The sequence below is a fragment of the Momordica charantia genome (genome assembly GCF_013281855.1).
Source record: "Momordica charantia cultivar OHB3-1 chromosome 8 unlocalized genomic scaffold, Mcharantia_2.0 BLBB01000008.1, whole genome shotgun sequence".
NCBI lineage: Eukaryota > Viridiplantae > Streptophyta > Magnoliopsida > Cucurbitales > Cucurbitaceae > Momordica > Momordica charantia.
This window is the reverse complement of record NW_028275166.1, coordinates 21957342-22014863: the sequence shown is the minus strand read 5'-3', so window position 1 is coordinate 22014863 and position 57522 is coordinate 21957342. Positions and strand designations below refer to the sequence as shown.

The window sequence follows — 57522 nt, the reverse complement described above, 5'->3', positions numbered from 1 at the left end:
ATCACCTTAGTACTTCTGCACTAACTTTACGAAGGAACCATAGGTGTGTAGTGAGAGCATGTACTAAGACGGTGTCCTTAGGTCGCACGAAGCGCGAAAAATTCTACTCCAGGAATTTCCCCGTGACAGAGTGGTACATTCAATTCATTTTCACTCTCTCTCTTCTCTGAACTTTTCTTGAAACAGAGATTTTAAGGTTGAAGCTAAATTTCAACTTTCATCTCCTTCAAATTTCTGTCTTAGTCTTCACGTTTCTCTTTTTTTCTCTCTTTCATGGCCCCCTCTTCTTTAATTGACAATAGGAGGGAAGGGGCGTTGTTTAATTTTGATCTTCTATTCTATCATATCGTGTGATTTTATATCTGATTCTTTGGCAAAATTTCTCAGAAATGAAATTAGTTTGTTTTTTCTGTGTAGATTATACCAGTTTTTGTGAACTAGTTGTTGTATATAAAGGATTTTTGTGAAATTTCTGCCTCTTCGGACATCTCTCGAGAAGTGGCTTTCTAAAACTTATTCTTATTTCTAGGTTGAAGCTCTTGATGGAAAATGGGATGACTGCGGTGTTGATTTTTTTGGATTTAGGATATTGCTCCCCAGGTGTTTGTTAAAACGCTTGGACAATTTTTACCATGCTTGGTCTGTATTTGCTCATGGGGGTGCTCACTAATATCATTAGTGTTTAAGAAATGAAGACATTCATGATTTGATTGGTCTTTGTACTTATCCGTTTGAGCTATATTTTCCGAACTTGTTTTTTCTTCTTTTTTGAAGGTTCCATATATCCTTTTCTTGCTTCTGTGACACTTTAATCTGTCCTTAATATTTGGGTGTTTGATATTTCTGGGAGAGTGAGGAAGAGAAGCGTCGTAATCAAATATCAATGGGAGCGATGGAGAAGAGAGATAGATTTGTTTTCTTGGGAGCGATGGAGAAGAAAAATTTGGACCGATGATGGCGGAAGGAGCAATGGAAAAGGAGGGAAGAGATAGAGAAATAGGAAAAGAAAAAAAATGACATGCCACTTAGAAATAATATAAAATTAATAAATATTTACACATCATTTTAAAAATTGTCAACAAGTAATGCCACGTCACTTTTCCATTAGTCAACTAACGGTCAATTTTGCTCAAGGACCATTTAGAACTATTTTCTAAAGGTTGGGGACTAAACTGTCGATTTTTGAAACTTACATTTGTATTTGGAATTTCTTGAGTCAGTCATCATGTTCGTTTCCCTTATATATGCTGTGATGTACATAAATGCAAAAATATTTGATACATTAAAATATGCTATCTTTTTAATTATCCTATCTTGTATTTTTTGGTAAATTAATTGATCTATATGACATACTCGAATGTGAGTGCTAACCTTCTTGACCTATCTAAAATCCTTAAGATGAATTTATATGTGATTTCTCAAAATTTTATTTGTAAAATCATCAATTTCAATGGTTTACGGTAAATATATAGAAGTATAATAATAATTATAATTAAATAAACATTAAGGGGATGTTTGAGGAAACTACTTGTGAGAAGTGGAGTTGGGGGATTTTCTTAGTCCTTGTTTGGGAGGACAATTTGAAAAACATGGAAACCATCATGGGATCACCCAAGTGGTCAATGAGGGCCAATGTAAATAGCAAAGGACTTAAAGGGAACGCAATCTGGCTCGGACACACGGATATAAAAAAAATGGTACTATTGAACTCCCCAAACACTATTCAACTACCGGGCAACCAGAGGAATAGCTAAATTAAATAGTTTGATTTGAAAAATGGCCAAAATAATCAGATATCAGAAAAATAGCTAAAGAACAGTTAGAGCTGAACTACGTGATTTTATGTGGACAAATTTACCCTCCCATCAAGATAGGTAAATTTATCCTGTCATTACCCATATAAATTCGTGACAAAACTACCCTTAAACAAATCTGTAATGCACCTAAATTTTAGGAAAGAAGATAGTGAATGGAAATTATAGAGTTCAAAAATTTTAAATAACATATAGATTTCCAAATTTCCAAATTTTTAAGATAAATTTGTTGAAATAATAAAAATTTTCAAAATTTGTAAGATACTTTGAAATTAAAAAAAATATATTAACATTGAATCAAAATGTAAAATGGATTAAAAAATAAGTAAAACCAATTTAGAAAAATGGAACATGAACAAAAAAATAATATTGAAATACGAAATTTAACAAAAAAAATATGGAGGGAGTAGTTGAGAATTAGTACTGTGTCAGAATCTATTATGTGAGAAGGCAACTGAAATCAAAATCCACATAAAATCAAAATCCCTTGAAATATCCCACCTCACTGTCAATATCACTACTCACCACACTTCATCGAAAAATTTCCTTCCAAAAACCCTATCAGTAACTCAAAAACCCACTCATTCGAAATTAATACCCCCTCATAAAAATCCCTTCCAAAAACCCACCCCTTCAAAATTAATACCCACCCCAAACAGCACCCAAAAATCCACTCCTAAACCTCACTCCAAACGTTGAATCCTTCCAAACATATCCCAAATCTCTAACTCCTTCCTCTTCGCCAAACCCCCAAACAACGTACAACAATCCCAAAACCGCGTACAAAGGTCGTGCTTCTAAGGTGACTGATTTCCGAAGACCTCGATCGTGAAGAGGTTTCTAAGGTCACTGATTTCCGAAGACCTCGATGGCGAAGAGTTCTGTCACTGATTTTCAAAGATAGAGAACAAGAATACCTCGACGACGAACAAGTATCACTGATTTCTGAAGACGTTGAAGGTCAGTCAGGTCTAAGGTCGCCAATTTTGAACACGCGCCGATTTTGAGACACGAGCCGATTTTGAGACTTCCAGACAGATTTCAAGAGTATGTACTCGACTTCCTCCAAGCGTATCTCCGATTTTTAATACTGTTTAAATAAATGAGGTTTAAAAAATATAACGTTTAAGTGTATGTTTCTGTTACCAACCCCGATATTTAAGGGATTTTGTTGACACAATAGATATAGTTAGTTATATGCAAAATCGATTCTGTGGGGGAAGATTAGATTGCAAAATATAGTTATGAATACTAAGAATATTGTTAAAAGTGTCATTCTTGTTTTATATCAGATTGTCGTATAGTTTAGATTGCAAACAAAAAATTTATATAACATCTACAAGGGAGTATTTTAGGCAACAGGATTGAAAGCCTCAACAGTTTGGGAGATTAGATTGCTAAACAGTTTGGAGTTCCAGAATATGTCCACCTTGGGTTTCCATGGTCACAAGTCATAAGAGAAAGAATAGAGGATTACAAAAAAAACACAAGAATGACAGATATAAAACGGTGAGAGGGCTCTTTGTATTTATCTATCGTCTATATTGTGTAAAGAAGTTATATTTACTGAGGAATATGTTCAATGATGAGGATTAATATGTTCAATGTCACTAGGAATATATTCAGCTTTGTATTTATTTGAAATCGATTATGTTCAACTTTGAAATTGAACCTTTTTTATTTTATTGCAAGTGACACGGAAATCGGTTATGCTACCAATTACCAAATTAATTGCTGCGATTAGGCAGAAGTGAAATTCTTGCTTATAACGCGGGAGCCTTTAGGCATTTCTGAACTTTTGAAGTAGGTAACATGTAGTGATACAAACTGACAAAAATGGTCATCTACTCTGTAGAATATTATATTTACCTCGTTGTATTGACATCTCTTGCTTCTTTCCATTGTATATAGGGTTAAAAAGAAGGCAACAGGAGGTAGACGTTCGAGCCAAAGATTGCTAGCTGCAAGAATCATTCGTTCAAGATCAAAGTCAGAAAAACCGTGCACAATCTCATTGCACAGCTAGGGCGAGAATTCTATGACTGAAGGTGCACCTACCTGCACCCAGATGGACACTTCAGAGGCACGTACACCTAAAAAGACGCCGGACAAAAAGCCAAAACGTGGCTAAATAGAAAATGAAGAACCTGTGAAAAAAAGGAAAGACCAGAAGAGTAAAATGAAAGGGGATGATGAAAAGGTTGCCGAAAAGAAGAAATCCAAGAAGAAACATGGTCGGCCAAGTGACAAAAGCGAGGTAAATATGATTTTGAACTGGGTTTGTGATATAGTTGCATGTCATTAATTTTTCTTTCTCTTCAAACATGATGTTCAACCGTCAAATGACGGGGAATCACAGGATGATAATGAATCTTCTGAAGAATACAAGATAAACAAAACTGATAATGAGGAAGAATCAATGACGGAATCATAAGAGATACTTCCTCGACTGAAAAGACAAAAGACTACTAAACAGGTATGTTTCTGTAAAATTTATTTCCCAATAACGCTACAGAAACAATTTGATAATTTTCTTTATTTTAGATCATTGTCAAAAAAGACCCTTCAAAGACGGTTCCAACCAAGGATAAAAATAAAGGACAGAAGGACAACACTACAAGCGTGCTGAAGCAACGAGACGATAATGAAGACGAGGTATCTTCTTATTCATACAACGTATATAATAAACCTTATATTCTGAGCAAAGTTTACTTAGTCTATAATCTGTAATCTGCTTCCAACATTTTGTTACTTACACAACTTTTACAATTGTTAAGGATGATATATACCTGATGAAGGCTTCGAGGAGAAATCGAGCATTGAAAATAAATCATTGCTGCAGCAGGGGGATAATGGAGAGTATTAGATCAAACCTAGGCCAAAAACATAGTGATAGATTTAGGCAAACCTGTTTTGGCCATCTATTGGACTTCTCAATTAGCAAAACCTCATCTTGACTTCTCCTTCACCTAATCCAATGCCTTTGTAAACCAAGAAAGGCATCAGAATTAAACTTTTATATTGGGGGAAGATATTAAAATTTGGAATCAACGAATTTGTGTTAGTGACAGGGTTGAAATGTGGTCCATTACCCCAAATAGACATGGATAGGGTGAAGGGGGGAGCACATATAACAAACGTTTATTTTTAGGGGGAGAAGTTTGTGCCAAGGAAACACCTAAACCTTGCTTTCAAGGTTAACAAAAATGCACCTGAAGATGATATGGTGAAGATAGCTTTGCTCTATTGTTTGGAGAGTGTCCTTTTGCCAAGACTCCGGACATGTAGATATGGATCATATCACAATGGTGGATGATTTGGAAATATTCAATAACTACCCATAGGGGAGGGTAGCATTTGACCTTCTAATTGACTACATGAAAAAGGCGCCAGACAGCAGAGGATTAACAGGCGTAGGGATGGGTGGATTCATATCTGTGCCGATAGTGTGGGCATAAGAGGTCATACCTTCACTTAGTACCCCACCAAATTATTACGCACGGAGGATTGCTTATGGCACTCCGCGGATGCTCATTTGGGAAGTCGAACTACAGCCAGAGTGGAAGGAATTGGCTGCAAAGTTTTTTGCTCGCCAACTGTGATGTTCTAGTTACTCTTTCTTAGAATAATTTGTACTGTCAACCTGATTAAATTACTAAATACCTCACTTTTTTGTGTAGCTGGAAGTGGTACCAATGGAGCCAACCGAAGAGGAACTAACCATGCCATATATGGCGCCATTCCTCCAAGATCAAGATGGAACAACAATGGGGGCGTCCAAGCCCTATCATTTGGGAGTGCAATAGGTATAAACGAGCGTTTGACTGCAATTCAAAAGAAGCAGGATGAAATTGTAAAGATCCAGAAGAAATTCGCAGGGAAGTTTGATGGCATTATGACTAGCTTAAATATGATTATTGAACAATTGAACATAAGTGCTGGACCGGAGGATGACAGACTGGATAGGTTTATGATGAGAGGGGATTTGAATGTGGGAACTGCATTCGAAACTATCTACAAGGTAAATGTAATTAGCTACCTCATATGTTTATTACAGCATCATCCTGATATATGAAGGTTGTAATGTTGCAGGGAACATCATCATTTACAAATGAGCTTGAGACTATAGAAGGTCGAACAGATAAGAAAAAAAATGATCATTCAATTGATGATCACCACCAAGAAAAAGCCTTAGCTGTGCAGAAGAAAGATGATGAGGAAGACCCTACAGGTGGACAAAGACAACAACGCCTTGCAGTTGTGCAAGGTATCCGGACGGGTGCCACCCCGACAACTACTGCAAGAAAGGTTTCTGAAAAACAACCCACCCAAGACAAAACTCAAGTAGCGAAAAAGAACTTAATATGTGATGCACTTATGATATTTGAAATATGAACTCAAGATGTTTAGTATATGATGCAGGCATGTGATGGACTTGATGATATTGATGAACAAATCAATGAGGTTATAAGATATATTGACGAGGACCAAATTATTGAGAAGATGAAGAGGACCCAAGTAGGAGGGGCAACAATGAGAAAGGTGAACCTTTTGTTTTATTTAGATGTATAAACTATAACTCATGTAATGAAACATTAACTCATGTAATCCTACCTTATGTAGGACACATCTAAACTTGGACACCCTAAGCTTCCAAAAACACTGGCTAGTAGAGGAGTAAATAATTTGCAACGGGTGAGTAATCCTATAACTATATGTATATAATGGTGATGGGAGGTTTGACATTTTAGACATTATATGCTTATGGGAATAAAAATACAGGATCAAGTACTTCCCCATGAGGTTTGACTTTCAGAAGGGAAGTCAGTACTTCAAGAGGTAATGTATACATAATTGTCCTAATTCTAAAACAACGTTAGATACATGCGTTGTCATGGTAACATGGTCTATTTGAATTCTTAGGTGAACACCAATATAAAAATGCAAAAAAAAAAGATTTATTGCCCCGTGATGTAAAAATGAAGAAGGTGGAGGGTTCGACCGAAAATATTGCTACAGGAATCTATATAGACGCACTGAAGGGAAAAAGTATTGCGCAAGAGAAGACACCAAGGGGATACCATCAACCGTCGTTTGAACTCCTAAGCCAATCCCAGGAACTGCGAGGGTGACACACTTATACCTGAAACTTTCTAGAACATTCAGTCCTGCCAGACTTTTATTATGTTTTATTTAAACTACATATGGACAAATTTTGTTTCTGGCTTTTTTTTACTATTATATTACACTATGTATGAACAAACAAGTTATCACTGATTGTAACTTCCTTTATGTTTTCTTATGAAAATGTGGTAACTACATAGTTATACTATGTATGGTCACATTAATCCTATATGTGGTTGTATTTCATAACCATAAGCATAATTTCTCTTATGGCAATGTTTTATGTTTTCTTCTAAACTTGTGTTTAATATTTGTTTTTTTATCTCGGCGTCTATTTTTTACTTGCAGTATCATGAAGTTACCACTTGTTGTAACTTCTCTATGATTTCTTTTAAAAGTGGGATAACTACGTGCTTATACATTGTATGGACAGCTTAATCCTAAATCTGAATGCATTTCATTACCAGATGTTAGATTCTATTATGCTGATTTTATATGTTTCATTCTGACCATGGAGTAGTTACATATATATACAGTGTATATGAATTATAAAATACTACGTTATCAAAATGCAACTTATATTAGGTGGTAAGTTGAAGATTACAACTTATATGAACTATGAACTCTTCTGAACTTTTGTTTAAAATTTGCTTTTTATCTTGGCGTCTATTTTTTACTTGCAAGATCATGAAGTTACCAGTTGTTGTAACTTCTCTATGATTTCTTTTAAAAATGGGATAACTACGTGCTTATACAGTGTATGAATAGCTTAATCCTATATCTGAATGCATTTCATTACCAGATGTTGGATTCTATTATGCTGATTTTATATGCTTCCTTCTGACCATGGAGTAGTTACATATATATACTGTGTATAAGAACTATGGAATACTACGTTATCAAAATGCAACTTATATAAGGTGGTAAGTTGAAGATTACAGCTTATATGAATTGTTTTGGTCCCCAAATTGATGGTGTAATTGACTGGAAAACAAATAATAAAATAACTCTCACTGATTATTATAAAAAAAACATTGAAGATTACAATTAAACAAAAAACAAAGAACAAAACAAATGTCGGAGTGCGTTTTTACAACGTCTCCGATAAGAACAAAACAAATGTCAGAGTGCGTTTTTACAGCGTCTCCGATTGTGTCCTAACCGACCACATCTACCACATTTACTGTCGATCTCTTTTCAACCAGAGCAATAAGTCTCTTTTTCCGTGACCTACCAGCAGAGCGCTTTACATTTGGAGGATGTTTCTCTCATCTTGACCAACTGGTGACGCAATGTTGTAAGTCTGACCAATTGGATGTACGTCACCCTGGTATAATAATTGCAATGTTGACATTTGATAGAAATCATGAACAAACGTATTTAAGTTCAACCCTCTCCGACCAATAGCAAGACATGCATGTGGGCATGGGATCAACTCTAAGTCTCATTGTCTACATGTGCATGTACAGTTAAGAATATCAACCTCGAAGTAGTTGCTCTGTACTTGGACTTCAAATTGATGGTCATTTACCGGGTATATCTACAAAATGACATATGCAATATATCAATAAAAAATGTGAAAAAAAACAAAATAATTCGTGGATAAAATGCTGGCCAAATAAATCTTACATCCATTGTGCGACTCTCCTTCAAGGATGAACATAGTACCTTCGCAGCCCATAGGGTGATATCTACTCGTTGAAAATTAGAAAACGATCTTCGTTGATAAAACCACTTTTGCATAAGATCTCTTATACTTTCTAAAAGAGATATAACCGGCAACTCGCGAGCTTCTTAAAGGATGGCGTTCAAACTCTCAGAAATATTTCTTGTCATCAAGATATACCGGTTCTTTACTGAGAATGCACGAGACCACTTATGATAACCTATTTCTTGAAGCTCCCATAGACGGTACAATCTATTCCAATTGTCTCATATAAAATTCAAAAACAACAGATGTATATGAGTTCGCACACTTATGAAATAATCGATCAATAGGCTTAGATCTATGTCGTTGTTTAAGGTTTTTTAACAAATGAAATACACAAATATCATAGTGTGCAGAACCATAAACACTGTTTACTCCCTTCTCTATGATGTTGTTACGATCAGATACTATAACTAAATCTTCTGGTACTCCAAAGGCTGCTTTCATATTTTGAAAAAACCATTCCCAAGATGCATCATTCTCCGAGTCAACAATAGCGAAACCCAATGGATAAATTTGGGAGTTCCCATCAAAAGTACAAGTGGTCATTAAAGTGCCCTGGAATTTATTTTTTAAGGATGTGTCGTCGAATGAAAATACTGGAAGACAGTGTTTCCATCCATCTATTGATACTGCCAGGCTCATAAAGAAAAATTTAAACCTCCCATCACCATCAACCTCGTGAGCAGTGTATGTCCCTGCAGAAATACATAGAGTAAATACGCGTCTAGACTGACTAAAGACAGAGTAAGTATAGGCAAATACGGTACCTAGATTTTTATCGATCAGCCTGCCTGCAAAAGACGGGATGAGAGCATACGACTGTTCCGGTGACCCCCTTAATGAGTTTACGGCCTTCTCTCTTCCTCTCCAAGCCTTGTCATAACTAATATTGACTTCGTGCTTCTTCCAGACATAATCAATTATGTCGCGTGGACTATAGTTCCTCCCGCTGTTCATACTTAACATTGTCTTGACAAATTCGCTTATCATTGTTGTTGTTGCTTGCTTATGGTGACTACGAACAACTTCAATCGAACACGTATGATCCAGTACGAGTTTTCTAATCATCCATAATTTACCGTCGCCATATCGAGAGGAGCGGCAATACCACTTGCATGTTTCTTCGATGTACCTCACAACTAGCTGTGTTTGGTTGGATTTGATGGTTTTAAACTGAAAACTCCCTTTTAATGCAATAGCATAAAGCGCTTTCTTCAACTCTTCTTTATTTTGAAAGACAGAGAATTCTTCCAACGTGAAATAGGGAGTACAATCAAGAACAATAGGGTCCATGAAAGTAAATTTCTTCCCCCGAAGGTAAACTGTATTCTGAGCGGTGTCTAAACTTTCACTAACCCCGTAATTGGTGATATATATAGGGTCAGTATCCACAACTATGCAATACTCGCTACACCTGACATCTGACAACAGGGATATGGCCCACACCACGTACCTATCTACTAACAGCCTCATAATTATCGACTTGCTAGCACCATTTCTGAAAAGTGAAAGTTGTGTAATTTTTTTCCCTTCTGGAAAATGAAGATCTCTAGAGATACATTCATAGAGTTGTTGTAGAGTGGAATCGAATGGAATTAAAATGTGCCCAGTATTGAACCCTTCATAATTGTTGTGCTCATCCCAAATTCCATCATGTAAAACTATGGCTAAGAATGATTGCATAATATTCCTGCGTTGATTTATTTAATTGGTTTAAATTTTATGGAAAGATCTTAGGAATTATATAGATAGATTGTTGATAATTGTTGTGCTCCTCCCTCTAATTTCACGTGGATTGATTTAATTGGTTTAAATTCTGTGGTTTCAATATTAAGTATGATATAGGTAGATTTGGTGGTTTAAATTTGGAGGTAGATTTGGTGGTTTAAATTTTGTAAAAATATTTTAGAAATTATGTAGATAGATTGTTGATGATTGTTGTGCTCCTCCCTCTAATTTCACGTGGATTGATTTAATTGGTTTAAATTTTGTGGTTTCAATATTAAGTATGATATAGGTAGATTTGGTGGTTAAAATTTGGAGGTAGATTTGGTGGTTTAAATTTTGTGGAAATATTTTAGAAATTATGTAGATTTTGTAGTTAAGGTGGTTCCAATATTAACTCGATAACATTGCTAGTTTATGAGATATTTAAGGGAATGTAGGAGGCATAAAACGTGGATGAGTAAAATGGAGAAAGACTGCAAGGGCAATATGGGCATGAAATGTGTAGAGGGATAAATAAGGAATTATACACCTCCCCTAAAATCTAGGAAACCAACTTTGGCCATGCATGCAATTTAGAAAAACTTTGGTCATTTTGCTTATTCCTAAAGATTTCCCTACTTTATTTCCCTTTATATCTTATCTCTTTATTCAAGTGGGCCCTACACCTTTCACATCTATTTTCTATTCTCATTCTCCACTCATTTCTCTCTTTATCTATCTATTTTTTTTTTACTACTTTTCATTACTTTTCTATCCCTTATTTTTATTATTGATCATTTATCATATTTATTTAATTGTTTCAATTTTTCTTTACGAATGGATTGTTTCGATTTCAACTTTTTCTACCCTCCCAATTATAAATCTATAAATATATACAATTGTTTTTTTTTAAATATAAATATTTATAATTTTCTTTATTTAAAAAAAATATATTTATATGAATTGTAATTCAGTTTTACCTCCCTATGTTTATGTCATGACATAAAATAAATTTTGAAAATGGTAAACTTAGATAATTAAATTTATTTATAAAAAAATCAATTCAATTAATCAAATAGTTAAATTTAATCTTAATTTGATGAAAAAGTTATGTTATTTTAATTATTATCATCTTTTATCCATATTTAAATAATTGGTAGTTACAAAATTATATAATTTTTAAAATGTGATTTTAAAATAGGAATAGTAGTTTATTTTGGATTCATATTATATATTATATTAAGCTAACAAATATTAAAGTAAAATAATATACTTAATTTTAAAATTATATATATGTTAATAGTTATTTAAATAAGAATAGTAAAATAAATGATATTTAATTTAAATTAATTATATTAAATAAAGTGTTTAATTTTTATATTAGCCACAATCAAATAATATTTTTTTTTGTGCTTTTCTTTTAAAATATTGAATAAAAGTGTTGTGCTTTTCCTTTGAAATATTAAAAAAAAAAACTATCTTATCAAAAATCTCAATTTTATAATTCATGAATTTGAAAAAAACATAGACTTTTTAACAACTCTGCACCCTAAACACATACTAAACAACTCGAGTTATTAAATCCTCAAATTTACTCCCCACATTAAACAAATCCAGATTAAAGAAGTTCAGACTTAACAACTCCTTGCCCCAAACACCCCCTAAGATATGTGAATTGATTTTGCATGTTTCATATTCTTTTATGAATTGATGGTCATCTACGGTATGGATCAAACCCATACCGAACATTTGAAAGTACAAATAAATAGGAATTTTATGAAAATTTAAATGACAAAATAGGAAAGCAAAAATTTTCTCTCACAGACACATCTACCCTGTTAGATCGTGATGTTTCGTATCTACGATCTTGATCACACTGGTTTTTCATGTAACCACCTTTATTTGGATTAATTTCTCTCCACGAACACCTTAACCGGAATAGTTGCATCCCATTAACTCGCTAAAAATTAAAGGACAAAAAAAAACTTGTGAAACCAACCATTCTTAATGATACTTGAGGTGACTGATAATAAACGTGAATAGTATCCATAACCCTCATAAAAAACTGAAGCTATAGAATACGAGCTTTTAGATATTAGAGATAAAATTGAAACCAACCAAATCATACCAAACACAAAACGAAGTAGTGTTGGGTGGATAGGGTTTCCACAACAACCTTTTTAATTTGAGACGAGTACCATACCAATCGAGTATCTTCCAGAGTTCCCCCAAACACTTCAGCTAGAAACAACACGAGTTATGTCGTTCATGTTGTTTTCGAACACGATATCATCTGAAGTGCTTGGAAGGGAACTCGAGAAAACACAAGATTATTTGGTTGATATGAAATGCCAAGCATGAAGAAGAATGGAAGCCTTAAGGTCTTGTATTTATACATATTATGCAGGAGAATGGAAATAGGGCAAGTGAAGAAAAGAGTTGAGTATGTGAAGGAAGACTCAATTTTGGGATGGATACATTGCGTAGTGGCCAAGACAATTTTTTGTGGATCACCACTTGCCACAGGATAATTAACCTTCTTTTTTCTGATTCCTTTTCTTATACCTATAATTTCGAGCTTTTGTTTTCATGGTTAACTGATACGCGACAAACTAACTAAGCGTATATACGATATTTCTAGTCATCTGAATTCAATTGTATATAGATGGTTCATCGAAAGGAAAAAGTTAGACAAATTACCTTTACAGTCAAATACCACGAGTAGACAGATTAGAGATCTTAGATAAAGAGAGATAGACCTACATGAAGAAGAATGAGAGAGAGGGGCGTGTTGTGCGACAAGAAGAAGAATGAGAGAGAGTGAAGTCTGCATGAGATGAGGTGAGATGCGAGACTGAGATAGAGAGAGCATATCAAGCGAGGCGAGGTGGCAGTGAGGTTGAGAGATCTGAGAGAGGGGCAAGCGGTACACAAAACAAAACAAAAAAATCCTAAGAGGCCGTTTGTTTTGTGGAAATCTAAGATTTTCATGGGATGGACATCCACATTCCCGTGTTTGTTTGGTAGGTATGTTAGATACCCGAACATTTTTAAATGCCTGAGCATCCTAGGATGCCCATACCGAAGGCATCTGAGCAATTTTAGATGCTCTCTTGTAACATAGATTTTTAAGATTCTGGTGTTGAAGGCATCTTCTTTTGACAATTTTACCTTTCATCATTTTTCTTCTATGATATTCTTTTCATCAGTAATCTTTATTTCTCAATTATTTTATTTTATTTTAAAAATAAATGCATGTACTAGTAACTAGTTTATTGATAAATTTCTAAATACAGTTTATTTATATACTACATTTAGATATAAAATAAACTTTAGTTGGTGGTACAATATCTTAATTTATTTTTAATTGAAATCCAACGTGCAATCTTTCATTTATTTTACTCTTCCAATTATTATCAAATATAAATTAAGTTGACATAAAAATATAATATTAAATTAATAAATACAGTTTATTTATATACTACATTTAGATATAAAATAAACTTTAGTTGGTGGTACAATATCTTAATTTATTTTTAATTGAAATCCAACGTGCAATCTTTCATTTATTTTACTCTTCCAATTATTATCAAATATAAATTAAGTTGACATAAAAATATAATATTAAATTAATAAAGTAAAATTTTTAATGAATTCAAATAATATTAAATTTAACATATAAAATTATAGGATGAACGGTAAGGGCATTGTTGGAACAATATGTAATTTAAATACATTCTCAGGTATAGATTTTGTAAAACAAATCTGACTATCTAAATATTCCAAAACATCCTTATAAATTTTCCAACAAAACAAATAGGGTTATCTGAAGATGTCATACATCTAAAATTATGGGCATCTTAAATTCCAAGAATATAAAGATGTCGGACATCTCATTCCCGAAAAACAAAACAAGTCTCTCTCTCTCTCTGTGATCGACTTCGTTTCAGTCTGTCAACTCGGTTTTTCATCTATTCTCGATTACCCTAGACGTCATAATTCATGTTATGTATGTTTATGCAACTCCAACCTGATTAGTAGAGCTACTTTATGAAATCACTCCTAATATTTTTCTTATGTAATAACAACATAGCACAAGACGAGTGGCAAAGATGTTTAGTTATTTGAGATTTTTTTTTAATCTTTTGGTTGTTTATTATTCAATTTTACTTTATTCAAAGATTTTACTTTATTCAAGTTTTGTTATTTTATGAGATATTGTTGCTACTATTTCATTGTGATTTTAAATTTTGTGTTCGTGCATCTAGTAACGTCCATAGACAATTTCAATTTAAAAAAGTTAAAGAGTCTTTACACGTTAATTCCTCTAATAATGGTATATGATGGACAATGGAACGAGAGGGATAATTACCATGGTCAAACTTGAACCCACTGCTATAAATTGAACCTCGAATATATTGATGTATGTTCGAAAATAAATGATATGAATATTCAAGTTAAGGTATTCATGTTTGGTGAAGAGTTGCATCCATTCAAGTTTTATAAGTCACATTTTCACTTCAGAAGATTAATGAATCCAAAAGTTAGATTCATTATCATGTATAATACATTATGTACCATTCAAATTTATGTATCTATATTTAAGACGGTTCATGTATAGATTTGAATGAGTGTTGGCTGAATCTAGACTAGTTTGGCTAAGGGTGTGTCTTTTCGATTACTATAAATATAGGGTTGTATACCAAAATTGAAGGAACAACATTTGATGAATGAAATTTCCTATTGAGTTTATTCTCTCTCGAGTTTTAAACTTTCATTGTATTAGAACTTTCAATCTAGTTTGATCCATTAGATTGCAGAGATTTTGAAATCTTGAAGATCTCCTTTCTTCTTGATCATTGATATCATTGGTCATCCATCCATGTAAGTACAACCTTCTCGGAGTTGTTGGATTTATCTGGAGTTATTTTTATTCTAGCAGTGGGGTTCAACTTAAATAAGTTCCATGCGTGATTGAGGAATAAGAGAGTTCTCCTACGTAATTGACGTAGTCGTTTTGGAGAATGCAAACAGTTTCTTTATTTTGAAACACATGATTTCCTCTTTATCCTTTATTGTTTTATCTAATTTTATTATTATAAAAATTATACAAAAGGACAAAATTGTAATGTGGATACATTGTAAGCTGCCTATAGCCATTTTTGAAGGTTTTAGAAAAGTTAAGACATCCATGTAAAATGAGTATCTAGAGATGCTCAGTTGTGTAGTTACCCCAACTTTTATCCGCCACATCGGTAAGCACAACCTTGGAATAACATTTTTTCATTTTATTAAAAGCTCGTCCAACATAACATACAGAAGGAATATCGTTATTTCATCTTCACAAGACAAAAGTGAGGAATACAAAATGAAAGAAAATGGGAATAACATTTCTACAAACATAATCAACACCTACCACTTCTAAGAGACACTAAAGGATGATTAAGCAGCAGCATAATCACAGCCGATAATGTGATTTACAGCTTGAGAAATTATCCATGCTGTTTTGTTGATGCTAAGGACGATGGTACACGTATTTCGTTCGGGGATCCACAATCAGGCCTTTCCCTCCATTCACTTCTAAATCATGCCTGCATTTATCATAGAATGAGGGGTCTGATTTTTCTCAATTGTAATCTTCACAAACTAAGGACCTTGAAACTTGAATTGTAAAATAAATGGATATCAATCAAATAGAAAAGAAAACACATCCAGAACCGTTACTTTGAGTATCCACTGTGACATGGTATCCACTGTGCCAATAAAAAAGAGAGATTCATAGGCCACTTAGATACTCCAAAAGCTATTTTGCTCTAACTTTGAGTATGTGCACAAGTTTCTCAAGGTATCAAACTTTAATTAATAGAAATAAGTACTTTTCAAAAAGATTTCAAAGTAAACATAAACTCACTGAAATACGAAATCGGGGATGGTCAACTGCTCACGAGGAACATATTTGAACAGCTGCAGAAGTCGATCGATGTACACAACTTTGTTCCATACCTGAAGATCCGTTACTTTCAGTTACAAAAACTTCTGATCCCATTCAATGCAAAAAATTACAAAAGATTATAACAAAAAAACTTCAAACCTACCCCATTATCCACAAATAATTGCATGGCAAATACTGCAGCTTTCAATCCAAAGGTTGGGTGAAGAACATATATTGCCTATAAAAACCATACACATTGATGAGAAAAATAAAAGCGGGTTTTTGCTCTGCATAAAGCACTGGAATAAATTGGAGTCCATACATGGAGGTTACGCTGGTGTTTTCGGCCAAGAATCTGCTCCAATCTCTTCATCCATCCCATGTCCGGCCGACTAACAGCATATTGACCATAGACATGATCAGAAAAGTTAGATTCTGGATAACTACTCCATACATGCACAATCAAGAACAGAAAGCGCAGAACTAGGTTTCATTATGACACTTTCTATAACAGTCAAGCTTCAAAATGCACATTTCTCCAGAAGTTTAGCATTTCATTTGATGATCGATTCTTAAATTTTACATTGTTTGAAAGTTTGATTCCAGAGCTACAGAATCTTGCATTTGTGATGCATTCAATGTTTCCATGGTCAGGGACATATAAACGATAAACGGAATAATTTCATAGCACATGACAATGGATAAATATAGAGGATCACTTCAAGTAGATATTATGCCACTTACGGTTGTAAAGATGCTGCTGAGTGGAAGTACACAATTGTATAGGGCTTCTGTATTAATGGTTCAAATTCCTGGAATTTTTAAAAAACAAGTCTTAAGTACATAAACTGAAGAATTTCATAGCACAACAAAGAAATAATGTTCCAGAAAGTAGTGCCAAGATTAGTGGTTAACCAGGAACCACAAACACTATTTTGAGCACAGTTTGGTTTGATGTTGGATCATCTCAATGAAATCAACTGAAATGGGAATAAATTCTATAGAAAGATCATTTTTAATCAATACGTTGTAAATGAAAAATATTAAAAAGCAATCTAAGTAAGACTCCTAAAATTCTATATTATTAAATATTATAACTAACTAAAAAAATAAAAACAAAAACAAAAAAACAAAAAAACAAAACCAAAAACAACATCCATTGGTGAAAGGTTTGTAAATGGATTAAACATAATTTGAGGAAAAAGATCTTCCACATCTCTTTCCTTTTCTTACAATTTCGAATTCCCTAAGTTCCTAACATCATAATTTATTTTGTTACTCTTAGTCCATAGATATTATATACTTTCCCGTATATTCATTTTTCCTAGGTAGATTATCATGAGCCATTTACACCTCCCAAAGCAAACTGAGTTTGTGCTAAGCATGCATTTTAATAGTGTGTGCACATGTACACATGCATTTGTTATATATGGAATTTTAGACATGGAAAACATTAATGAAAGACATGGGGCCATACACAAGACACGTGGTGGTGCACAAGAGACATGTGGGGACAAGTAAGAGCAGCATGCAACACGGGCACCAGGGAGACGTGTGCAGCATGTAGAGAAACTACTAGAGAAAATGAAGAAAATACTATTACAAAAAAATAGATTACTTTATAGTCTAGCGTGCAGATTCCCATTAAAGAAAATAACTTGAGGAGGGTGACAACTTCACTGATAAAAAAAAATAATTAATTAATTAATTACACAAAAATGTAAATAAAAAAGAAAGAAAAGAAACAGAATGGTGACTACATTTTCTTGGTAAGAAAATGTAAATAAACGTAAAATTAGGATAAAAAAAAAAGAAGAAAGAAAAGAAAGCAGCTTGATTATAGAGGATGCAGGAAATGACATTTGGAACAGAAGTTTGTATCTGATCAACTTATTTATTTACTTAGTGAGACATTTGACTTGGTTGTATCATCTTATTGGAGAATGTTGCATCCTTAGAGAAGTACAATACAGCATAATTATTTAACAAAGCATGATTGTGAACAGATATTCATATATATACACACATATATCCTTATAAGTCATAAAGTATGAATGCTTGAAACAATCTAAAATGTAAGAATAGAAGTTAATCAATATCATCCTACCAGATCCCTATCAATTTTGAACGGCGGCCGAGCCATTGTGTCCAATATCCATATCTATGCTCATGCTTCTAAGGAGTCTAACATACAAAAATCTAATAGGAAAAAATAAATGCTTAGTATTGACGATTAGAATTAAATTACCTTTACAACATAAAGCACAAATCGCTCAAGATCAAGACAACGCAGTAAAAAATGTGCTCCGACAACAACCATAACAGGGCGACCCTCACAATCGACTCCGCCCCGGTAACTGCAATGGAGCATAATTATAGGCATCTCAAGCTAGAAATATTTACAGAAATGCAGAAGAACCAAACATGTTCAGAAATGTAACAAGACAACTGTACTTCCACCTTTGCCATGGAAGTATCTCACCCTTCTGGTTTTCACAAACCTCTGACTAATTAACATGCCAAGGAGAGACAGATACTAGAATTCAGTACATTTCATAATGGGGAACATGATATTTCTATAGGCACTTCTATTAACCACTGGCACATATAAACTCTAATGACTCAAAAAAACCACTTCCTTGAAACATTCTCTCTCCATAAAGAAACAACAACAAAGCCTCACAAAAAGTAAAGAAACATAAATAAACAAAATATTAATTGGTGCGAAGATCCACAAGTCCAAGAACAATTATCCTTGGATAAATGTCCACCTCACATTTTGATTGTTGGATGGAGAGTAGTTGATAACAATATATATACACACGCATATAGGCATGGGGAAACAAACAAGAAATTAGATACTCACACAATTTTCATCTCTGCAATTTCAGAGAGATTAAGTGAATTTGCTTTAGCAAGATATCTCGAATGAAGTGAGTATTCTTCAGCAGCAGATAAAGGAGGTCCACCAAGGTCACCAAACCCAAGCATTTTACCACAATGCCATCCAGTCTGAGCCTGGGCAGTTTTTTCCCATTGTTCCTTGCGTCTTTGATCTGGATCTTTAATTAAAGCCATGAAAGCAGGATCCAAGTATGAATCCAAATATGATGAGTTCCTAAATATACCAAGCTACATTAGTCAAGCTAAAATATCTTTTAACAGATGCAACAAAGATTGTGGAGATTTCAATCCCAGAGCAAAACTATTTGATAACAGACCAAATTATTAGGAACCATATTTGCTCTTGAAAGTGGAAATGACCAAAGTAGATTAATCCCAATACACCATAAGCTTTGCTTTGACAAGCAAAGAAGCCCTGTGTGGGAATGAAAATAGATAAGGAACAAGGCAACGTGCAGATTAGCAGTTATCAGGCTTTAATCCTTTTTCCTTTTCTTATTAAGAAACTAAACTGTGTACTAAAAAGAGAAACACATACGAAAGCAGTGTGGAAATGAAGCAAAACTGCACCAGAAAAGATCAAATTCCAGATTGTTTCACTTTCATCTGGGCAAGGCTACAGTAATGCCAGCGATTAACACCCCCACCCCCCCCCCCCCCCAAAAAAAAATAAATAAAATTGTCTATGGTGATATTCTTTCTTTTGCTCCGGTGCAATCGCTCTTTTCATTTCTAATGGCCTTGAAGGCAGCAGGCACTTTCAAGAATTCAAGAAATATAGCTGTGGGAAACAGAAAGTTAGAAAGGTCTTCTCAGCAAGATTTGATACGAATACTGGATTTTGAAGAGTGAAATTTTAGGAGTGAAGGAACTAGATTTTTTTTAGTATTCTTAGGGTGGCAGACAGGGTGATAAGATTTGATTGAAAAGGTATCCAGGGTGCCTTAAAACTTACAGGTTTCTAGTAAAATAAGAATTGCAAAAAATAAAAAATAAATTGGGTAAGGGACAAATTGTATATCCACAAGAAACAAAAGAACAGCCTAAGGACGAGGATGAGAAAGCCCTATCCCAACCAAGAAAAAGACTAATGAATTATAGCTTTCCAATCTTGAAGAATCAAGGATAAGCGGTAGTTACAAAAGAATTTCTTGTGTTTTAAGCGCCAGAAGGATGTAGTAAGCTGTACTCTAAATGAATCAAAAGAGGCCACAACTCCCTCCAAAATTTTCAAAGCATAGCTCTAGTTGCACATTTCCAAATTTTTGCTCTTCCTCTATGCTGCCATCCATTTAAAAATTCCAGCGTTCATTCATCAATCGACCTGGGAACACAGAAGGATAAGCCAAAAACACTACTCAAAAAGTTTCAAGCATTTGCCTCTAAATCACAGGGCAAAAACAGATCATCTAAATTTTCTCCATCCTTCAAATATAGGCTGCACACCATTGGGAATAAAGCCCAATTACTAAATTTCTTCTGTAATCTCGCTTGGGTATTAAGCTCCTATGGGCCGAGCTCCAAAGGAAGACTTTTGCTTTCTTTGGGATATTAAACTTCCACACTTTCTTTATTAAGGGAGAAACCAGCTTTTTTGAGGTTTCTGTCAGCTTTATGAAGGCCCTCATTTAGCAGTAACACTATCCAATGAAGGAGATTTTTTAAAAAAAAAAAAAAATTAAATATTTAAATAAAATTTGTCATCCCTGCTGGTTCGAGTCAGGACATGTGGAGGTCTTGTATCGATAAGGCTCCAAGAATGAAGAAAACTAAACTTAATCCACAACTTTTTAGGCTGAAAAGAAAAATTTGTTGGAGATAGAACTTAGGGGAGCCTAAGAAAACTGAACTTAATCCATAAGTTTTTAGGCCCCAAAGAAAATTCTTTGGAGATGGAACCTAGGGTGGAAAACTAAACTTCTTTGGAGATTTACTGCTAGTGCGAAGCAGTGGAGCCCCTTGCTAGAATTACCAGATATTTTTTAGGATAAGTCTTCTAATCTTTCTTTTTTAGAGCTTCTTGGGGGAGCCATTCTTACAACAAATTCTTTTGTAACTATCCTATTTCCATGATCCTCAAGGATTGGAAGGCTTTTTTGTCATTTAGTTTCGCTTGGTTCTCTCTTCCCCGCCCTTAGGTTGTTTTGCTTTTTTTTTCGAAATGCAAAGTTTCAATTTCTTCTTATCATAAAAAAAATAATAATAATAATAAATAACGTAATGAAAAGGAGGGACAGACTACAGACAGTAGACAGACGTAAAAATCCTTAGGCCAAGAAATAGAATAGTGTTGGAGGACTTTGATAAAGTTGTTTGAGAAAGGATTATTGAAACCCTATAAAACACGGACACGGCAAAAAAGGAGTGTCTGTGTCGGACACGTGTCGGACACGGATACGTCCGGACACGCTCCGAACACGTGTCCGACACGCAATTTAAAGTGTCCGAATATTAAATTTTTTATTTTAATTTCAGACACGTGGGGACACGTTTTGGACACGGGAGGGACACGCCAGATAAAAAAAATATTGTTTCCTTAGCCCAATTTTGGAAGTCCAAGAAGTTTGGCTGAAATCTCAACAACTTAAACTAAAAAAAAAAAAAACCCTAAAACGCTACCTAGTGACCCACCCTTCTGTTTGTGTGAGTTAAATTAAATAAGCTCTATTCTTAATTCCTTTTGTCCCTAATTTCATATGAATTAAACTGGAGTAGAATATGATTTACTAAATTAGGATGACAACTTCGACCCAATAATCAAATTCAAATCCTTCTCTAGGATTTTTTTAGTGGATTACATTTACTATTTTTATGCTTTTTAGTGGGGTACATCTTCAACCCAATAAATTTACTTGACATTTATGTTTTTTAGTGAAGTATATTTAGCATTTTTATGTTAAATTTACCTATATCCTAAAAAAATAATAAATAAATAACGTATCCCCAGCGTGTCCATGTCCTAGTTTTTTAGAAGTTGACGTATCGCCGTGTCCTGTCGTGTCCGTGTCCGTGTCCGTGCTTCTTAGTTGAAACCACACGACTATGTTTCATGATGACTGGCGTGCAACTTGGGAAGCTTTAAGAAACTTTGTGAATGAGATTGCATGCTTAGATGTTCCAAATTGAGGAAGAGGTGAGAATTCTGTCTCTGACTCTTAATGAAGGGTCATAAATGCTATTGGATTTTCTAGAAAAATTTGAACCGTGGAATAAAGGCTTACATGGAGAGCCAGATTGTTAAGAAACCCTTGAGAGTTGGATCTAAGAACCTTGCTAACGAACAAGACCCATAGAACTCAATCCCAAAAACCCCGAAAACACGGTCAGTGAGGCATGACAAAAGGAGCTCCTTGGTTCATATCACAGATGTATGTTCTGCCATAGAAAGGGGATGGGGAAGGCAGGGCAGGAGGTAGCGAGAGGATGAAGATTCCGAACCTCACTTTTTCTCTGCTAAATGAGGAAACCTTGATATGGATATGGAATAGATGCAGCAATTATATCTAGAATAGAACAAAAACAATAGAGGCATGTAAGTATTCGAATCAGACGTAGATACTGTAGGTTTAGTCCTTTATGGAGATGAAGATCAATGCAGAGACGAGTGGTGGCTGCATTCTCATCCAGTCTAATCAGCTGGTACTGATAAGAATCACTCTTTTTCATGGAAGATTTACTGCAAAAGCTTTGATAAAGTTCCATAACAAAGATATGGTCCTCGCTCAACGGATGGATAATGAGTAGGTTGGCCAAAGAAAAGGAGCAAAATTTAAGGGGTTAAAAATACGTTACTTTGAATAAGGGTTGGGTTGAAGTGAAGGGTAGTGTGTTGACACAAGGCTTTAAGGCTACATCATACATGAGTTCCAACTTTTGATCGGACGTGAGTTTTACTCATATGATGGACTTGGGCCTTACAGAAACCAAGAAAGCATGAAGGAGAATGATAAGGGAGGAGGGCCTAAGGAAGGGCGTACAGGCCGGTGAATGAAGGGGATGATGACTTCAACAACTGGAGGATTAAGGAGGCATGACCACTATAATCCTTCCTCCTTCGACTCAGAGAGCTCTATTTGAATCAAAGCAGTTACAGAAGTGTCTGACAAAGAAGCAAATTTGATGCAAGATTTCAGATTTGAGCATAAACAATGCTGAAAACTTTCTAAGAAAACTTCCTCGTCATCCATTCTGTCTTTTGATTTGTATGCATGAGGGGTTCGAGAATCAAAAACTTTATCAGCAAAACATTTCCCTCCTTGTAATGGTGGTTCGGACAATTCCTTTCTGAAACTTGGTGCTTTTCAACTTAACACCATTTTTAGTAACCATAGACTGCACTGCAACAGGTGTGACTCTGACTTGGTGATCAAGATGAAACATTAATTACATTATAACTTGTTCCGTGATAAGAAATATGGGTAACTGAAAAGCTCGAACTCTTTTGATTTATTAATAACTTGTTTGCAAAATATAATATAACAAATGGTCCAATGCAATCAAGACCATTCTTTTGGAGTTTTAGAATGAGAGACCTTCAAATTATGAAGGTTTGTGGGTTGGACGAAATGTGGTATTTAGCTAGGTGGTTGGCCTCCTCATGGTGTACTCTCTCTTTACCCAGATATTTGTAACTATATTTTCTTTTGTATTTTTGCTCATCAGGGTCCACTTTTGTAATCCCCATAGTGCTTGTAGGGTAGATTTCTCATCTACCTTCGTGTATTTTTGGGTTATTAGTTTTTTTTTTTCTCTTGTTAAAAAAATATAGCTGATTTTGGAAGTCTTGATTTTTATTTTTATTTTTTGTTAGGTAACGAGATGTGTAACTCTTACTCAGATCAATGTTGATGACAGATCAATGTCATCAAATTCATGGCAACTATTACTCGTGCAAGTAGGTAATCACTCATGAATCCACTATTTGATCACGAATTAATTTTTCAAGCAAATTTGTTATATTGTATGTCATTCAACTAACCTCCGTGTCAACCGTACATCACTGACAGGAGGATCATCAGGAACTTGAGGAGGTTTTGGAACATTCTTTTTGGGCAAAGGTTTTATCCTGATTTTCCGTTCATCTATAATGGTCTCACCATTCTCATCTCCAACATCTGCAGGAAGCTTTGACAATGCAACTTCTTCCTCATGTTTATCACGAGGAAAGTACAGTGGAAGCAACCTGCCTCAGAAATATGTAAAAGCAGACAGAATAAGTCCCGAATGAATCATTATACTTTGTACAGAATGGAAATGATAACTTTAGGAATGACAGGCCTCGGTTACTTGAGAGTGAAGTACCTTTTGTATATTTCTGTATCTATTGATGATGTTGTACAAAATACAACAGCTTTAATTTTATCTTTCTGCTTCTCAAGAAAACGACGAACAGTTCCTAAACAAAAGCAGAAGAAAAATCAAATGGAGGATAAGATTTTAAATAAGAGTTTCAACCAAATCCATCAAATAACTGGAAGAGCTCCTTTGGTAGCATATCAATAAGTTGATAAAGTAAACAAAATTACATGTTTAACTAATATTAACATAGATTTTCATCTTAGAAGTAGGTGACTTGTATACCACTACAAACTGGAGAATCTCAGATGATTTAAATGCAATTGCTGTGCTGTCTTTAAAGAATTTCGTGAAGACTGGATGGAAATGACCCATAACATATTAAGAAAAATAATAAAAGAGATGATTAAAAATTTAGAATCAACTTTTCACAATTGTGATTGTCATATACTAGCACTTGTTGGCATGGATATGTGCAAGTCCTGAGGGCCAATTCCCTAGTAGGTACAGGCATACTAGGTAAATTGGCAGTATGGAAGTTCGTAGAAACAATTTGTGTACATAATAGCACAGGAAAATTGAAATCATAGTGGCATAGAGAAAAATATAAACAACTTAAAGAAACATGTAGGGAAATATCTCACTTATTGCTACATGTGCAGCAGGTTCACGGGGATAGTTTTTTGCCTCTGTATATATACAGCCCATAGCAATGCTGCATTAATATTACCATTAACATGTAAGCTAAAAATACCAAGAGATGCATGAGATGAGCAAATAGTATGTTGGTAAAGGAGTGTAGCATCAACTACTTTCACAACCTCTGAAGGCCATTTTCAATGAGAAGTTCAAGGCAAGAACGGTAGCAATGGCTCAGAGCATTTTCTGCAGCAGTATGGTATTTGACTGCATATTTTGGACCAACAGTATGTATGACCTTCCTGAAAGAACATGATAAAGATTAAATTGAAGTGGGAGGAAAACTAACAAAAGTGAGATTGAGTTTTTTTTGGAAAACGTAGAGGTCTTTACTGAGACTTTGAGATCCAAACATTAACTACATACTCACCTAGCAGGAAGGTCATAAGCATTAGTGACTTTTGCCATTCCTGTGCGACAACCACCCTTCAGGAAGTGAAAGCATTTCCAGTGAGTCAGGTTTTGACATTCTTATTGTCCAAAGAAGCGTTACAAAAATAAAAACTTCTTTATGAAATGGTGAAATCCATATTCCACTATCTCCAACTATTCACAATTGTCTTATATGAGGTGTGTGCATATGTTAATTTGTGAAAATCTTTGATACTTCATGAGGGTAAAAGCATAAAATAAAAGCCTAACTGAAGAAAAAACAATCACAGGCGTACAAGTGTTCCACATTCTTCTGAAAGACCAGGTCCTGCTGCAGCATGCAAACCAGGGCTACTGTGCGCTTCATCCAAGTTCTGTATGATGTATTTGTACAATCAGAAGAGATTAGAGATTTCAAAAATTAATAACCCATTTTATTTTTTATAAATTTAACCGGAAAAGTTATTTGCTAGTTACAAATCCAAGATATTTAGCTTCCAGATTCTAGTGAATCTAGCCAGTGAATATAGCTTATGAAGAGTTCTCTAAAAATGCAAGAAGATAGTTTAACTGGTTCATCAAAGAAGATAATATAAAGCTCTCGTAAAGTCAAATTCTTAGAAATTTATTCTTGGATAGTTCTGTTAGTTAATTTTTTAGTCTTTTTCAAGTGTTTGTGTGTGCAGAGTGTTGTGACTTAGTTTTTGTTGTCCTACTCTTTATGTAATTTTTCATTTCTTCACTGAAAATTTTCTGCTTACTTTTCTTTAAAAAAGATAATACAAATTAGATACTAAGGATCAATAGTTGTCTAAAACATAACAAGCACCACAAAGGCTTTTATGCTAACAGGTATATATTGCAAAAAAAAAAGTCTAAAAACATAACTTTTTCACTTAGGAAAGTTTGAGGATTTTGATTTTTACAGTTGAAAGCTCATTAGTGCAATTTTTCCACTTGTAAAAGTTTAAGGGTTTAATTTTTATAATTAAAAGTTTGAAGGTGCATTTGTAACAATCATCATACTTTAAAGGTGGTTAGTGCAATTTTCCCTTTCACGTTCCTAAATTAGCCTCTAATCTCTTATCTGCTAGTAAACTTTGTAGAGATTCTAATCCCTACGATACACTTTCCCTGTAGTCTGTTCTTTCACATTCCGAAATTAGCCTCTAATCTCTTATCTGCTAGTAAACTTTGTAGAGATTCTAATTGTCGTGTTACTTTCTTTAAATCACATTGTATTTTTAGAATCAAGACTCAAGGATGAAGATTGGGAGCGATAGGATACTTGGTGGTCTATGCTACTTTGATGAAGGTCCTTCTAGTAATAAAATAACTCAGGATCTTGGTAGTATTAGTTCTCTCTTTGATCATGAGCAAATCATGCTTTGACAATCTAAGATTGGGCCATCCCAGTTTTTTTCTATCTCAAACATTTATTTCCAAAAATTTATTAAAAGATGTTGATTGTTCTTCTTTTCGCTGTGGAAGTTCCATTTTAGCAAAAAAAAAAAACCATAGATCCATATATCTGTGATAGCATGCTCGATGCTTGATGGTCTTTGCTACATTGATGAAGGTCCTTCTAGTAATAAAATAACTCATGGTCTTAGTAGTATTAGTTCTGTTTTGATCATGAGCAAAGCATACCTTTGGCATCTTAGGTTGGGTCATCCCAGATTTTTCTATCTCAAACATTTATTTCCAAATTCGTTCAAAGATGTTGATGGTTCTTCTTTTCACCGTGAAAGTTGCATTTTAGCAAATACTAACTTTTCAAACTTTTCACTGTTGATGGTTCTTGTTATATGATTGAAACTCAATTTCAAATCTTTTTTGAACAAGATACTAACTTTTAATTGATGAGATGAAAAGGAACAAAATCAGAGAATTGAACAAGATACAGGGGTGTTTTGATTTGAAAGAAATCAAATATTTTTTTATGACAAGACCAAAGATTGGTTTGGATGTTTCAACTTGGCTTAAATTTAAGGCCTCACAATGGTGTTTGCTTCCTAGTTTATTTGCGAATTACTCTTCTAGTATTATCAGATCAGTTCTTCTCGGAATGTATTTATATCTTACTAGTTCTTTTGCCTTTTATCTTTATTCGCTTTCATCCCTGGGAATTTGTATCCTTAAACAATTTTTGTTCCTTTTCATTTATCAATGAAAAGTTTGTATCTTTGGTTGGAAAGGAATTCTCGTGTTTTTGAAGATAAGTCCTCTACTTTTGACATTTTTTGTAGGAATGTACAGTACACCGCCTCCTGGTGGTGCATCAATTATAGAAAATTCTTTTGTAACTACATCCTTTCAATGGTCATTAACAATTGAAAAGAGATTGTCTAGTTTCTTGGGTGGGGTTCTCTCTACCCAGCCCTTAGGCTGTTACCTTTTGTTTTTTTTAAAATGAAGAATGTCTCTTATCTAAAATTAAAAAAAAAAAAAAAAAAAAAAAAAAAATCTTTTCTTTTTCTGCTCTTATGCTGCTGCTTAATAGAATATTTTCCTTCAGATATTCAAATTAGCATGGGTTTGGGACTGTGAGGCTTTGCTAGTAATATTTTTCAGCTTCTCCATGGTGTTTGTTTGGTGCCTAAAGTTAATCCACTTTGGATCCATGGGTTTAAGGTGATCATCTCAGAATTATAGTTCGAGAGGAATCAATGGATATTTGAAGATACTAGTCGTCCATCATTAGATTGCTTCAACTTTGCCAAATTCAAAGCTTTTCAATGGTGTGCTCTTTCTGATATTTTCCCTTCGTATTCCCCTAGTATGATTTGTATGAATTGGGAGGCCTTTATATCTCCTTTGTAGTTTTGTCATATGTTCTATATTTTATTTCTTGTTTTCTCTTACACTCCTTTGGGAGTTTGTATCTTTGAACAATTTTGTTCCTTTACTTCGCGGGTACCTTAAATCAACCACACTTTGAGGACAAGATGTGTTACAGGGTGGAGAAATGTTAGGAATATTGTTAGGACGAATATTAGAAATATTACTAGGATACCAAGGGCATATTACATTACACAAAGGGTTGGTTAATGAAAGGTGGTTACAAATAGAGTACTTCAGGGGGAGTTAAAGGTAAGCAGTTCTCTTGAAACAATTTGTGGGAGAATCCAGGCCTCTCAAAGTGTTTCACACATTTTAATTGACTTATTTATATCAATCGTATTTTCTGTTAATTTTCATTACAATTTTTGGTTTCTCTCATAATGAAATTGAGAATGGGATTGTCAATTTGATTAACCATGGTGAGTTTGTGAAAGGGTTACTTTAATACTTTAAATTTCTACACTATTCCTAAAACTTCTTCAATAGCTCAAATGTTGAATGGTAATCCCATAAAATACTTTGTTCCTACAAACCTCTATAGTTTTTTTTCTACTTAAACCAAAATATTTAGCTGTACTTGATGTTTGCAGTCAGCTCACAAGACTGAAATGTATTTCCTTGGGTTGTCTCGAGAACAAAAGGGTATAAATACTATTGTCCTGATCTAAATTTTGTAACATGGTCACTTGATGTTACTTTCTTTAAAGATACTTCCTTCTTTTTATCATCTCCTAGAAGTCAAGAAGAGCACAAGGGGGAAGCCAACAATCTTCTTGTCCATATTGTTATTTCTCCAGCAAGATGTGTCCTCCCTAATGCACCTTCCTCCTACCAATAACTCAACTATTCTTCTTGAACTGTAAAGTTCTCAGGTATTTTGGAGATGGACTTCTCCTTCACCCCCGCTTCTTTCATCTTTTTTATTTATTAAGGTTTTCTATTTCAGGATGACAAAGAAGAAGAGAGGAAGATTAACACTCACCTCGTTCGTCGAATTCACAACAGCATCTACCTCAAGATTCCATGGATTCCCCCTCCAGAGGTATATTTTGGAATTAATCTCATGATCAACGGGAAACCTTGAAACCACTCCATTACTACCACCATCCCCATCAGTTGGAGAAGTCAGAGGATCAGGAAAGTACGAATTAGAAAAGGAGGGGTCTTCGTTTACGAATTCCAATGAAGACCTATGTTCTGCATCACTCCAGCGTGGAATTTGATCCAAATTTACAACATAATCCACACTCTCTGTTGTTGTAGTCGTGGCCGCAGAAGTATCCACTGTCCTGTACATTTTAACAATGCCTTCGAGTCCTTGCGAAGCTCAAAAATCGATTGTCCATGCAAAGACCCACATTCATCAGAGAAATCGCTGAAACAAACCCCCACAAAAAAAAAAGTTAACAAAAAGTAAATAAAGTTCCAGAAGTAATCGAGAGCGAATCATCAAAATTCCTAAGAAAGTGAAAGCAATTTACAGGAGATCTCATAAAGCATGACAAAAACTGGCGTCAATATCAAAATCATGCCCAAAACGTTCTCAATTTGTTCTTGCAACCCTAACCCGGCGCAATCAACGAAGAGCAAGGAAGCAAGTAACAAAGAGAAAATTGCAAAATCATAAACGAAATCCAGAAAAAAATAAATAAATAAATGAATACAGAGAAGGATCAAGGACCTGCGACCGCGAATTCCTTTCGGGATTTCAGAAAGTGTTCTTCTTTTTTTCTCTTTCTTTCCGACTTTTCCTTCCTTGGATGATGAAGAAAAAAAATCCAGCTAATTTTGACGAGTTGATGAGCTTGCGAAGAACATTGGATCCGGAAATAATTACGACTTAATTTTGAAAAAAGTTTTTTTATTTTAATTTGTTTGTTTTCTTTTTGTTTTCTTCATGCGATGTCGTTCGTTCCACAGTCCAATTGTCTCCATTATTAAAAAATGTTTTTGAAAATAATGGCAATTCTTTTTTATTTTGTCTCAAAAATAGAGTAACCGTCAGAATTTTAGCGTCGTCTTTTTTCTCTAAACACAACCCGAAATACGATGGATAAGGCTTTCTCATAATCTGCCGCGCGTGTCTGTTAACACGTATGGTTAACCATCAAGACCCCGTTTACTTACCAATTAATAGTAATGAGAATTTTGATTCTCCTTTCTACTGATTACAAAATTAAATTTGTAGGAAGGACTTATCTTAAATTTTATAATCTCATGAGTATAATCTCATTACACTCTTATAACTTCATTAATCCAATTCTCATCATGAGTATAATCTCATTACACTCTTATAACTTCATTAATCCAATTCTCATTCCATACTCCGTATACCCCATGTATATTATTATTAATGTACTATTATTATCTTTTCTCTCTTATAATTTTTAATTATTTTTTTTATATTTTTATAATTTCTTTTTCGCTTATACTTCAATTTTTATTAGTTGATGTGATTTTATTATATAATATGATAAATTAATATTAATTAATATCAATAATTTTTTAAATAGGTATTATTACTCTTAAATATTAGAATATAAATAAAACTTTGTTATATTAAAGTTTGGTTGTGCTAATAAAAAATATTTACTATCAATATAGTAATAAATCAAATTAAAATTTATTATTATTGTAATTTAAAAAAGATTAGCACATTGTATATTTGTAATTAGTTAAAATGGAGAAAGTGGTATATTGGTAATCGTTATATATCTGATTCCAATTCCGCTTCGAGACAGTTTTAGTAAACAACATCAAAAAAATTCTGATTACGATTCTAGAAAATTTATGGTAAACAATATCAATGGAATAACATTATGATTCCGATTGATTTCCATTACAATAGTAAACGTGGCCTAACTTGCATCGAACTCCATTGTATATCTATCTTTGACATCGACATAAAAAGTGAATCGATATTCTCATAGTAGGGTTAAAAAGTCCACAAAATAGAGAAAAAATATCAACATCAAATTACTAATATAGACACATTTTTAGGTTAAATAGTATTTTGGTCTCTACATTTTTGTTCATTTTGGTTTCTTACTTTCGAAAGGTTCATTTCAGTTCCTGTATTTTCAAGTTTTGGAACATTTTTGTTCTTATATTTTGAAAATGTTCGTTTTGGTCTTCTACTTTTTTAGGCGATCATTTTGGTTAATTAATTTTTTTTAATATGATTTTTTATATCACAATTTCAACAAAACTCAATATATTGTTTGAAATCTAACCTTGACTTATATAAATGAATTTCAGTTATAAGTAGAATTTGTGTTAAAATTTTGGAAATAAAGATCAAAATAGTCGTTTTTTAAAAGTACAAAAATCAAAACGAATATTTTGAAAAAACAGGTATTAAAATAAATCAAATAAATCAAAGTTGAAAGTACATCGACTAAAATAAACGTTTTAAAAGTATAAAGATTAAATTGAACCAAAGCTAAAAATTTAAGGACCAAAATAGTTTTTTAACACATTTAATTGGTAAAATACTTATTCACATCAACATATTTTCATTAATATTTCTATAGATGTGAGAAGGGAAATCACATTTCTACTGACATCAACATTAAAATTGCTTTCAATTTAACTAAAAAAATGCCTTTCAATTTTTTTCTTTATAATTTTTTTTTCTTTTTCGTTTTTCAGTCGTCCAAATTCGTAACAAACAAACCAAATATCTATCTTTCTTCATTTTCTTAGTGATGATTTCTATATCCTCCGTTTAATCTTTTGAGGAAAACAAATGGTGATATTCTTAAGAGTTATTTGAAAAAGGAATAGAGTTATTAAATATGGAATTGTTTAATCAAAAAAATTAATTAAATTGAAGTTGTTTATCTATATTTGGGGCGCAAAGTTATTTAATTTCGAGTTATGAAATACAAGCTGTACTAATTTTGTTAACTACAACCATTAGTATTATATTTAACGAATTTTTTCAAATTTTAATTATTAAATAACTATTTCGATTAAGTTTGACACAATAATTTAGATGTTAAAACTTAGAGAGAAACACTCCCACATAAAAAAATTATTATTTAGATGTTAAATAATAAAAATATTTAACATGTAAATGTTAAATAATAAATATTTTTTTAACTTCTCCAACTTAGAGAGAGAAACACTCCCACAAGAGAAAGAAAGAAAGCAACTTTCCAATTCACTATCTCCTCCTTCTTAATTTTTTTTAAAATTTTTTGGTTGAACTTTAAATAAATAATAACACCCACATAAAAAAAATAGAAAGGAAAAATAAAAAAATCGACATATATATTTTTTTCTATCTCCATTTTTACAATTGTTTTTTATTTCCATGTCTTCCAATCTCTTTCACGATGATTCCTCTTCTTCTCTATTTCGTTGCTCGACCTCAGATTTGATTTTCCCCTCAGATTTCGAGATATTGATCTGCAAACTTTTTCCATCATTCCTCACAAGAAACCCACTCGCGGATGAGAGAATGGTAAGAGATAGAATTCGAGAGCACGAGTGAGAGGGGGGGAGAAGGAGTTGATTTATTAGAAAGCATGTGAACGAGGACAAAACATGGTGAAATGACATCTATTTATCTGTAAGAACAGTCTTCGCTTTTCTTAAAGAGTTAAGATAAAGACGGACCCAGGAGATGTAGGGAAAAGTTGAGGCAATTAGGGTCAAATCCGGATTCCAAATCCTGAACTGAAAAATAATTTAAAGTAGTAAAATGCTGAATTTAAGAAAGAGAAGGGAAGAGAATAGGGGAACATCGAGAATTTTTATAAAGGTTCGGAAATTCCTACTCCTCTTCGCAAGACTCCTTTAGGCATTTTACTACAACAACCCTCCTACGGATAAGAACCAAACCTATCGACCATCTTTTCTTTTTACGCAGGTGTACCCACACCTTAATACAAAAACCTGATTTGAAAATAAAGAATGCAAAATAACACAATTGGATTAAGCAAAATTTTGCACCAAAGTAATGGCTAAAAAGCCACAATCAGTCACAAAAAAATGAGAGGAGAATTTGAAGACAATAAGATTTTGCTTTGATAATTGGGGTGAAGAATGGTGAAATTTGGTGGCTTTAAATAAAATTTGAAGGTGAATTTTGATCATTAGATGTAGGGCAATAAGGATGAATGGTGTACATTAAGGTAAATGATAAAGTAAAAGAACAAAGAAAATTTATGGAGATTTGAAAAATATGTGGAGATTGAAAAAGAATTTATGATGATTGAGTGATCGTAGAGATGGAGAGATTTGTAAATATTGAAAGTACCACATCTCCTCTTCTCATTTATTCAATTTCTAAGGGCTACAAATTAACAATAACTTCTTTTTTTATTTATTTAAGTTTCAAAAACTGAATAGAAGCTATAGCAAGCTTCATAAATAAGTCGAAAGGAATGAATGATGTTTCATCAAGTTTAATTATTATTTACTTGACTTAATATTTATAGATTTGATTGAAACTTCATCATTTTTTTTAGTACAACAAATGTGGAGCTGACTTATTGGGAGAGAACAAGATGTCTTAACTATTAAACTATTTTAATGTTGGTTGAAACTTTATATATATAATTGGTGAGTCGTGACTTTTAGGTTTTATTGTTGACTTGGAGTCTTTTGACTTATTGCAATTTGTTACGGATAGACGACTTTGATTTTTTATTTTGTTTGCAATATATTATATTGTCATCATTGGTTTATTGTTTTTTATTGGTGTGTTGAGTGTTAAATATTATGATTAGTGTCTCCTTATAGTTTTAGAGAAATCAACAAAGGGCTGTGGTTGATTTTGATTAGATTTCATTTATGTTGGATGTTTTATTTTTACTTCAAAAATTTTAATACGAATAAGGTAGAGAGAGGAGAGAGAGAGAGAGAAAAAAAAGCGCCAGAGCCGCAAACGAACTTTAACTCATGCTCCAGCACATCTAGCGTAGGCGTGTGGTTAACTAGATTAGGTAGACGCGATTTTCAATAGTGATGCTTTTGGCATTTTCTTCATCATTTTTGCAGTTTGATTTTAGTTCGACCACAAAAACAAGCCCATACTATTAGAGTTCTTTATCTTTGTAAATGATGTATTAGTTGGGCCTGATTAGTTGGTGATATAACAGATTTTAGTTGTAACGTTTTCTGGGACTATATATATGGCCTTCTTCTTCTAATAATATTATGCAAGATTAATTTACTCTCTAGCCTCAATATGGTATCAGAGCACACGTGGGTTTTTCAGAGAGTATTTTGGTAACTTCCCCTCCACGATTGGCGGTTCCTTTTCCTTTTCCTTTCCTCGCCTTCTGCTTCGTTTACATCAATGGCGGACGATTTCATCAATCCGACTGCATCCACGCCTACTGTTATCGCTCCGATTGCAATCGAGCAATATACCAACCCTTATTTCTTGCATCACTCTGATAATACAAGCCTTGTTCTTGTATCTGATCCTTTGACATATGAGAATTATACATCATGGAGTAGATCGATGTTGATTGCTCTCACGATGAAGAACAAAGTTGGTTTTGTTGACGGATCTATCGTTCGGCCTACTGGAGATCTTCTTCACTCTTGGATCATCTGCAACAACGTTGTAATTTCTTGGATCTTGAACTCTCTGTCAAAAGAAATCTCTGCAAGCGTTTTATTTTCTGATTCGGCCCGTGAAATTTGGCTCGATTTGAAAGAGCGTTTTCAGAAACAGAACCGCCCTCGCATCTTTCAATTATGCCGAGATCTATCCAATTTGGTGCAAGATCAACTTTCTGTAAGTGCTCATTTCACTCGTTTAAAAACACTATGGACAGAACTCAACTCTTATCGCCCCTCTTGCACTTGTGGTCGATGTTCGTGTGGTGGTGTGAAGGAGATTATTGCTTTTCAGCAACAAAAACACGTTATGTGTTTTCTTATGGGGCTGAATGAATCTTTCAGTCAATTGCGGGCACAATTACTCCTTATGGAACCTGAACCAACTATCAATCGAGCCTTCTCCTTGGTTTCTCAATAGGCTCAACAGCGTGCCATCCTCACTTCTACATCTCCGCAAACTTTGCCTACTGCTCTCATGGCTCGGAATTCTTCCTCCTCTTGTTTTTATAAGTCGGTTTCTAATTCTTCTTCACATTCCAAGAAGAAAGACAAGCCTTTTTGCACACATTGCGGTCTCACTGGCCACACTGTTGATAGGTGTTACAAGTTGCACGGGTATCCCCCTGGATACCGCACTTCGGGCTCTCGCAACAATTCTTCTCAAAATAAGTCTGCTACTGATTCCTCGAAGCCGATTGATTCTTCTACCTCTTCGAATCTTCCTGATTCGTTGACGTCTCTTAGTGTTGATCAGTGTCAAGGGCTATTATTCCTTCTTCAATCTCATTTGACCAAGGTTAATTCTGGTCCCACGGCAGATTCTGTTCAATCTCATGTTGCAGGTATTTGTTTTGATTCTTCATTAGCGTCTTTTTTACGCACTCGTTGGGTTGTTGATTCGGGTGCCTCGGCTCACATATGTTTTAATCGATAATTGTTTACTACACTTACATCGGCTTCTGGTGTTAGACTCTCTCTACCAAATCAGTCTAGTATTACAGTTGATTTTATTGGGGATATTCGATTAAATTCTGATTTCTTGCTCACCAATGTGCTGTTTGTACCATTGTTCAGATACAATCTGCTTTCTGTTAGTGCCTTGACAGCTGATTCCTCTATTTCTGTTCTATTTGCTGATAATTGTTGTGTTCTTCAGGACAAGTCCTTTTCGAAGATGATTGGCAAAGCTGAATCTTGGCATGGTCTTTATCTCCTTTCTGTTGAGCTGTCTGCTGCTCCTACTACAGTTGTTTGTAATTCTACTTATCATACTTGGCACAATAGACTTGGTCATCCTTCACCCAAGCATCTTTTTGCTTTAAAAAATGTCTTACATATTGATTCAATTCCTAAGCATGATTATGATTTTCCTTGTGAAATGTGTCCTTTGGCCAAACAGAAATGATTTTCCTTTGAGTCTCACAATAATATTTCAGTCTATTCTTTCGATCTAATACATTGTGATGTTTGGGGTCCTTTCTCTTCCTTAAGTCATGCTGGTTGCAAGTACTTTTTGACGATTGTGGATGATTTTTCTTGCTACACGTGGACATTTTTAATGAAACAGAAATCTGATGCTTTGGTGATTGTTCCTCGTTTTTTTAAGCTAGTTGAAACATAATTTGGAAAAGTTATTAAGTGTTTCCGTTCGGATAATGCACCCGAATTGTCCTCTACTAAATTTGGTTGGATATCCTATGGACATGCCATCTTTCAACTCTTATATGTAATTGCTGGCTTGATCAACAAGGAGTATACACCAATTGTGTATATAATCATCGATAATCAACACATGGTTTGGAGTGAAATCCACTTTCAACTCTTTGAACAACAACAACATTATCTTCAACCACTAAGAAGTGGCAGTATTATTAGGAGGTGTTCACGGGTTGGGTTGGATCGGATCAGAGGGTTTTTCGACAGAACCGAATATTATGGTCAACCCAACCCAACCCAATTTTTTCAGGTTGGGTAACTGGATTCCCCCCCCCCCCCCCCCCCCCCTTTTTTTAATCTGGATTGAAAGAAATGAATAGGAGAACTCTGAAAGAAAAAGCACTGAGAGAGATAAAGAGATGAAATCCCGAGAGATTGAGAGTCATGTGAAGATGAAAAAGATGAGGAGATGGAGAAGACGCATGGAGGAGAAAGACAGCACGAAGATGGAGAATATGCTTCCGACAGGACGACGCGATGAGATCTGCTTCACGACGAGACGAGCGATGAGATTAATGCTACATTGGCGCCGAGTGGCAGACCAGTAGTTGTTACTGATGATGAACAACCTTGCTTCGCGGTGGCGATGAGCAGCGAACCTGCAGAGATGGCAACGAGATGCTCCTGAAGAGAGTTGAAAATGATGAGCGAAGGAAGGAGAAAACGAGATGATGAGAGAAAGATAAGGGAGGAGAAAACGAGATTGAGAGGGAAGAGGAGAGGAGGCGTGAGATTTGAGTGTTTGAAAAGACGGTGAAAAGATAACTAAAATGAAAGGATTGTTAAGGATCCCACATTGATAAAAGAAGGAACCTAACAATGGTTTATAATAGACATGAGCTACTCCTCTCATTGTCAATTGGTTTCTTGATTTTTTTTAACAGTGAATCCGTAGCTCTACCAGAACTGCTTGGTTTGGAAAAATGTCAACCCAACCCGAACGGAAACTTTATCTAACCCAACTCAACCCAACCCTTACGGTTTGGATTGGGTTCATCGGGTTTTTTGAACACGCCTAACAGTGCTACTTGTTAGATATATCCATAAATGAATTAAATTTAACCAACCCATCCACTTAAGCTTTTGGGTTGTGTGGTGATTTCTTCATCCTTAATATGATATTAGAGTGAGAGGTCCTACGTTCAAATTCCAGCATTCACATGGTATCAGAACCCTAGGTTTTCTACCACTAACCATGTAACTTCCAACCTTGAACAAATTGCCCATTACTAATATTGGGTATGTTTTGTCTGGTCAAGGAGAAGAAGTCCAAGGCAGTAGCTCTTCAAGGGAAACTTGAACAAGGCCTCTACAAATTACTTTGGAAATGTCACTTTGTATACTGCAAATAAAGCAGCCAACTGCGCCAGTAAAAACAGCAATTTGGCTCAGCATTTCAAAATTAATAATTATTCTGATTTCTTCTACAACTTAACCTTCCTAACCCCAAATACTAAATTGTTGTGATTTAGCTATAATGATTAAGCATACATACTATTTCAATTAGTTTTATAAGTGAGAGCAGGGGCTTCAGACTCACCACCCTCTTGATCGGAATAATATATAAAATGTAAAGATAAAATGTACCTTGGACAATTAAAATTGATAATTTTTTTATATTATGCAAAATTAAAATTAAAACTTATATAAAATAAGAAGAGTTGAATATAAAAAATGATGATTTAAAGAGGGAAAAAATATATCAGTAGAAGAATTTATAAAAAAATTATTACCCATCTAACAACTGACAATGTATAAATGAAAAAAAAAATAAGCATTTGAATTGTCAGCAGCAATTAAATCATAAAGGTCCCACCAACTTATATATATATATATCTGACATATTTGATTTAAAAAAAATTTTACATAGGAAATTTACAATTTCTCTTAATTTTTCACTTTTTTTTTTAAATTGACCTAATCTATGATTTCTTTTTCTTCTTCAAAAATAAAATTGATGATTTTATTTTCTTTTATAAAACTCACGAAAAAAAACTATATAGGAAAAATGATGGGAAATCATGAATTAAGATTGAACACGGACACTAAAAGAATACTAATTAAAAAAAATAGAAAAAATATGAATTGCGAAAAAATACTAATTAAAAGATATGGGTTCGAATCCCCGTAACATATATCAATGTAATGAAAAAGAAATACTTTTAATCCCGTAAAAACAATTCAAATGGGTCCTAAAGTCAAAATCTATAATCCTTAAATTTTTTATTATTGATTTGCTGTATAAATTTTAAAATCGAGTGGTGTGAAGTGTTTAAATTTTGTTCAAATTATTATAAAACAGATTGGGTTATCCAAAATTTTTAATTATGAGGCTAATATTTATGAATAGTGATATTTGATGGATAAATATGTAAAATACATCATAATAAAATCTAAGTTTAAATAATATTTTTATCTATAATTTTCATTTTGATCTCAACAATTTTTCGATCACGACATATTTACCAAATAATTGAAAATATAGTCATAAATTTGTATTAAAAGGTTATACAAGACTAAATAAAATAAGTATAGGACCAAAATGTACCAAAATTAAAATAGAGGGACAAAAGAGTAATTAAACCTAAAATCTTGGGAAATTTAGGAACAATCACTTTTACAACATCCAAAAGTTTACAATATTCAAAATTTCTTTCCTTTCAATTTAACTTATTTAATTTCAACCATTTCGTTAATTTATGATAATGGAACCTTGAATGATTTGAAAAAAAAAAAAAAAAGCATATATTAACTTCTCAACCTCCGAACCAAAAGTTGAAAGATTTGCTTACCTATTTTTACACATCAATTTAAGAACAGTTGCTCAATGCTCAGCACCATTTAATGAGTCCATAATGGATAAAATGACCAACACAAACAAATTTAACCAAACCCAACTAATACATGATCCTAAAAACTTTCTACAAAGTTCTACAATGGAGTCTAAGCTTAATTGTTGAGTCTACAATGTAATCTCTGTCACAAAGATAACATAATTTTATACCAGAGATGGGAAACAATACCTCATATTCCCTTTAAGTTGCATCACTCTGTGTTAAAATTCTTGCTGTGAATGCCAATGCTCCATTGAAGCTCCATCAGAGCTCCAATGGCAGACTTTGGAAGGCAGATTAGGCAAATTTTCAGCTACAACTGCGCCATTAATCCACTCCAGCCTTTTGCTTCAACGTGGAGATGAAATTATCCCTCTCCTCCGGTGACATCCCCTCCGCCGAACAATCTCCTACTCCCCATTCGGCACCGCGGATGCAATATTTGTCAGCAATTTTCTGACGGTTCCTGTAGTTTTAAACCATTCATTCATCGAGGAAATTGGTGATGGAACCTGAAAAAAGAGGAAGTGAAATCTTAATTTTACTTTTCCTTGTTCAACTTCGATCGCTCCAGAAGTTCCTTCAGCAGGGGAGATGATTTGAATCTGGCATCAGATTCGGCATATTTTTTCTGATTTTCTTCTGCAAATTAGTCTCAAATTAGGTTACCGATACTGAATGATTGAAATGTTTTCTTTTCTTCAAGTGAATGTGAAGATAATCGAACCATTGAAGCGATTGAGAAAGTCAATTTGGGGCAATTGGGGACCAGGAACTGATTCGATTCCCGAAAATCCTGACAGAAATCCGGCATTGGCTGCATGTAATCCGCTAAATAAATAATCAGTTCTCAGATTCGAAATCGCGAGTATTGATTCATTCGACGGAAAATTTGACCGAATATCAAGAGTTATCAGGAGGCAAAGAATCGATTCCGTAAGAAATTGTGGATAAGATGAGGAACAACCACACAAATATCAAATTTCACCAAACAAACATGAATACTGCTTACGAAATCAAAACAGAAGAGGAAAAGAATATGCAATGCGATACAGAAACCTGGACTCGGCCAAAGAAGAAGGGAGATCGACGCAGCGAACGCGATGGATTTGTGAAGAACTGGCGAGCACAATGAAGAAGACGAAACAGAGCGAGAAGTGAAAGAATTTGCAGGTTTGTGATTGAAAGTAAATCGGACATTGTTGTGGAGATTAGCGGACGAAATTGGAGCAAACGCATGGAGAAGAAAGGGAAGAGATGAGGAAGCCATCGTCTCTGTGTCCAGAGGCGTTTTGTTGGCGAAGATCAAGATAGAATAATTTGTTTGATAGTGGCCTTTAAAGGGCTAAGTTAAACTTTATGTTCTAAATATCCGTCTCAGACATTTCCATCACATATTCATATTTTTATGGATGATGTCGATATTTTTTTCGTCATAGTAGAAGAAAATCAATAAAATATGAAAATATCACCAAAATATGTCACTAATATATATATATATATATATATATATATATATATATATAATATTAATATTAATTATTTTTAACTAATTTAAAAATGTGAAAATGTTTATTTCTTCATTTAAATATTTTTTACGATTTTTGAATTTTTCTAACTTTTAGATAAATATCCATCGGCATCTACATTTTATCGATATTTCCATCGATATTTCCTGAAATTGAGACCTCAACATTTCCATCGACATCGACATTTAAAACTTTGGTTAAACTACAAATTTTTAATTTGGTTTTTTTATTTTCTCAAAAGTTACCATTTTAAGAAATTTTAGTATGGAAACAAATGAGATAAAAATATTTCTAAAAAAAATAATAAAAACAAATGGGTTAAAAATAAAAATAATTGGAAATGTAGATAGAATTAAATCCCTTTTCTTCTCTTTTTCACAAATTTGAAAGTTGATTTTTTTTTTCCTTTCGAGTTCAAACATGTATGAGTAGGGATTCGAATCTTTGATATTTGGATTGATATATATGTCTTAACTAATTAAACGTTGAATTGTTTTTGTTGCATATATATAGTATTTTCATGTAGGTGGTGCCACTAAATGTGTTTGATTAAATAGATGAAGTAATAAACTACATAAAGTCACTTGAGACGAAGTTGAAGAAGAAAAAAACAATCATTAACAGCGAGTATAGAGTCAAATGAGTTCAAAAGCGATTGACAATCATTTTCTAAATGCTATTGCCTAAGTCGCTGAAGTGTCTCTTTTGAAAATTCAGGAACCAAAAAAGAACCAAAACTCAAATATTGTAGACTCAAAGAGTATATTATCCAACCTTCATTTCTCTTATATAATTGAACCAAACCAATTGATTTGAATCATTTTGGCTAGTCCTTAGTTTGCTTTTCTATGAAAATTGTGAATAGTAAAAAAATTCGGAAGAAAAAAATGTCACAAATTGTGGGGTGCATTCTTGGCGGGAAAAACGTTACTTCTCGGATTTTTAAAAATATTATAGCTGTTAAAATTTGTCATGAAAACTGAATATTTTTTTCTATTCAATGACAGTAAAAAATTGTCACAAAATGGTGGAGATGCGATTTTTGTGGGAAAAACATAGATTTACAAATTTTTACAGGTTTTATGACATTTTATAACTGTCACTAAATGCCATAATTGTTTTTAAACATTTTCAAATTATTTATAACATTTTTTAACTATGATGAAAAGATCATAATTTTTAATTGTCACTAAAAGGTCATAATTTTTAATTGTCATCAAAGGTCATAATTGTTTTCAAACCATCATTTATGACACTTTTTAATTGTCACAAAAGAATAATGTTGATTTTTTTTTAGAAATTTGATTTTTTTCATTAGATTCTTGCCCAAATTTTCAAGAATATTAGTTGGAACTTTTTGAAAGAATATAGAAACAAGTCATAATTTATCTCAATAAAATAAAGAAAATACTTAGTAGATATATCTAAAAAATTGAAATATGTAAATGAAAACATATTTAGTCACAGAAGTGAATTGAACTCAAGACCGGTCAAACTTATGAACACATCAAATACCAACAAACTAGGATGAATTTTTAAAACTTTTAAGTATAATATTAATACAGTAATCATTTTTTCATTCTATGCAAAGCAAATTAAAATAAATTAAATCAAACATGCCATTTTGCGAGATGCTTTCTTCCTCCCCTGTTTTCGATATCTTTCTAAAAAACCTAAAGTTTATAATCTTTCTCGTGCTCTTTTGCTTTCGCCGTCATCTTTCATCTTCCGTCGTTCAAGATTGGTTACCTAGATGATGCAAATTCACATAATCGATTGCCGACACTATAAGAATCATGAGTTTTTTCAACACTTTTATTCCCGACGCTGGACAAACATCTTTTTCCCGACTATAGAATAATAGTCGAGACTTTGCCGACTATTGACTAAAATAATCAGGAAAGGAATACATCTCTTGACTCTATTTAAAAACCGTTTGATTATATTGTTTTTCATACTTTACTCTCGACTATTCTAAGAATATTCGTGCGAAATTACTCTTGAGAGATTCAAGGAGATTGATGAGAGATTTCGGGAAACAATTTGAATTAATATTGAGATTCCGTTTTTCTCAAAATTAATTTGATTTGATAAACATTAATTCAAAATTAATTTTTAGATACTGTAAAAAAAAAAATCTCATTAAAAATATTATTTTTAGATTCCCTCGATCTCGCTCTCTCGCTCACCCTCGATCTCTCTCTCTCGCTCACCCTCGATCTCGCTCACCCTCGCTCACCCTCGCCCTCGCTCACCCTCGCTCACCCTCGCTCTCTCTCTTTATCTCCTCCCCCATTCCTCTTCCACTGAGCTTCTTTCTTCAGCGAATGACTTCCTTCGTCGGCTTTGATGCAGCCGTCGTCAACGAAGTCACGGGAACCATGTAGGCTGTTGGTTTAAAAAAAAAAGCTCAAAGATTTAGGAGTTTTTTTAAAAAGTAAATTGCTTTTTGTGGTCAGTAAAGAAGAAAGAGAATAATAGTAATTAGAAAAAATACAGAAATATGGAAGAAGGAAAAGAGAAACTCCAAGAAAATTTTAGAGAGAATGAGAAAAAAAACTTTGTTGAAGAGGAAAAGAGAATAATGAAAAAATCTGGAAAAAGAGGGAGATGGAGGTAGAGAGAGAAAATCAGGAGGGAAGTCTAAAATATTAGTGGAGGGATAGTGAGGGTCATTTGGTGTGAAGGTGATGTCAGCAAATGCCTATAAAACTTGTGTTTTGAAAAGGATGATTAAAAAACTTAAAAGGCCCTTATATAGAATGCTTATTTTGTCCATTTTCCCAACTCTCTTCCTCTCCTTCTCTTTCGAAGGAGCACCAACATCGTCACCCAGCCAACCTTGTTGGCCAGGCCTTGTCCAACCCTAACCTCCTCCATTCCAATTTTGAGGTACTTTTCTCAGTCAATAGTTTTTTTTTTTTTTGAAAGGTACTGAATCCATATAGTTTAGAGATGAAATTGAAAGGTCTCTCTCCCGTTAGATTGAAATCGGGTTCTAATGGCTATTTGTTAGAGTTTCTTTTATGGTTAAAAAACTGCTTTTGTCATGTTTTTCTTTACACAAGAGTCTACAAGCGTGAGTTTTTGTTTTTGTATTTTGTACCCATTCTCAAAGATGCCCGGCTCCACTCGAGAAGATTTGTAGTGACAAAATTATTCTGACATATTTCAATTTAAAGTTAAACAAAGATTTTAATTTTCTAGTCTTCAAATTCTATAGGATGAGTTTATTGGATTTTTAATAGTGAAAGAAAGTGAAACTTGAAGATATTGAGAAAATCGTTGAGTATACAAATTTAACATCCGGATATTAAATTTGTATATTAAGAATTTGAAACTTATTTTACATTTGTAACAATTTCATTAATTATTTCATGAAGTTGTTTTTGTTTCAATTTTGTGTTATGTAACTTTATTTTGTTAAAGTTACATGTTGTTAAACTTGAAGTTATACTTCAAATGAGAAGTTTTTCTTCATGTTGTTAAAGTTGAACTTAATTCTTGTGTGAGGAGTTTCATGTTTAAATAACTATATATAGTTGTGATTTTCTTCATTTTGACATATCCAAGCATACCACAATTAGGTATTCTCCTCCTCCCACAAGAATTCTCTCTTCTTTTGAGTTGTTCTTCTTGTTTATGTTGAGAGTAAGTATCTAAGAGTTCTACCAGATCCGAGTAGTTCGAGGTTGCAGTTCTACCGGAGTTAGTCGTTGTATCCTGCTGAGACGATCGTTGTAGTCTGCTAGCAACTTGTGCAGAGCGAATAATTGTCTTCAGCGTATATTTACCCAACAGAGTTGTGTCCCCCACCCCCACGATCTTCCGTGATCTTCCGGTGCTGTTCCTTGTCGTGGTCCACTCTCAACCTTTCGCAACCCGATCTTCATTTATCTCTATCGATTTGCAGGGCTGGCTGGCAAGGATAGTGTTCAATTTTTTTTATCTAACCTGAAAGCCTTAAATGATTAATGTAGTGTATTTGAAGTTGGTTGTTAGTGTTGAATGCTTAATGATTAAATATAGAGTTTATGCAAATGATTTTTCATTCTTATGGAATGAGTCATATTCATTCTAGTTATTAAGCATTTTTGAACGGTGATATTTGATCCAAAATCCGCCTTATCTACTTCGGACTTTTCACTCACACTTTATGAGAAGGTGAATTCAGCCCTAACATTTACTCACTTGGTTTTATGTAGAGTATAAGAATTATTTATCTGTGTTGGTAGAACTATTCAAAATGTGGGTGCTCATGTGGTAAGATTTAATTGAAAGAAAAAAATGTTATGCCCTTGATATTATTTGTGCAAAAATTTCATATAAACTAGATAAGGATAGCCACACAGACACTTGCTCTACACTGATTTTGTGCAATTAATGCTTTGAATTCACTAACACCCTTGCCTTAGTAACTAATGTTGAAAGTTAAGATGAATGGCCTAATTTTGAATATTTTGACGTAACATTATTGATGCTGCAGCATCGGAATCAGGAGAGAGCAGAAAACGATAAAAGCTGAAAGTGAAAGAGCTTAACCTGGGGAGTTACGACAGTAACTTGGAGAATGCACCTAAAAGTTAGAGCTGTGGCCCAATTTATCTATTTTACTGCCCTAAAATTGATGGGGGGATATATACTAACATTTAAGGTAGCCTCCACACATTCTCCAACCCATTACTTCACTCTCACTTCAAGAAAAAGCTCTCAACCATTTCGAAGAAGACAAGGAGGAAGGAGACTTGGAGAAGCTTTGGAAGACAGAGACCACATTTTGGAGCTGATATTCCTCAGCCCCTTCCTCTTTCCTCTAGTTCTTATTCAGTATTGAACTCATTACTTGTAACGCTAGACTAGAGAGGAGTGGTACATAAATGAGCCGATACTACATCCGAATGAGAGGAATCCTGAGATCATGGAAAAATGGTCAAGAAAGGCGCTTAAAAGAAATAATAGTCACTACCTATACTAACAAGGTGGTACCTTCATTTTTGGTAACTCAATCGTAAGAACTCCAAAGTTAAGGCCGATGCAAAGAGGTGCCAAATCCAGATTCTGAGTCCTGGTCTGCTGATGTTGTGAACCTATTCTTGGACTGTAAACTTTGCTTCTACGTTAACCCAGAAAAAGTCGCATACACTTTTCCCCCTTACCCTTTTAAATATTAGTAGTTGGCCTCTTATTTACACACTTTTCTTTACTCAATTTGGCTTTGCGTAGTTCTGCCTTGTTTTTACTGGGCAAACCTTTGCGCATTATTTTGTTTAAATTCCTCTGCCTTTACTATTCACTCATATATTTGTTAAGTTTATTTTGTTTTCTCAAGTAATCATGAAGTGTTTAGTCATCAATCCTCGTGGATACGAATCTTTTTATTACTTGCTACAACGGTTGTGTATACTTGCACAAGTGATATAAATTGTTCAACAGTCCTTAACTTAGAGATTTAGTAAAAGAAAAAAAATAGGGGAAATAGAAAGCACAACAGAATTTCTAGTATGATTCAAAATCAATTCTTTCATAAATTGTCTTATAAATGAAAAGTTCTTTCTTATTACCTAGCTAGAACTGTTAGCTGCTGACTTAAATAGAATTTCTTTTTTGGTTGGCTTTATTTAGTAACTTACTTTTAGAGACCAATCATTTTTCTATGCTTCTACCGTAAGTTGTGGTGAAACTTTAATGAATTTAGAATCATTTAGGTAGGTTGATTAAGTTAGTGGGTCATTCTAATATACAAGTGGTTTCTCCAAGTATTAGTGGGTCATTCTTAATTGACCTAAAGCCCAACAAAATTCTTAAATAGCTTTGATAAAATGTTCAAAGTGGAGTTGTGATGTTGAATTTTCCTTTATGAAATTTTAGGTGAAGGCTTGCAAACTCTTGGAGGGCCGTTCAAGCAAAGGAGTTGCAAGGAGTGGAATCGAGTAAAAAACTCCACTCCTTGTTCAAGCGAAGGGTTTAAAAACTCTATACTTTAACAATAAATCTCCTATTCAATTCCCCCTATTTACTATTCAACTCCTCATTTTATTTTATTTTATCTATTTATCTTTATTCAAGTGGATCCCACATCAAATAATATATATTTTCTCTTATCTCTCTCCATACAATGCAGCCATATCAATTTTTTGTTTTCATTTTTTCTTTTTCTTTTTAATATTGGTGTGTTCTACCATTTCTCGCTATATGTATATGTATATGTATACACACACACTATCCTTTCTTACTTTCATATTTTTTTCCCTAATTTTCAATTATTCAACTTTTTTTCAACAATTTAATTGTTTCGGTTTTACCTATCTCCATATTCACAATTATAAATATTGAAGTTTCATAAATTGTAATGCAAATATATATATTTTTAATTCATAGATATATATAATTTTCAATTTTTAGAAACTAAATTAATTATAATTTAATTTTATGTTTACATAGTTTATATATATATATATAGTTATGTCGTGTTATAAAAAAAATTAAAATGCGAAGCTTAAATAATTAAATTTAAACCATTTATAAAATCAAATTAATTAAGTATTTAGCTTACTTTTTTTACTGAATTATTACTATTATTTTAATTACTATTATCTTAAATAATTATAGTTTGTAATAATATATAATTTTAAATGAGTGACCATAAAGTAGAAATAATAACTTATTTTGAATTTATACAAATAAAGATACTTAATTTCAAGCGATTTAAGCACAAAATAAATTGTATTGTATTTTTAACCTATTAAGATAAAATCTATATTTAAAAATGTATAATCTTTAAATTAAACACAATCAAAATGACAAATATAGATGTAGGGGTGTAAAAGATTCGGTTCGGCTCTGTTTTGAAGTGAAAAACGAAGCTGAACCGATTATAAATAATGGTAAAGAATAATGAATGTTTTTTTTTAATTATTTAGGATAATCGGTCGGGTCGGATTTTATGCGGTTTAAGTAAGCAAAAACCGACTCCGACTGATTATATTCGGTTTATATTGTTGTTGAACCGATATCTATAACCAAACCGTTCTAGAACCGAACCGTCTGTCGTTTCGGTCGGTTTTTATCGGTTTAATCGGTTTGCCGGTTTTCTCTTGCACCCCTATATAGATGTATGATATTCATTTTGAATTTCGTTAATTAAAATAATCTAAATATGTATTGTTTTATTTTTAATATAGTGAGTTTAAAAGAGTTAAAGAATCTATTTTATTTTCAAGGTAATCAAATTAAAATAACAAAATTAATTTTATCATTGTTTTAGTGATGATCGCACACCTTGTGAGCTACATTTCATGAGATTTATATTGCAATTATTTGTTAGTTTTCGTTTCTTTATGACAAATTTAAGCACATAAGATATATTTTGTAGGAATAAAGCATCGGGAGGAAACGAGACATATTTGGATCAAAATGAGAGAAAAATTGGAATTAAAGTGACCAAGATGGAATAACAACAAGATTTGGAGCTAAAAACCCGATGAGATAGCGCCACGGCGCTAGCCTAGAGCGTCGCGACGCTCCGAAGTTTAAATTTTGCGTTTGTGAATAGTGTAGCACCATGACCCTGTATATAGCGCCACGACGCTGCCGCGACAACTTTTTACAAAAATAGGGTTGTGCAGCCGCCGAAAGGGGGGAGTTTGGGAGAGGTTTTTTGGCAGTTTGCCTTTTTGGCCAATTTGGAGGGCAAGGAGACCATTGGAGAGCTTAGAAAAGTGGTTTTCAAGGCTCGGGATCATGGAGGTCGCTTCGAGGACGGACGATTGACACGCCAAACATAGTTTCTTCTCCTTTCCCTTGATTTTTCTAGTTCTGTTATAGACTTCTCATTGTGATTTTATTGTTTTCCATTGAATATGAGAAGCTAAACCTCTCATCTTGGGGATTAATGTAGCAATTGAACTTTATGCATTGATTTTTTAGTTTTTTTGGTTGAATGTTTATGAATGTTCTATTTATGCTTCTCTATGCTTAAAGCCTTGAATCTACTGGCCATAGATTGATTGATTTAAGACTTGAAATCTTACGCTCGGTAGAGGTGGTTTAGAGTTAGAACTGGGATGCATAACAAAAGGGGTTTTAAGATCGGGAGATTCAGAAGTCCTTTAGAGGTCGTTAAAAGACTTGTTCAATAAAGCCTTTACTTTTTATAGAAACTAGATAGGGATATTGGTTTCATAATTGGTAAGGAGAATTAGCTTGTGCTTGGGAGAGACAGTTGAGATTTGAGAGTTCTTGGCCTATAGAATTAATAATTCGTTCAATCTTGATTAATTAAGTAGTTGGTTCATAGATTCAATAGGTGAAATCAATTCCCTAGGACCTTTCTCCCAATTGTTTTTATCTTTGTTATTGCTTGTTTATTTCCTTTGATTATATTCTCCGATTTGATTTTGATTCTCTAAATAAAATTGAGCGATTGTATCTATGGTACTTGAGTGATCTAGAAACCCAATCCAGTGGACGATATCGGTATTTGACTTACCACTTTATTAAAGCTTGACCCGTACACTTGCGGTAGCAATTTCTACTACCAGTGACAGTTATAAAATGTCATCAAATTGTGATGGAAGATCTATTTGTGACAAATTATAATCCTAGTTGTAAATGCATTAATGAAAAATGTTCAAAATTGTCATGTTCGTTTCCTTGATGCCTTAATCCGTGACAGTTATATAGCTGTCATGAATTATGTTAATGATTTAAATGATCTCAGAAAACCTAAATATATGTTTCAATCCCTAATGTATTTCAGTTTAGTGTTTATTATTATAAAAAGTTTTGATTTAGTCTCTCAAATTTTAATATTTTTCAATTATTACCCTTCTCATTGTTTAATGTTAAAGTTGGCTAATAATAAACTCAATATAATAATTACTAAACTGGTAAAAATTTAGGAAAAAAATTAGATAAGTAAACTCTAAGGACAACGTCGTTGCGCTGCAGCGCCGTGGCATTGCACTCTCGCCCATTCTAGCTTGCAGTATCCACTTTCCCCTGTTTTCATCCTCGCTTCAATCTTGACGCGTCCCGGCTTGATCTCGACTCATCCCTAACTCGTTCCAACGTCGTTTTAGCTCCACCAATCCCACCAATCTCCCACGCATCAACAGTATCATATCATCTTGACACTCTCTGTCAAGGCATAGTTCTGACTGCTCTATCAACTAATTGATCCACACTGCTCGGCCCTACCCAAGCTCTGTCTATGATTATCCCGAGATTGAGCATTCCTACATGGTCTTGTCTCTCAGACGCTAGAGATACAACCACATTTTCCCACTCGATCGAACCAACCGACCTCTAAAGGAAGATTCCCTTGATGACTTGGCACTCCCACCCAAGTCTGTTGCCCTTCTAGAGACATCACCCTTGACTTCAGTACAAACTGTAATCTTATCTCGCAATGCACTCTCTCGCCTATGCGATTTCATCAGCTCGCTCATCCGTCTAATAACTGGGGCACGAAACCGACAACCTGTTGAACACCTTGCTGAGTTGTTCCCCTTACCCTTTCCTCTACTACTTCCCAGCTGTTGTACATGAACTGATGGCATAATCTTCTGATCTGTCCTAGTTGTCAATGTTGCTGATTCTTTCAAGTCTCGCCCTGAACCATCTACAGCCCTATGCATCCTCTGTCTCTCAGATCCCCTGACAACCTAAAACTCTGACACATAAACAAAAGATCTCTTGTGGCCTGTCGCCACTACCCGGATTCCCTCTTGAGCTTCTAACATCCCCCAACAAACTCACTGGTGTAGCCATCATCGTCTAGCTTCCCTATGAATATACTTGACGTCTCGTAACACCAACTCGATCCTTTCACCTGTCTTCAAACAAATTGTTGGGTGTGTTGTCTAATCTCGTAGTTTGTAATTATGTAAAAACAGATTTATATTCAATAAAGTTATGTTTTCATATTTAATCAAATTGTTGTTGAATTTATTGTCCAAATCCAATAAACTAAACATCCAAGATTATTTTCATGTAACCGGAACAGTATATATACTGGGTATATATTTGATATACCCTATGTACTAGGTATATATTTCATATACCCTCGATATACAAGTGGATAATGTCCCGGGAATAACTTAAAAGGTCTATAGCATATGGATAAGATTGGAATACCTTATCATGACAACACGATGGATACAGTGTAAATGTTACAAGCGACCCGATCCAAGTCGTTTGTGTGGAGACATGCAAGTGGGGGTGTCCTATATAATGAGTTTGTATAAGACTGGACCACAAAATAGCCAATATTTAGATGTAAAGCCGTTGACTAACAGATTGTTATTTCATAGGATGACCAGACAACTCATTCTCAATCCTTAGTGAGTTCTAGACTCCTGTCCGTGAGGGCTTGTCCTTTGATCTGTATGGGTAAGAGTGGTCCGAGTCGCTGACTCAACATTCTTACCATTTTGGGATGAGACCGAGTGGAGAGCTAGGAACATAACTTCACAAGATGGAATTCACTCCTTTCCGACTTTAGGCCAGTAGATGAGTGTTCTCTTAAATGCTGACTCCGGGACTTGAACAAGGGGCCCCACCTTCTCATTGGCAAGAGAGAGACTTCCGATTATTGGTCAGACTATAATCGGGTTGTTCATTAGAGGAGTAGTGGTATTTAAGGAGTAAGATGTAACTAAGGGGTAAAATGGTAATTTGACTCAGCTTGAGTTACGAGCATTCGTGAAGGATTGACTTGCCGTTAATGGTCGATATCCGTGGACACGAAAATATTCTACAGTGAGAATAGTGCAGCTGCGAGTCTTTAGTGGAGTGACCTGTAGTTAACGAATGTTGATTAACTCGGTTAATGAGTTTGCCCGATTAATCTTGTATCATTGAAACTTATGATCTGTAGGTCCATTAAGTCCCCTTGCTAGCTCACAATGGGTAGAACAAGAATCATATTTTGAAAGAATTTGAAATGTTCAAAATATAGAATGTGTATAATGTATATTGATACATTATATAAATATATATATTAATTTTGAATAAATATCCAAAATTAATACTATATATTAGAAGAGAAATATTTGAATAAGATTCAAGTAGTAATTAATATGAATTGGATTCATATTAAAACTATAGGTTAAAATTAATGTGCATAAGATGTATATTAAAACTATAGGTTATAGGAGAAAAATACATTTTTGAATATGATTTATATATTAATTTAATCAAATATATGATATTTGGTTAATTAGTTAATTATTTAATTAATAATCAATTAAAGTATTTATTAATTATTTAAATTATTTTAATATTAATTAAATTAATATTACCACTCCCTCATTATTTGGTCGGGACTGGCAAGTGATGAGGTGGGGGTAACTTTCCCACCACTGGTTAAAAGAGATGTATAATTGTTATACATCTCTTAGATTCTCCTGCAAAGATTGAATTTTCTCTCGAATTCCCAAGTTTCTCCATTGCTTTCCAAAAAAAAAAGTTCTTACAAACCGTTTCTCACCAAAGATATAGCAGGGAAGACTTTTGTGGTGGTGTTCGTTAGAGATTCTTTGAAGAAAGTTTTCAAAAGCAAGTTTTATTTTCCCCTGTATTTTGTTCTTTCAATATATTAAATCGACGAACCAAATTATGCCACGGGTCTCTCTCATGGCCGTCCGATGAAATCAACTAATTGGATCAAAACCTATGAATAAAATGGGCTCAAGCCCATGACCCATATAAGACCCACTAATACTCTATAAATAGAGGGGATCAACGTCATTTGAAAGGAGGAAGGATTCGAGAAGAGATCCAGAAGCATTGGAATTTCAGAGTTATCAGAGCGTTCAGAGTTGTCTATAATTATAGCGAAGCATCCCAAGCCAACAAAAGCCGAAGAACTGAAGACTTGAAGAGTACGAGACTTCAAGAACATTGAATTTTCTCTCCCCAAGCAACAATACTTGAAGACTCCATCAAACTACAAAGTCTTCATTAAATTGGCCAAAGAACTTCAACAAGCTGTAAAACTGAAGCAGTTTACAAGCTGCAAAGCCGAAGAACTGATGCGATGTGAATCCCGGAGCGGAAGCGGATCTTTGTTCATCAATTTTGAGAAACAAAATCAAAGGTGTGCAAAAATGAAATATAGGGGCAAACTTACATTTAAAGAACTGTTCTTCAATGATTTCCCGAACACCACCAATAGACCTTCCGTGCTATTCTCTGTGTACCGAGATCGTGCTTGTGGCAGCGTCGATTTGGAACGTAAGAGAGAATTGAGAGAGAGAGCTTGATCGAGAGAGAGTTTGATCTTGTAGGGGAAAAAGAACTGTACAGAATTATTGTGTACAGTTTAACCAAATGTGACATGGGTAACTCCCCACGTCCCTGCAATTTTGCAGAGGAGTTTTTAATTAATAATTAATTTAATAATTAATAATTAATTAACTAATTAAAAATAAAAATAAATTTAATTATTAATTAGTAATCTAATTAATAATTAATTAATTAAATCTAATATTAATTAAGTAAATAATTAACAATTAATTATTTAAAATTTAATTAAATATCACATATTTAATTAAACCCATATTTTTGAATCTTATTCAAATTCATCTCTCTTGTATAACCTATAGTCGTAATGTACCTCTTATGCACATTATTTTTAACCTATAGTTTTAATATGAATCTTATTCATATTAATTTTACTCATTCAAATAATTTCTCTCATAATATATAGTTTTAATTTAGAATTAACTATATATCATAATGTATCAATATACATATATTCCCTTGAGCAATTTGAACAGTTCAAATTCTTCAAAAACCTTGATCCTCGTTTTACCCGTTATGATCTAGCAAGGGGACCTAATGGACCTACAGATCAGAAGCTCCAACGATACGAGATTAATCGGTCAAACTCATTGACCGAGTTAATCAACATTCGTTAACTACGGGTCACTCCACTGAAGACCGACAGTTGCACTCTTCTCACTGCAGAATGTTTTCGTGTCCACGGATATACGGCCATTAATGACAAGTCAATCTTTCATGAGTGCTCGTAACTCAAGTTGGGTCAAATTACAATTTTACCCCTGAGTTATATCTTACTCCTTAAATACCATTGCTCCTTTAATGAACAACCCGGTTATGGTCCGACCAATAACCGGAAGTCCCTATCGAGCCAATGAGAGGGTGGGGCCCCTTGTTCAAGTCCCGAAGTCGGCATTTAAGAGAACACTGATCTACTCCCCTAAATTCGGGGAGGAGTGAATTTCATCTTGTGAAGTTATGTTTCCAGCTCCCCACTCGGTCTCGTCCCTAAAATGGTAGGAATATTGAGTAGGCAACTCGGGCCACTCTTACCCATACAGATCAAAGAATGAGCCCTCACGGGCAGGAGTCCATAACTCGCTCAGGATTGAGAATGAGTTGTTTGGTCATTTTATGAAATAGCAATCTGTTAGTCAAAGGCGTTACATTTAAAGATTGTCTATTTTGCAGTCCGGTCTTATACAAACTCATTGTATAGGATACCCCCACTCGCATGTCTCCACACGAACGACCTGGATCAAGTCTATAACATTTACAAAGTGAGCCGTATCCATAGTGTTGTCAGGATAAGTTACCCAGCCTTATCCAAATACTATAGACCCTTTAGGTTATTGACGGGACATTATCCACTCGTATATCAGGGGTATATCAAATATATACCTAGTATATCAAATATATACCCAGTATATATATTGTTCCGGTTACATGAAAATAACTTTGGATGTTTAGTTTATTGGATTTTGGACAATGCAATGCTATGAATTCAACAACAAATTTATTGAATAAAATTTTATTGAATATACATATCTTTCTACATAAATACAAACTACGAGTTTAGGGCAACACACCCAACAAGAACTTCACAAGCTGCAAAGCTGACGAACTTCATAAGCCGCAAAGTCGAAGAAATTCAACAAGCGAAGCACTTTACAAGCTGCTAAGCTGAAGAACTTTACAAGCTGCAAAACCGAAGAACTTCACGAGCGCAAACCGAAGAACTTCACGAGCGCAAAGCCGAAGACTTCACAAAGTCTTCATAAAACTACAAGTCAAATAACTTCATCAACAAGTCAAAGTCTTCAAACAAGCTCAAAGCCGAAGACTTCAAAGATCCTTCGTCAAGTAAGAAGCTGAAGGCACCAACCATTCAAGAACAAGCTCAGAGCCCTTGAATTAAAGTTTACATTTGAGAGAATTAATCAGAGGATAATACATTAGAGATTGTAACACTACATTCATTAAATACAAATACAAGTTCATAAATTCGAGTTTTCTCTTCGTTGAATTTCTCGTCGAACAAATTGGCACGCCCAGTGGGACATCTCTACATCTCATCTCTTTTTCTCAAACCCAAGTAATGACATCCAAGGAAGCTTCATCCACCATGGAAGAAAAGTTGGTGGAAATGGAGAAGAAACTTAACATGCTGACAAAAATGGTCGAAGAGATGGACTATAAGATTGCTTCCCTTATCAGCCACATTGAACTTCAAGATGTTGTGAATGTTGTTGAGTCAAGCAAAAATCATGTTGCGAAAGTGAATGACAAAAGAAAGAACATGATGCAAAAGGAACAACAAGAACACTCTGTTTCAATTGCTTCATTGTCTGTCCTGCAGCTCCAAGATATGATCACAAATTCGATCAAAGCTCAATATGGCGGACCTTCTCAAAGCTCCCTAACATACTCCAAGTCGTACACCAAGAGGATTGATGACTTGAGAGTGCCAGTTGGATATCAGCCTCCGAAGTTTCAACAATTCGACGAAAAGGGCAATCCTAAGCAACATATTGCACATTTTGTTGAGACATGTGAAATGCTAGCGCTCGAGGAGATCTACTCGTCAAACAATTTGTCAGAACACTAAAGGGCAATGCTTTTGACTGGTACACAGATCTGGAGCCTGAATCTATCAATGATTGGGAGAAGTTGGAAAGAGAGTTCTTAAATCGCTTCTACAACACAAGGCGAACTGTAAGCATGATGGAACTCACCAACACCAAGCAACGAAAAGATGAACCTGTTGTTGACTACATCAATAGGTGGAGAGCTTTGAGTCTCGACTACAAAGATCGACTGATTGAAATATCTGCTATCGAGTTGTGCATTCAAGGCATACATTGGGGACTTCTATACATTCCTCAAGGAATAAAACCTTGCACATTTGAAGAATTAGTAACTCGTGCCCACGACATGGAGCTAAGCATTGCTAATCAAGGAGATAAAGATCTTTTAGTCCCTGATATGAAGAAAGGAAGCAAGAGTGCCGAGATGACCTCGAAAGAATCAATGGTTATCAACACGACCTATCTCAAATCTTCTTCAAAAAGAAAGGAGAAGAAGGTTGAAAACCGACAAGAAATGAAAGGCATCGTCTAACTCTTAAGGAAAGACAAGAAAAGGTTTATCCTTTTCCTGATTCTGACATCTCTGACATGTTAGAACACTACTAAAAATGCAATTGATTGAACTCCCTGAATGCAAACGACCAAAAGAGGTGGGAAAAGTAATTGATCCCAACTACTGTAAATACCATAGAGTTGTTAGCCATCCAGTGGAGAAATGTTTTGTCTTGAAGGAACTAATTCTAAAGTTAGCTTAAGAAGGAAAAATCGAGCTAGAACTTGACGAATTAGCTCAAGCAAATCGTACTGCAGTAACAACAAATACATGCAGTAAAAAATGTTCACAATCATTTCATGGTCAAAAAGTTGAAGAATCTGCAAATACATATTACATAAATGTAAGTCGACAACTTAAGGGAAATCAAACAAAAGACTTCTATATTTGATCACATCAAGCCTTCAACTACTCAAGCTTCAGTATTCCAAAGGATGAGTATGGTCGTGATGAAAGAAGAAAATCAATGTTTTTGACTCGACCTTCAGTCTTCCAAAGGTTAAGTGTTCCCACATCAAGAAAAAATCAAGCTTCAACACATATACTTTGGATTGTCTTAAAGTGGGGGCAAATGATCGAAATAAAGGAAAGATGAAGATCTTAGAGACGAAAAAATTTGATGGCAAAAAGATTCATAGCCTTGTCCCTTCACGTACGAAGAGAAAATTCTCTCTTATCATAAGTACGGAAAGTTGCTTGAAGGTGAAGCAAAATCTTGTCATTTCAACCAATTCTATAAATGAAGGATATGATCAAAATCATGACATTTGAATGTAATGCTCCTTATCGCAAGAGCCTAAACTGCATGATATTCCTAGCCCACATGAGTTTAAAAGGTGAATGGCCAAAAAAACAAAAATTTGCAAATAAACTATGCTACAACTTGATCCCTTTCCTTAAAAGGGTACGTAGGTAACTTAAAGAAAACTTTAAGTTCAGTCCAAGTTCAAAAAAGAAAATCCAAGTTCGAAAAAAAAATCCAAGTTTAAAAAAAATGGCGGCACCACAATGACATTGCAGGACAAATATGTTC

General features: G+C 34.1%; 3 protein-coding genes and 2 pseudogenes across 5 annotated transcripts; 2 read left to right on the top strand and 3 right to left on the bottom strand.

The window, feature by feature from the left end:
• Positions 1-8184: 8184 nt before the first annotated feature.
• On the bottom strand, positions 8185-10122 carry LOC148209786 (uncharacterized). The gene is made up of 3 exons (XM_088126989.1): positions 8983-10122; positions 8422-8478; positions 8185-8265 (listed from the first exon to the last, which is right to left on the bottom strand). The coding sequence occupies exons 1-3, from the start codon at positions 10120-10122 to the stop codon at positions 8185-8187; spliced, it is 1278 nt and encodes a 425-aa protein (XP_087983115.1).
• Positions 10123-15623: 5501 nt separating this feature from the next.
• LOC111018520 (appr-1-p processing enzyme family protein) lies at positions 15624-30317 on the bottom strand. Of its 2 annotated transcripts, XM_088127549.1 has the most exons (15): positions 30084-30313; positions 29385-29777; positions 25855-25932; positions 25557-25612; positions 25309-25428; positions 25132-25202; positions 24494-24587; positions 24171-24374; positions 19155-19406; positions 18537-18645; positions 17033-17100; positions 16611-16680; positions 16452-16526; positions 16268-16359; positions 15624-15947 (listed from the first exon to the last, which is right to left on the bottom strand). In XM_088127549.1, the coding sequence occupies exons 2-15, from the start codon at positions 29697-29699 to the stop codon at positions 15872-15874; spliced, it is 1680 nt and encodes a 559-aa protein (XP_087983675.1). In that variant the 5' UTR covers positions 29700-29777; positions 30084-30313; the 3' UTR covers positions 15624-15871. The 2 variants fall into 2 exon arrangements, with proteins under 2 accessions (XP_087983675.1, XP_087983676.1); XM_088127550.1 differs by lacking the exon at positions 15624-15947 and having other exon boundaries at positions 16268-16373; positions 30084-30317.
• Positions 30318-34486: 4169 nt separating this feature from the next.
• On the top strand, positions 34487-38130 carry LOC111018505 (uncharacterized; annotated as a pseudogene). Its single transcript, XR_015792974.1, has 2 exons — positions 34487-35826; positions 36141-38130. The product of XR_015792974.1 is annotated as an uncharacterized LOC111018505 (transcript).
• A 1345-nt stretch (positions 38131-39475) lies between these two features.
• LOC111018499 (uncharacterized) lies at positions 39476-40865 on the bottom strand. Its single transcript, XM_022294607.2, is given in 5 exon segments — positions 39476-39900; positions 39903-40000; positions 40080-40176; positions 40262-40351; positions 40594-40865. Coding segments are annotated over 5 exon segments (549 nt in total). The 5' UTR covers positions 40805-40865; the 3' UTR covers positions 39476-39847.
• A 14581-nt stretch (positions 40866-55446) lies between these two features.
• On the top strand, positions 55447-56468 carry LOC148209785 (uncharacterized; annotated as a pseudogene).
• Positions 56469-57522: the final 1054 nt, after the last annotated feature.

Excerpts from the sequence above, each read along its gene's own strand:
- LOC148209786 (XM_088126989.1), bottom strand. The coding sequence starts at position 10,122 with ATGAGGCTGTTAGTAGATAGGTACGTGGTGTGGGCCATATCCCTGTTG. Across the intron at positions 8,479-8,982 it reads CTGCACACTATGATATTTGT|ATATACCCGGTAAATGACCA; the intron begins GTATTTCATTTG and ends GTCATTTTGTAG. Across the intron at positions 8,266-8,421 it reads TACAGAGCAACTACTTCGAG|GGTGACGTACATCCAATTGG; the intron begins GTTGATATTCTT and ends TTATTATACCAG.
- LOC111018520 (XM_088127549.1), bottom strand. The coding sequence starts at position 29,699 with ATGTACAGGACAGTGGATACTTCTGCGGCCACGACTACAACAACAGAG. Across the intron at positions 25,933-29,384 it reads TTGTGAATTCGACGAACGAG|AACTTGGATGAAGCGCACAG; the intron begins GTGAGTGTTAAT and ends TACATCATACAG. Across the intron at positions 25,613-25,854 it reads CAGAAGAATGTGGAACACTT|GGTGGTTGTCGCACAGGAAT; the intron begins GTACGCCTGTGA and ends CACTTCCTGAAG.